Raw genomic sequence first — 60,948 nt, 5'->3', positions numbered from 1 at the left:
TCGTGCTGTACTGAAGATGACATGCAGTCTTGTCATGCACTTTATGAAAAATAATATAGGGAAATTTCACTAAGTTGGGGACAAAAGTCCAGAACGGTTGCTCTCACACCCAAACCTTTGTGGCCAATTGTGATTCCAACAGGAAGAGAAGAATCATGAAAGGCCATACTACTTGAGCTACTGCTTTACTAACCTAGCCGGAGGAAGAACGATTTTCCTCCATGCCCCAGCAGCAGCAGAAACAATGAGGGACAGGCACAGCCCATCGAATAAGGAAATGTCAAAGCTCAGCCAGTGAGAAAGAGTCACAGCCCAGCCAATGACAGAAATCAAAGGGTGACAGTCACATGCCCAGCCAATCAGCAATAGTCACAGCCCAGCCAATGAGGGACCGCACACCCAATCTAATGAGGAACACTCAAGCTCAGAAAGTGAGGGTCAGTCACAATTCAGCCAATGACAGACAAAACCCAGCCAATGATGGACATTCACAGTGTAGATAATGAGAGAGAGTCAAAGCGCAGGCAATGACAGACTGTCACAGCTAAGCCAGTGATGGATCATCACAACTCAGCCTATTATGGACAGTCCCAGCTTAGCCAATTAAGGACAGTCAAGTTTAGCCAATGAGGGACAGTCATAACTTAGCCAATGAGGGATAGTCACAGCCCAGCCAAGGAAAACAAGTCAACCTCAGCCAATGAGAGACAGTCGCAGTCAGGCAATGAGGGAGACTCACACGCAAGCCAAAGAGAGACAGGCACAGTCCATTCATTAAGGGATAGTCACAGCTCAAACAATGAGGGATAGTCATAGCCAGGCCAATCAGGGACAGTAAGCTTAGGCAACAAGAGACAGTCATGGTTCAGCCAATGAAAGACAGCCACAATTCAGCCAATGATGGACAGGCAGAGCCCAACCAGTGAGGGACATTCACAGCTTAGACACTGATAGAGAGTCGTATCACAGCCAATGAGAATTCTCACAGCTCAGCCAATGAGGGATAGTCACACCTAGGCCATGAGGGACAGCCACACCCAAGCTGAAGGACAGTCATGATCAGCAAATGAGTTACAGTCCCAGCTCAGCCAATGAAGAGCAGTCACAACCAAGCCAATGAGAAATAGGCACAGCCCATCATTTAAGGGATAGTCACACTCGTACAATTAGGGATGGTCACAGCCCAGTCAATGTGGAACAGTCAAGATCAGCCAAAGAGGGACAGTAACAGTTCAGACAATGAGGGACAGTCACAGCCCAGTCAATGAGGGACAGTCAAGCTCCACCAATGAGGGACAGCAAAGCTCAGATTATATGAACAGTCACAGCCCAGCCAATGAGGGGCATTCACAACATAGCCATTCAACGATACTCAACTATAGTCACAGCCAAGCCTATGAGAGACACCCACACCCAAGCCCGTGGGGGACAGTCAGCTCAGCCAATGAGGGACAGTCACAGCCCAGCGAATGAGGGACAGTCAACCTCAGGCAATGAGGGACAGTAACAGGGCAGTCAAAGAGCGATTGTCAAGGTCAGCAAATGAGAGACAGCCACACCCAATTTAATGAAGGACAGTCACAGCTCAGCCAATGAGGGACAATCACAGCTCAGAAAAGGATGGACAGTCAGAATTCAGCCAATGAGGGACATTTACAGCTTAGCTGATGAGAGAGCATTACAAGCCACCAATGAGAAACTGTCACAATTTAGCCAATAATGGATAGTCACAGCCCAGCCAATGAGGGACAGTCAGACACAGCCAATGAGGGACATTTACAGCTTAGCCATTGAGACATCCTTATAGCCCTGCCAATGAGAGATTGTCACAGCTCAGGCAATAATGGAAAGTCACAGCTCAGTCAATGAGGGACAGTCAAAACTGAGCCAATGCTAGACAGTCAGAGACCAGCCAATGAGGGAAATTCATTGCTTATACAAGGACGGAGGGTCATACCCAACCAATGAAAGACTGTTACAATTCAGCCAATGATGCACACCACAGCTCAGCCAATGAGGGACAGTTAGAGCTCAACCACTGAGGGACAGCCAGAGCCCAGCCATTGAGGGATATTTACAGCTTAGCCAATGAGACATCGTTATAGCCCAGCTAATGAGAGACTGTCACAGCTCAGGCAATAATGGACTGTCACAGCTCAGCCAATGAGGGACAGTCAAAACTAAGCCAATGATGGACAAAGACCAGCCAATGAGGGACATTCACAGCTTACACAATGAGAGTCATAGCCCAGCCAATGAGAGACTGTCACAATTCAGCCAATGAAGGACAGTCAGAATTCAGCCAATGAGGGAGCATCAGAGCCCACGCAATAAGGGACATTTATAGCTTATCCAGTGAGAGAGCGGCATGGCCCAGCCAATGAGAGACTGTCACAGCTTAGCCAATAACGGAACGTCACAGCCCAGTCAATGAGGGACAGTCACAACCCAGCCAATGAGGGACAGTCACAGCCCAGCCAATGAGTGATAGTCATGGCCCAGCCAATGAGGGACAGCCACACCCAAGTTACCAGGGACAGTCAAGCTCAGCCAATGAGGGACAGTCACAGCTTAGTCAATGAGAGAGTAATAGAGCAGCCAATGAGAGACTGTCACAGCTCAGCCAATGATGGACAGTCACAGCTCAGCCAAGGAGGGACAGTCATGACCCAGCAAGTGAGGGACAGTCAAATTCAGGCAAAGAGGGAGAGTAAGAGCTCAGCCAATGAGGGAAAGTCACAGCACAGCTAATGACACTGTCAGAGCCCACCATGTGAAGGATAGTCACAGCTTAGACGGTGAGAGAGAGTCATACCCCCTAGCCAATGAGAGACTTTCAGAGCTCAGCCAATGATGGACAGCCACAGTGCAGCCAATGACGGACAGTCACAGCTCAGTAAATGAGGGGCAGTCATGGCTTGACCATTGAGAGATAGTCACATCTCAGTGTATGAGGAACAGTCACAGCCCATCCAGGAACAGCAAAGCTCAGCCAAAGAGGGGCAGTTAGAGCTCAGCCAATGTGGAACAGTCATAGCCCTGCCAATGAAGGATAGCCACAGCCCAAACAATGAGGGACAGTCACACTTCAGCCAATGACTGACAGTCAGAGACCAGCAAATGAGGGACATTCACAGCCTAGACTATGAGAGACAGGCACAGCCCAGCGAATGAGAGACTGTCACAGCTCAGCCAGTGATGGACAATCACACCTCAGCCAATGAGGGACAGTCACAGCCCAGCCAATGAGGGACAGTCAAGCTCAGCCAATGAGCGATAGTCAAAGCCAGCCAATGAGTGAGAGTCACACCCAAGATAATGAGGGACAGTCAAACTCAGCCACTGATGGACAGTCACAGCCTATCCAATGAAGGACAGTCAAGGCCAGTCAATAAGGGACAGTCACATTCAGCCATTGAGGGACAGTCAGAACCCAGCCTATAAGGGACATTTACAGCCTGGCTAATGAGAAAGCATTATAGCCCAGCCAATGAGAACCTGTCACAGCTCAGCCAATAATGAAAACTGATAGCTCAGCCAATGAGGGACATCAAAACTGAGCCAATGATGGACAGAGACCAGCTAATGAGGGACAGTCACAGCTCATCCCATGAGGGACAGTCATAGATTAACCACCAAGTGACAGTCACAGCCCAGCATATGAGGGACATTCACAGCCCATCCTGGAACAGTCCAGCTCAGCCAAAGATGGACAGTTACAGCTCAGCCAATGAGGGACAGTCACAGTCCAGCCAGTGAGGGACAGTCAGAACATAGCTCATGTGGGACATTCACCACTTAGCCAATGAGAGAGCATCATACTGCAGCCAATGAGAGACTGTCACAGCTCAGCCACTGATGGACAGTCACAGCTCAGCAAATGAGGGACAGTAAAACCTCAGCCAATGAGGGACAGTATAACCAAGCACAGGAGGGATAGTCAAGTTCACGCAAAGAGGCACAGTCACAGCCGGCTCAATGAGGAACAGTCAAGATCAGCCAAAGAGGGACAGTCACAGCTCAGCCAATGAGGGACAGTCAGAATTTAGCCAATGAGGGAGAGTCAGAGCCCACGCAATAAGGGACATTTGCAGCTTAGCCAATGAGAGAGCAGTGTAGCCCATCCAATGAGAGACTGTCACAGCTCAGCCAACGAAGGCCAGTCAATACTGAGCCATTGAGGGACAGTCACAGCTCAGCCAGTGAGGAACAATCACAGCCCAGCCAATTACGACAGTCAATCCATCATTGGCTGGGCTGTGACTGTCCATCATTGGCTGCGCTATGACTCTCTCTCATTGTCTAAGCTGTGAATGTCCTTCACTGGCTGGGCTCTGACCTTCTGTCCTTGGCTGAATTATGACTGTCCCTCATTGGCTGGGCTATGACTCTCTCTCATTGTCTAAGCTGTGAATGTCCCTCATTGGCTGGTTTCTGACTGTCCTTCATTGGCTCACATTTGACTATCCCTCACTGGCTGAGCTGTGACTTTCCATTATTGGCTAAGCTGTGACAGTCTCTCATTGGCTAAGCTGTAAATGTCCCTATTGGGTGGGCTCTGACTCTCCCTCATTGGCTGAATTCTCACTGTCCCAAATTGGCTGAACTGTGGCTGTCCCTCATTGGCTGAGCTTGACTGTCTCTCATTGGATAGGCTACGAATCTCTCTCATTGTCCAAGCTGTGAATGTCCCCCATGGGCTGGCTTCTGACTGTCCATCACTGCCTCAGTTTGACTGTCCCTCATTGGCTGAGCTGTGACTTGCCATTATTGGCTAAGCTGTGACTTTCCATTACTGCATGAGCTGTGACAGTCTCATTGCATGGGCTAGAACACTCTCTCGATGGCTAAGCTCTAAACGTCCCTCATTGGCTGAGTTGCGATTGTCCCTCATTAGCTGAGCTGTGACTGTCCCTCATTAAATTTGGTGTGGCTGTCTCTCTTTGGCTGACCTTGACTGTCGCTCATTGGCTGGGCTATGACTGTCCCTCATTGGCTGAGCTTGACTGTCCCCCATAGGCTTGGGTGTGGCTGTCCCTCATAGGCTTGACTGTGGACTATCGCTGAATGGCTAAGCTGTGCATGCCCCTCATTGGCTGGGCTGGGACTGTCCCTAATTGTCTGAGCTTTGCTGTCCCTCTTTGGCTGAGCTTATGGAATTCAGTAGGTTTATTATCTACCTCAACATCCTAAAGTGACAATTTCAAAAAAGGCCTGGAATAATCTTTTAAAGTCAAAGTTCTGGTTCTAACTTGGCAGCCGTACCTTGAGCGGCTGGGGTAATATAATTTAGAGGATGTCAATCCTCTACCTCATTAGCAAGTATATTGAGCTCTCTCTCCCATAGCCAATGACTCACATCTTTATTAATGAAGGGATGGCAATGAGAGGGGCTCCTCTCACTATTATTCTTATGTATTCAGTAGCCAACTTTTGCTTCTTGTCCCCACAACGTTAGGCTTCTCTGCACTGGAGGTCTTTTTCCAAAGGAGAAAGGCTTTCCACAAGAGCCCTAACAATGACTCCATTGAAATGGAAACAGACACTGCCAAGAGTTCAGGCCGGAGTGCTCCTCTCCCTCAGTCATCAGGCAAACATGGGGTTCCTGCACAGTGTGGGGAGATGGGACCCGACTGGTAAGGACACAGGGCTGCAACGACACGAGACCCTGAGGAGGACTATGTCCACGATGTGTGGGTTTTTCTAAGCACGCTCATGGTTGTGATTAAAGTCAAAGGAAAATTAAAACAACTCGGTTGAGGCAGGACAGCTAATGGTCAGGTCCACTGGTAAGGAAGGTGTGAGTCATCCTCTCAGGCCAAGCCTTATGACCAGCGGAGGCGCTGTCTCAGGCAAAAGGAAAAGAAATGGAGAGTGTATGGGGTGCAGGCTGGCTCGGTCAGTGGATCACAACACTCTTGATCTCGGGGTTCTAAGTTCGAGCCCCATGTTGGGTGTAGAGATTACTTAAAATGTAAAATTAAAAGAAAGAAATTGCTAGTGTAGAAGATGCTATAAATACCAGCGACAGGCCTGTGACCTGCTGAGGAGCTAGGATATAGTGTCAACCCATGCCTTAACGACATTCCCCCTCTTCAGGGGAAAACAAACAAACGAACAACAAATTATCCTTTTAAATGCATTGCCAAATCAAACTTTACTAACAGGAATTTATAACATTAAAGTTTCAATGGTATTTCATAGCCTCCAGAAGACAATTTTTTAGCTAACTTGTGCTCGGAGGCATCAACAATTTCCGGTAGCATTCCAGGATGGCCAACTGGTTATGCTTTCTCAATGATCACTGCGGTAATAGGATTAGAAGACTTGGGAGTCTTCATCTTTGTTGAGAAACTCCTCATATTCTATTTTTTCTAGTAAATTCCCAAGGCGACTTACTAAGTCTTGCCTTTTAAATCTGAAAATAGAGAAACAAGTCATTAACCAAAGGATATCCAAAGGATCTATGATGCAGGAGGCTCTGTAGAAATGCAAAAAGAAGATCAATTTAAAAGAGAACAGAAAACACATCTGCAAGGCAAGGGACAATCCAGCAAATTCAGAGGGCCAGTTCAGGGTCAAGGTCCACCTCAAACTCGGGTGTGAACAGAAGGCTCTTCAAGCTTGGAAGAAGGAGAGACTCAAATACTATCAATCTAAATAACTGGAGACAACGTGAACTGTGAGTGAGGACCAGGGTTTGAGAAACGCCAGGCAGGCCCGACCCCACCCCTCACCCAGCAGCGCACTGGCCCCACCGGGAAACATACTGCACAGTTCCTCCCACACTCACCTTGCCGCTTCCTTCATGGCGTACACAACAAAATTTTTCTGCACTTCTGGAGGTCCTTCCACCCCTTCAAGCAATTTGGAGATTCTTTCATATTCTGGGGATATGTAGAGAAAAAAAACCTTCAACATCTCTAAAGTACAAAGAGGAGGTAGAAGTCAGTCTTGGAGTCTCAGCCATCATTCAAGGGCTAGAACGTTACAGAGAACCTGTGCTTTCCATGCTTACATTCAGACATCCGGACACAGCCACCAGTGGAATCTGGTACACAGTAACCACTTAAGAAATACAAGAGAACAGGACAAAAAGGTGTATGGGGACATTTCAGTCAAAATAAAGAGGAGCCATTCTAATTGTGAAAATCCAATTCTGGCAAAGGATGAGCCTCAAGAGGTTGGTTGAATCTAGTCTGAATCATAGAATGGGAGACTTCCTGTGGTTTCATGGACAGAAGTGCTTATTCTACTTACTTCCTCCAAGCTGTCGAATTTCCATCTTTAATTGCTCTTTGATTTCCGTATTGATTTTCACCGGAATGGGCAGTTGATCTGGCATATCTCCAGACACAGACGTTGCTGTGACCTTGAGGTCATCTGCAGAGAGACAGCTGGCGATGATTCTTCCCACCAGGGCATGACCACCAGCTTTGTGAATCAGCCCACCCTTGCTGACGCTGGTCAAGTCCTGAGACAAACAATCCAACTTACCGTGTGGAATACCGTCTCCTGCCATATTCATAAGCTCGGGAGGAACAGATGTTGACCAGAAGCCAGCAGGTGGGGATAGACCACCTTCCCTTCCCTCCCCGTGGGTAATGTGAACGACAGGTGCACCCGGAAACCTAACTGACCGAGGAGCTGCAATGACGTGCATTTCAGCGACCCCCCCCACACACATCCATGTGCTCCACAGTCTCTAAAATTTTCATTTCATAGCAGGTGAATATACCAGATAATTGTATCAGACCTGAAATTCTGACCTCAGGAATGATAATACAGCAAGGCAGCTCTTCTATTCCTGACACTACATATACCCTCAGAGATAGACGTGGACAGTGTAACCAATTAGCAAACATTCACAGAGCCCTGGCACTCGTGACTTCATGTTCCCTGGATGCACTCTACGAAGTGGCAAGCTGAAGGTGTCACTTGATGTCAGGATGCCTGATATTGGCACTCCATCACCAGAAATCCCAGTCAGCAAATGGATCTTTGTCATCTGGGTTTTGTCTCAAAATGAATATTGGCACTCCCAGTTGGACACGTCTACTTCATTCACTCATCCTCTGTGCCAAGCATCAAGCCAACAGTGGGGATCAGCCATGAACCAGACAGAAGAAACCCTCTCCTTTTGGAATGTATAACCTCTGTGGATGTCAGCAGGTAAATGTGCAATGAACTAAGGTGATAACAGGGTTTGAATTCATGTGAGGAAGGAAGGAAGCAGGGTTGTGAGTGAGAGCAGGAGGGAAGCCTCCATGACGGTGTGGTCAGGCAGGGCCCTCTGAGGAGGTGACCCCTGGGCAGAGCCGGGAGCAGGAGACAGAGGCGGCCTGTGCACACGCAGAGGAGGAGTTCTAGCTGCCGGGAGGACAGGGCAGGATCCCTAGGAGGGGACGAGCCGGGGCCATGGAGCACAGTTCAGAGGGAGAGAGAACAAGAAGGTCACAGAGAGGACACATGATGGCAGGAGAAGATGGCACGGCCAGGTCATTCAGGGCATGGAGACCAGTGTCGGGAGCTCAGACTCTGTTCTGAGCACTCAGGGGAGTTGATGACCATATGCATGTAATGGTCTGATTTCTGTGTGGCCACAGTCACTCTCAGTTCACGGGAACCCATGAGCTGTATGGGGTCAAGTGGAAAAGCAGGATGCGAGCTCAGAAGCCAGGCGAGCAGCTTGCTCAATCCCGAGGCGGTGTGCGATGAGGGACAGTGTAATGGTGGGACTCTGGAATGATGACGGTGTTAGGGGGAGAGAAGGAAGGACAGAGAGGAGAATGAGGGTGTATCTTTCTATGAAGAAACCAGTAGAGTCAAGTGGTGGGGAAGCCAGCAATGTTTCCATGAAGGACAGAGTGACCACCTGGTCCAGCGTGGCTGAGAAATTAAGGCAGCGTCACCAAAAGCCAGTGACCTTGATGGGAACTGCTCCCGTGGCGTGGAGGAGCCAGAGGCCAGGCTACCCTGGCTCAGGTCACGGAGGGGAGGGGAGGCCTGGCATTCTCACCGTCTTCCATGGACACGGCTGAGCCCCCGGTGTGGGATGGTCCCTCTCCTTCCTCCTCCACTGACAGCAGCCGCATGCTCAGCCTTTTCTTAATCGGAGATGGAGTGATGGATTTCCCAGGACTTTTCACTTGGCTTTTGGGCCCAACAGCAGACTCCTCTCCTTTCTCACTCATCGCTTCCTGAGGAGCAACAAGAAACATGTCCCATTAATGAGAAAACTGCAACCCTTCCGAAACAGTATGGCAGTTTCTCAGAAAGTGAAACTAGAACTACGTCATGAACCAGCATTTGCAGTACTAGGTATTTACCCAAAGGGATACATGACCTCAAGGGAGAAGGGCTTCCCGCCTGGCACCCTCCATGGTACCCGCCTGCAGAAGTGCAGAGAGAGCCCTTCTCCCTCTCACAGCTGCTCTGCAGTCTCTTAATTGTTAAAAGTGGAGTCTGGGCACCGTGGGGAAGAGCTGGCAAATGGACGTTCTTCACACTAAGATCCAAATCTCATAAGAATATTGCCTTTTTAAGAGAAGATGTCAGGCTATGGGCATAGTGATTGTGAAAAGTGGTCGTTGCCGGCTGGTACAATTTCTGCTATTTCCAAATGCATCTTGTCTTTGCTCTATTACTTGCCATGGTGAACACAATTTGCATAGGTTGCTTTCAATCACAGGAGCAGAAACCTCTCCTGTGTTTAGCTAAAATGATACAAGAAACCAACAGCTAAGTGGACATTAGCATCAAATGAGCTGAATCCTGTATGAATAATATGACCAAACGTTGGCTCCCTTCCCCAGGTTCTCTTCTGCTTCTTAGAAGCCACTTCATCCCAGTTCTGGCTCCTCCTCATGATTGCAAAGTGGCTGCCAGGCTCCTCAGTTACGTGCTACTCAAGTCCTGTGTAGCAGGAGAATGCAGTTACATCCTTCCCTAGCGCTCCCAGAAGACGTCCTAAGGTTTGCAGGGTGGAATCCTTTTGTGCACATGTCCACCTCCAGCAATCATTTTGCTCTCCGGGGCACCATTCAGAATGTGCCAGTTTGGTGGGCTCAGCCCCCAGATAGCAAATGCATAGATTGAAAGATACCACCCTCAATAGGCTTGATCATGGCCTCACACAGAGTCCTGCATTCAGTCATCAGAATATCATTTCTTCTCGAGCAGGCAAACACTGGCAACCCTGCCAATAAACCCCAATCCTTAATTTCATGCACACCATGTTCTCTAAAGAAAATGAAATCAAAGAAGTACTTCTTAGCAACACAACAAAAGGTCCTTCAAAACTGTACAACATACTCTAAATCAATACTTATTAGTGAACTCTAGGAGAACATCACATGACCGATTCTGTGCGACACACGTGGAATGACAAACAGAGAGGAAAACTTACAGCTTTACGTTTTGTTAGAGAAGAAACATTGCTGCAAATGAATGAGGTCTGTCCATGGAGGAAGGTGTGAAAAGACTACAATAGATCCCAGGAAAGTAGAGTGAGCGCTATGCTGTGTTCTGACACTTGTGTCTCCCACAACCATGCCTTGAAATCCAACCCCCCAGGGGAGCTGGTATTAGGAGATATTAGGGTCCCTTGGCAGGTGCCGAGGTCCAAACGGTGGCCCACTCCCGAATCGGATCAGTGCTACAGAAAGGGGGCTGCAGAGAGAGCCCGAGCCCTCGCACCACTGAGGGCAGAGCAACGGTGCCTGGCTTGAAAAAGGCCGCAGACCTTCCCTAGATCACCCTGGTGCCGGCAGCCTGGTCCTGGTATCCCGGCCTCCACAGCCCTGGGCCACACATTTCTGTCCCTGTCATCTTCCCAGTTTCTGGCATGTTGCTATGGCAGCCTGCACAGACTGAGACGGCTCCTTGGCACGATTATTGACGACAATACAGCCTCAGATAAAAAATACTAGCCACCAAGCAGGAGAGCGAGCCCTGCATCCAGAGAAGAGCTCTGTGACAGACAGCGGGAACACCCAGACTGACTTTATAGCAAATTTGGAAACAGATGAAATAGACTCTTTTCTAGAACAATGAAACATTCCAAAACTCACCAAGAAGAAACAGAAAATCTGAAGGCTCCTGTATGGGGTACGACGTTTAGCACCAAATGACGAGCCTTTCAATCCTGAAGGCTTTCCTGACGAGTCCTTCAAACATTCACGAGGCAAATAAGACCAGACTTACACAAACTCTTTTGGAACAGAGGAGAAAGGGTGTGAGTTCCCTGCTCATTTTATGAGGCCAAGATAAACATGTTACCAACATCTACCAAAAACACTGCAAGAAAGAAAACGAAAGAACAATATCTCTCTCCTGAATATAGACACACAACACAATTGGTTAGCAAGTGAAATTAAACAGGACATAAAAATCCAAAGGTCATGTGTCTTGCTGGAAGGAAGACTGGGTTCACCCTGGAAAATTCATCAGTGAAATGCGCTACATAAACAGCAAAAACCAGAAAAAAGACACAGGGCCGCTTTCATAAACGGGTTGACGTTGGATACCTATTCACGGTAAAAATCATCAGCAACTCAGGTGAAAGGCAACTTCTTGAACCTAAGAAAAGATACCTCTCCCGCCCCAAAAATGTACACAAGTGCCGTATTTAATGGTGACAGAAGACAAGGCTGTCCGTTGTGTTTTCAAGAACATACCGGAGGAGAAGTGAGGTTGTAATTGTTCATAGTTGACATGTTTTTGTACATAGAATATCCAAAAGGAATTAAAATCCTGAGAATTAATAAGTGTACAAGCGTCAAGCTACTGGATAAACAGCAAGAATCAAAAACACGTGTATTTCTGTGTAATAACAAACCAGTTAGAAAAAGATATTTCGAATACCATTAGAGCAGTGTCAAGAACATCAAGGGGCACCTGGCTGGTTCAGTCAGTGGACGGTGGGACTGTCGATCTTGGGGTTGTATGTTCGAGCCCCACATTGGGTATAGAGATTAATTAAAAATAAAAAATCTTAAAAAAAAAGAAACCCATAGGATAAACCTAGCAACAGGTGTGCTGAGCACGACACGTGAAATATAATCCTCATGGACAGAAATGAAAGGCCTCAGTAAATGGAGAGAAATACATACCATGTGGATTGGAACACTCATTACGTCATTATTGTCATTTCTTCCCAGAAAAAGTATCGCATCATATTTAACATATAAGTAAATATTTATTTAAAATTTAAATGAACCCATCCTGTTACTTTTCGGGGAAGTACAAGAGCGGACAGTAAACAGTATGTGGATATCAAAGGGCCTAGAACAGCTGAGACCACGTTTAAGCAAAAGCAGCAGGTTGGAAGGCATGCACTGCCAGACAGCAGACGTACCGCGACGGAGGGGCAGTGACAGCTCTGTGGTGTTGGAGCAACAGTGGGCGGATACTCCAGTGCCACAGGACAGAGTCGAGACATACATCTGGAATCAGCAGGTGCTATATGGCTGACACGGGGACCTGCAAGCCTTTGTGGTCCTTTCAGTAAGTCCACCTGCTCCCTACGGGGAACTGCACCTCTGCTCTGATCCCCTTCCCATCCATACAATTTGATCTCCGGTGAACAGGAGTTCTAGAAGGAAACTTGGGATATCACCTTCGTGGCTTTAGAGTAGGCAAAGCTTTTGAAAACAATGAAAGCCCTGACCATGAAGAATAGAATGATTAGACTTAATTAAACCGAGAACTTCTTTTCATCAGAAAGACACTTCTATTATGAAAGTGACATACAGGGCATCTGAGTGGCTAAACTGGTTAATGTTTGCTTTCGGCTCAGGTCATGGTCCCAGGATCCCGGCATGGAGCCCAGCATTTGGCTCTCTACTCACTGGGGAGGCTGCTTCTCCATCTGCCTCTCTCTCCTGCTCGTGCTCTCTGTCGCTCTCTCTCTCTCTCACGTGTGCCTGGATTCTACCTCTAATAAATAAATGAAAATTAAAAACAGAGAGAGAGACATGGGGCACCTGTATGGCCCAATTGGTTAAGCATCTGACTTTTGATTTCAGCTCAGGTTATGATCTCAGGGTGGTGAGATCAAGCCCCATATTGGGCTCACACTGGGCTGGAAGCCTAATGGAGATTCCCTCTGTCCCCCTACCACTCCTCCTCCCCCACTCGTGTGTCCACACTCTCTCTCTTTTAGAAAAAAAAGAGTGTGACCAAAAAAAAAAAAGATCAGCAAAAGACACACAAAATTATATATTTAAATATGTGTAAGAATGAATATATGTTGAACTACAAATCAATTTTAAAAATACAAATATCTCAATAACATGTGGGTAAAAGTCCTGGAAAGGCTCTTCATAAAAGACATATATGAATGGCCAATAAACCACATTATTCAGTACAAAATTCATATTTAGTCATAATGAAAGATCCCTGCACACCCACCAGGGTGACTGAGATTAAAGACTCCTTATATAGCAAGTGTTCGTGAATATAGAATGCAACCAACTCTCACACATTGTCAGCACCAGATTCCCACCTTGATGACCAAGGTCACACATAAAAGGTTAGAAATAGAACCCCTGCAAGACTGACATACAGAAATCAAGGAAAATGACTCCACCCCAGGCTGAGCATCCAAGTAAGAACAGGCCACCCCACAGTGCATTAGAGCAGCCAACTACGACCTCACCACAAAGGCTGAGACAGAACACACTAGGGACAATCCACCCCTTGAGGCAGAGCCAGAGCCCCCAAAATGCTCCCCAGCCACAGCTGAGTCAGCAGCCAGGAAAGAGTAGCCCCCCCTACATCAGGGAGGGGAAGTGCCCAAGGAACCCTCCTCACCCAGGGCTGAGAGAGCTCTCAAGGCACAATCCCCCTGCTGGCAGAGATGGACCCTGAGGAAGAGTCTCAGCTCCCCAGACCTCAGAGGGAGCTTCCAGAAAGAGCCCAAACGCCCAGTGCTGAGAAGGCGCCCACGGTGAAGTTCTCCCCCTGCCCCTCGGCTCACACAGAGCCCCCCCTGGGAGAGTTTCCCTCTCGTCTTGAAGCATCGGAGGAACAGCACCCCCATTGGAAGGGACGGAGCACCCATGAAAGTCTCCACGGGACTAAAAGTCCCCACCAGGGACCAGCAGAACAGCACGAAAGCCCAGCCCCAGCATGGCTGAGACAGAGGACCCAAGGCAAAGTGCGCCCTCGTGCCGAGCTAACCCCCAAGGAGAGTGTCTCACAGGCTGAGGCAGAAGCCCGCAGGGAGAGGAATCCCACGGCTGAGGCGATGCACCCGAGGAAACATCCCCCTCACAAAGCTTAAAATGAGAGCCAGGAAACACCCCCTGTGCCTCCACACCCCCCACTGAAACCGCGAATCCCTGCTACGCCCCAGACCTCCTCCGCCCCGCTTAGGACTAAGATAGCACCCAAAGATGCGTCCCTGAACCAGCCGGGAGAGAATTACACAAAGAACATCCCTCACGGAACTCAGAGACACCACCAAGGACAGATTCCTCTCCAACATGGCAGAGATAAGCCGCCCCGAAAATGCCTCGCCCTGTGCTGAGATCAGAACCCAACCACGTGTCTCCACAGACCGAGGAAGATTCCCCAGGAAGACACCGCAGCCAAGGGAGAGGCACCTGCAGGGCACAGAGAGAGTCCCCAGGGAGAAGAATCTGCACTCGCAGGGTTGAAATCCTGACCTTGTTCCCGGAGCCTGGAAGCAACTCACACAGTGGCAGTCAATTTGTGGCGCCTCTCAGGTAGAACGTTCTGGAAATGTTCCCCTGGGAGTTGCTGGATATACGCCCCCTAGGGGGTCTGGGGGGTGTGCACAGGGAAGTGTCTGACCAGAAGGCTCATCTATTATTACTGTCCCCGGTGAGGTAGGTGTAAGGGCCGCTGCAGGCCATGTTGTGATGCTGGCCACACTGTCCTGCAGCAGCCTGACCCCCCGAGAAGCTGTGCGAGGTAAGGAGGCTGGTGCTGGAGAAGCCTAATGCCCCCCCCCACCCCACTCCACTGTGCCAGCTGCCCAGAACCAGGAAGCTAGCTTTCCCCCCGGCACTTCTCCGGTGCCCCCTACAGGCAGAACTCGGTCACACACGCCACATGAAAATACTTTTTTTTTTTCGTTTCAAATTGTAAGTTTATTTCATTCAGGATTACACTTCTTTGTACAACTGAGCACTCAAGGCTCTCTACATAGGAGATGATTAATAAATATTAGAGTAATGAATTTATATATATAAAATACATGAACTTTAGGAAACAGGGAACTACTTAAAAAAAAAAAACACCTTATTTGTGGAGCACCTGAGTGGCCCAGTGGGTTAAGCATCCAACTCTTAATTTCAGCTCAGGTCATGATCTCAAGGTTGTGAGATCAAGCCACTCTTAAGATTTCTAGGAACCAGAATATTTTTTACATATCAGCGAAAGGTTTCGGTTTGAAGCTGAGAGTGGATCAATCAAATACTGGATTACTGTGTTAACAGAAGTAGAGGCGGATTATTTGATCATCATAATCCTGAGGAAAAATTAATCGCATTTGGTAAAAATTTCTCTACAGAAATCTGCTTTATAGGTTATTCTTGGGGGAGAAACATATGAAGTATTACTTGCACATAAAATGAAAGCAAGACAGGATTGCTCACCGTAATCTGATTTGCCTGTGTTCTCATTGCCTGTGTGCTAGAGTGGATTTTCACAGGCCCTTCCTCCACCAATGCAGAAGTTCCTCCTCTTGCAAGCTACATTTTAAATAAGTTTTATATCCACTGCATCTGACTGTAAATTATTTATATTGCTTTCCTTTTTGTTCTGGAAAGTATCTAGCATATGCAGTACCCGCATATTGTGAAAACTACCTGTAAACCAGGCCTCCTAGACTGCTTCTCTAGCCAACTGGTTCCTTGACATGCACATGAGGACGTGGGTGTAGATTCAGAGAATGTTATTGGTTCTTAATTTTGTGTAACAAATTATGCAAATTCAGTGGCTTCAAAAGTTCCCCCAGGCTGAGAGTTAAGATGGCAGGGGAGTAGGGGTCCCCTTTTTAGCTGGTCTTCTGAGTTGAGCTGGATAGGTACCAGACCATGCTTAACACCCACAGAATCAACGTGAGATGCAGGAAGATACATCTGGATCTCTATAAACAAACATCACCAGCGCTGAGTATTGAGGTACGAATCGGGGAGCTGTGAAGCCACGCACAGATATCGGAAGATAAACAGAAGGGGGAGGGAGCCCCTGCATTCAGGCGCCGGGAAGCGGTAGCCACCTGCACTGGGGAGCGGGCCGGACTCATGGACCGGCACCCGTGAGAGAGCAGACTGAGACCGTGAGCCGGGGAACGTGCGCAAGCAGTCTGAAAACTGGAGTTCCGGAGCGCATGGGCATGGCTGGCAGCTGGCGGTATTAGAAACACAAAGGACAGAGACGAGCCGGCCCTGGAAGTGAGGGACTGGACGCCAGCTGTGGGGCACACATCCCGGGATGCTGCAGGGTTGAGCAGCACCAACAAAATAAGAGTTAAAGTGGCCAGAACATCAGTGGAGAACGGTCCGTGATCCCTCTGTTCTGAGACAGAAGCTGGGATTCGGCTACTGCTGCTCTGACTCTTAGAAGAGGCACAGAAAACCGCCAGGGAAAGCCGCCAGAGAACAAAAGCCTGGAAATACCAGCTCACAGTGTGCCCATCCCCATCCCCCCTCGTAGGGGACGCGGAGACCCTACCCAAACAGGGTTGCCTGAGTACTGGCGTGGCAGGCCCCTCCCCCAGAAGGCAGGCTGAAAAATCAAGAAGCCCACATCCCTAAGGTCCCTATAAAAAAAGTGCGCACTGCCTGGGTCCTGGTCAATAATTTGGGCTCTGAGCAACCCGTAACCTCTCCTCATCAGAATGACGAGAAGGAGAAATCCCCACCCCCAGCAAAGAAAAGACAATGAGTCTGGGGCCTCTGCCACAGAACTAATGGATATGGATATAACCATATTGTCAGAAATGGAGTTCAGAGTAACAATGGTCAAGATGATGTGTAGGCTTGAAAAAACTATTAATGACAATATAGAATCTCTAAGGGCAGAAATGAGAGTGAATCTGGCAGAAATTAAAAATGCTATGAATCAAATGCAGTCAAAACTAGATGCTCTGACGGCCAGGGTGAATGAGGCAGAAGAACAAATCAGCAAATTGGAGGAGGGGTTAGTAGAAGAGAAAGCTAAGACAGAAACTTGGCTCAAAAAAATCCAATCTCAAGATTGTAGGTTACGGGAGATTACTGACTCAATGAAACGTTCCAATGTCGGAATCATCAGCATCCCCGAGGGGGTGGAGAAAAACAGAGGTCTTGAAGAGATATTTGAACAGATTATAGCTGAAAACTTCCCTAATCTAGCAAAGGAAACAAACATTCGTGTCCAAGAGGCAGAGAGGACCCCTCCCAAGCTCAACCACGACAAACCTATGCCATGTCACATCATAGTGCAAGTCGCAAATATTAGATCCAAGGATACAATATTGAAAGCGGCCAGGACAAAGAAATTCCTCACGTACCAAGGGAAAGGTATCAGAATTATGTCAGACCTGTCTACACAGACCTGGAATAAGAGAAAGGGTTGGGGGGGCATTTTTAAAGCTCTTTCAGAGAAAAACATGCAGCCAAGGATCCTTTATGCAGCAAGGCTGTCATTCAGAATTCATGCAGAGATAAAGACCTTCCAGGAACGCCAGTCACTGACCAACTTCGTAACCACAAAACCAGACCTCCAGGAGATATTAAGGGTGGTTCTATAAGAGTAAAAAGGCCCCAAGAGTGATACAGAACAGAAAGTCACAATCTATAGAAACAAAGACTTTACTGGCAACATGGCATCATTAAAATCATATCTTCAGAAGATATGAACAGTCACTTTTCCAATGAAGACATACAAATGGCTAACAGACACATGAAAAAATGTTCAAAATCATTAGCCATCAGGGAAATTCACATCAAAACCACACTAAGATACCACCTTACGCCAGTTAGAATGGCAAAAATTGACAAGGCAAGAAACAACAATTGTTGGAGAGGATGTGGAGAAAGGGGATCTCTCCTACATTGTTGGTGGGAATGCAAGTTGGTACAGCCACTCTGGAAAACAGTGTGGAGGTCCCTTAAAAAGTTAAAAATTGGGCTACCCTATGACCCAGCCATTGCACTACTGGGTATTTACCCCAAAGATACAGACGTAGTGAAGAGAAGGGTCATACACACCCCAATGTTCATAGCAGCATTGTCCACAATAGCCAAAGCGTGGAAGGAACCGAGATGCCTTTCAACAGATGACTAGATTAAGAAGTTGTGGTTCATATATATAATGGAATATTACTCAGCTATCAGAGAGAATGAATTCTCAACATTTATTGCAACATGGACGGCACTGGAGGAGATAATGCTAAGTGAAATAAGTCAAGCAGAGAAAGACAATTATCATATAATTTCTCTCATCTATGGAACATAAGAATTCGGAAGATCGGTAGGGGAAGAAAGGTATAAGGAAAGGGGGGTAATCAGAAGGGGGAATGAAGCATGAGAGACTATGGACTCTGAGAAACAAACTGAGGTTTGTTTCTCTCAGAGGGGAGGGGGGTGGAGGAATGGGATAGGCTGGTGATGGGTAGTAAGGAGGGCACGTATTGCATGGTGCACTAGGTGTTATACGCAACTAATGAATCATCGAACTTTACATCAGAAACCAGGGATGTACTCTATGATGACTAACATAATATAATAAAAAAAAATTAAAAAAATAAAAAATAAAATTATATCTCAAAAATCAGTCTCAATGTAAATGGCCTAAATGCTCCCATAATGCGCCACAGGGTTGCAGATTGGATAAAAAGACATGACCCATCCATTTGCTGTCTACAAGAGACTCATTTTGAACCTAAAGATACATCCAGACTGAAAGTAAAGGGATAGAATATCATCTTTCATGCCAATGGACCTCAAAAGAAAGCTGGGGTAGCAATTCTCATATTAGACAGATTGGATTTTAAACTGAAGACTATAGTTAGAGACACAGAAGGGCACTATATTATTCTTAAAGGATGTATCCAACAAGTGGATATGACAATTATAAATATATATGCCCCCAACAGGGGAGCAGCAAGATACACAAGCCAACCCTTAACCACAATAAAGAGACATATAGATAAAAATACATTAATAGTGGGGGACCTCCACTATCAGAAATAGACAGAGCACCCATGCAGAAAATCAACAAAGAAACAAGAGCTTTGAAGCCATACTAGACGAGATGGACCTCATAGACATATATAGAACACTACACCCCAGAACCAAAGAATACTCATTCTATTCTAATGCCCATGGAACATTCTCAAGAATAGACCATGTTCTGGGTCACAAAACAGGTCTCAACTGATACCAAAGGACTGAAATTATTCCCTGCATATTCTCAGACCACAATGCTTTGAAATTGGAACTTAACTACAAGGAAAAATTTGGAAGAAACTCAAACACTTGGACACTAAGAACCATCCTGCTCAAGAATGATTCGATAAACCAGGAAATCAAAAATCAATTTAAACAATTTATGGAGACCAACGAGAATGAAAACACAATGGTCCAAAACCTATGTGACACTGCAAAGGCAGTCCTAAGGGGAAAATACATAGCCATCCAAGCCTCACTCAAAAGAATAGAAAAATCTAAAATGCAGTTTTTATATTCTCACCTCAAGAAGCTGGAACAGCAACAGAGCAACAGGCCTAATCCAAGCACGAGAAAGCAGTTGATCAAGATCAGAGCAGAGATCAATGAATTAGAAACCAGGAGCACAGTAGAGCAGATCAACAAAACTAGAAGCTGGTTCTTTGAAAGAATAAATAAAAATGACAAACCACTGGCAAGACTTATCCAAAAGAATAGAGAAAGGACCCAAATTAATAAAATTATGAATGAAAAGGGAGAGGTCACAACCAACATTAATGAAATTGGAAGGATTATTAGAAACTTTTATCAATAGCTCTTATGCCAATAAATTAAGCAATCTGGAAGACATGGAGGCCTTCCGGGAAACCTATAAACTACCAAGACTGAAAAAGGAAGAAACTGATTTTTTAAAAAGACCAATTAATTATGAAGAGAATGAAACAGTGATTAAAAACCTTCCAAAAAACAAAACACCAGGGCCTGACGGATTTCCTGGGGAATTCTACCAAACATTCAAAGAAGAAATAATACCTATTCTCCTAAAGCTATTTCAAAAAATAGAATCAGAAGGAAGGCTACCAAACTCATTCTATGAGGCCAATATTACCTTGATCCCCAAACCAGGCAAAGACCCCATTAAAAAGGAGAATTACAGGCCGATTTCCCTGATGAATATGGAAGCAAAAATTCTCAACAAGATCCTTGCTAATAGAATCCAACAATACATTAAAAGGATTATCCATCATGACCAAGTGGGATTCGTCCCTGGGATGCAAGGGTGGTTCAACATTCACAAATTGATCAGTGTGATAGATCATATCAACAAGAAAAGAATCAAGAACCATAAGAGGTTCTTATTGATGAGGTTGAAGCTGGGGGCATCACATGGCCGGATACAGCATGCTTTCCTGATTAAAACCCTTCAGAGTGTAGGGATAAAGGGTACATTCCTCAATTTCATAAAAACCATCTATGAGAAGCCTTCAGCAAATATCATTCTCAATGGGGAAAAGCTGGAAGCCTTTCCCTTAAGATCAGGAACACGACAAGGATGCCCACTCCTGCCATTATTATTCAACATAGTACTAGAAGTCCTTGCAACAGCAATCAGACAACAACAAGGGATAAAAGGTATCCAAATCGGCAAAGAAGACGTCAAACTGTCTCTTTTCGCAGATGACATGATACTCTATATGGAAAACCCAAAAGAATCCACTCCCAAGCTATTAGAAGTTATAGAGCAATTCAGTAATGTGGTGGGATACAAAATCAATGCTAAGAAATCAGTTGCATTTCTATACACGAACAATGAGACTGAAGACAGAGAAATTAGGGAATCCATCCCATTTACAATAGCACCAAAAACCATACGTTACCGTGGAATTAACCAGAGACGTAAAGGTTCTCTATTCTAGAAACTACAAATCACTCTTGAAAGACATTGAAGGCACAAAAAGATGGAAAAATATTCCATGCTCATGGATCAGAAGAATTAACATAGTTAAAATGTCCATGCTACCCAGAGCAATCTACACTTTCAATGCCATCCCGATCAAAATACCAATGACATTTTTCAAAGAACTGGAACAAACAGCCCTTAAAGTTGTGTGGAACCAGAAAAGGCCCCGAATCACCAAGGAATTGTTGAAAAGGAAAACCAAAGCTGGGGGCATCACATGGCCGGATTTCAAGCTGTACTACAAAGCTGTGATCACAAAGACAGCATGGTACTGGCACAAAAACAGACACATAGACCAAGGGAACAGAATAGAGAACCAAGAAATGGACCCTTAGCTCTTTGGGCAACTAATCTTTGACAAAGCAGGAAAAAACATCCAGTGGAAAAAAGACAGTCCCTTCAATAAATGGTGCTGGGAAAATTGGACAGCTACCTGCAAAAGAATGAAACTTGACCACTCTCTCACACCATACACAAAGGTACACCTGCTTTTCGTTTTTACAATATCTTTTCAATGACTTTTGAAAATATATTTACTTACTTATTTTAATTCCAATATAATTAACATAGTGTTATAATAGTTCCAGGTGTACAATATAGTGATTCAATGAATTTACACATTACTTAATGCTCATCATGGTAAGTGGGCTCCTAATCCCCTTCACCTATTTCACCCACCTCTGCACCCCCTCCCCTCTGGTAACCACCACTTTGTTCTCTATCCTTAAGAGTCTGCTCTTTTGTCTGTCCCTTTTTTCTTTGTTCATTTGCTTTGTGTCTTAACTTGTACATACGAGTGAAATCATATGTTATTTGTCTTTCTCTGCCAAATGAACAAAGAAGAGGTGGTACATACTACTGAGGGTCTTACTTTAGATGGCTGACACAGCACCGCTCTGAGGAGGTGGCATTTAAGGAGAGAGGAGAAGGGTGACAAGACTTGGGAAGGGGAGTTGAGGCAGTGGGAAATCCAGCTGCAAGGGCCCCTGAATGGGCGCAGGATGCCACATGCAGGGAAGCAGGAGGCAGGGGTGGCTGCAGCGCAGGGATGGGGGAGAGGTGGGGGGTCCCAGGTGTGCTTGGCCAGCTGCACGGCTCTTTTCAACTGCACCTTCCGCGATTGCACTTGTCTGTCCTTCCCGGCTGAATGGTTCAATGTCATGGTTAAAGCAGTTTAAACAGGGGTCTGTGCATCCCACTGCTGCCCACACGAGGGACTTTTGCTAGAAGGGGATAACTCTATTTCTCTCTTTAAGTTCCCTGACCATCACGCTTAGTGATTACGTGAATTGGATAATGAACCCATGGAAAGTCAGCTTGAACCAGATGATCAGGTGGAGGCGGAGGCCTGCTGCACATCCAAGGGCACAATAATGCGGGACCCTGATTTTTGACCTTCAGAGATGATCTACTTGTTATGCGAAAGCTCTTTCCTGAACCATCAGGGTAAGTTGTCATAGAGGCAGGACCGGGAGATCAACATCCCAAGGTTAACTTCACCGCCCTCATCAAGGCTCCTAAAACCATTCTCTGGCTCCAGAGGCCCTGCTGCTTGTCTGTTCCCAATCATTAGAGTTGGCCTTACCACTTCCTGAGAGGGCCACCATGCCTGTCCCCTCACCTGCCTTGGCCAGAATCTCCTCACAACAGAAGGGCTAAATAATCGCTACTCCAAAAATCCTGTGCAGGAGTGGAAGAACTCAGACATTCCGAGTGTGTTCAGGGCCTGGACTCAGTGGCACCCAGAAATTTGTGGGTTCATGCTGAGGGTGATGAGGAGTGATCGCTGGGGTCCTTAACGTTGTGTGCCAACTACATGGAGATGAACTCTGGGGAACCCGGAGTATAAGGGAGACAGTCTCAATGAGCAGAGAGTTATGACACAGGCCGATGTGCTCTTGGGGGGTGGGAACACCATCCCTAAGGGGATGTGGGATTTAGCTTCCAGCAGACTTTCTTCCTTGATCCACTCCATGTTGCAGAAATTGTCTGCCTAGGAGCACTTAGCCCCTGGGAGCTCCTGTCAGGGAGGGAGAGTGAGCCGAGAATGTCCCAGATCCAGGGTCAGATGACAAACAAGGAACAATGGGAGACTGTGGGCCAGGGGCAGTCAGAAGCAGTGGAGTCAGAGGGCAGCCCTGGAGGAGTGGAAAGAACTTGGCTTCAAGCCAGACCGGTCTCTGTTTCGTTGGTCCAGGTCCGCCCTTATTTGCTCATGACCTGGGGCTATGTACCTAACCTCTGTGTGTTTCCACATCACCTCCTGCAAACTGAGCCTCCTGACAGCATCAAACGCCCAGGCTGGTCGTGAAGATTAGAATGAATTCATTTGATATTTTGTAGAAACCATCTAAGTGCCAGCTGCTTATCTAGGTGGGAAAGAACAGTGAACTGGACACTTTTCTCATCGATCTTCCATGAGACACTAGACAAGCAGAGCAACTGTCAGGTAGTACTAAGTAGTCTGCACAAACTTGAAATGGGATGGACAGATGCGAAAAGGTGGGCAGTAGTTTAAATAGGGTGGTCAGGGAAGGCCTCCCTGAGGAGGCATCTATTGTGCATCAGAGTAAAGGGCCTTGGGAGTTAGTCCTTTCTGGCCCTGACCCCTGCAGAACACCCTCTTCCCCAAGGTGGGGGGACAGGCATGGGCTTCAGTTGGTCTTTGTGGGGCGTGAGGCTCATGTCTGTGGCTTCCAGTCTGCTCCTGATCTCTTGTTCCTGAATTCCTGCCCTGCTCCAGCATCAGATGAGGATGCAGCTCGACAGAGACTACTGAATGAGCAAGGACCATTACATGAAATCCTTTCCCTATTAACAAAAATCCAGAAGACAGGACATTCACCAACATTCTGGTAACTATTTTCTAGGGGAAGCCCAGGCATCTGTAAAGAGCTCTGTGTGGCTCTTCTCTTCTCTGTTGGTCAGAAATTACTGTCGGCTTGCCCCTGAGGAAGGACCATGCTACACTGCCAAATATTTATGCTGTTAATTGTTGTCCCAACCTTCCCCCGATGGACCTGTGGCCAGGTATTGCATGACACTGCAACACGGAAAGGTAAGATAGAAATCAGAATTCTTGAAGATTACTCAATACTGGATCAGAATGACACTAATTCCAGGAGACACAAAGCATCACTGTGGTCCACCAGGCACAGTAATGGAGGTCAGGTCATTAATGGAATTTTACCTCAGTACAGACTCTTCATGGTTCTCGGATTTTCCGTTAATCTACCCAGTGGTAATTGGTGGCACCATTAAGAATTTGGAAGATGCATGGTGGTGATTCTGAACATTTCCCTTTCATCTTACCTATTTGGCCTGGGCAGAACTTATAGATCTTGGAGAAGGACAGCCAGTTATAAACTTAGGTGGTTGTTGACTTCAATTACAGCAGCTGTTTCATTTGTGGCTCCATTGCGTTAGCCATCGACACATTCCTGGGCATCTGGTATATCTATTTGGTTGAGCAAATGCTTTTTTTCTCCTTTAGAAAATATCCCCAGAAAGAGTTTGCCTTCAGCTGGAAAGGGCACCACCACTTCCTACTTCAGGCTTCTATCAGCTCTCTGAGCCAATGCCAGAAACTGTTCCTTAGGGACCTTGATCACCTTCCCCTTACAATGGACATGGAACTATTCCTTTCATTGATGTCATTATTCTGATTGAGAAGTAGAAGCTAATAGACACATTGGCAACACACTTGAAAGACAGACATAGAAATTAATGCCCACACAAAATCAGAGGCCTTGCCACTTAGTAAAATGTTCAGAGATTTAGTAGTCTGGGGCAGGACAAGATTGTGCTTCTCCAGTGAACAGCAAATTGACAAATCTCAACCTTCTTACCATTAAAAAAGGGAGACAGCAAAGAGGTGGCCTACGAAGTGCTGGTGGTAACACATATGTTTATGGTTTTGTGGTACTATGACCACCCGAAAAGTGACCTGAGAATCGGCCAGCTTGGAGTGAGGCCCAGAAGAATAAAGTTCTCTGAGGTTACACCTATGGCCTCATGGGGAGCTCCCTGTGACCGCTTGACTGGAAAAGAGAAAGCATCATGACTGATTCTCAGCTGGGACATTGCGATATGCAGGCACTTGTCCATATTAGTGTTCTAATAGTGCCTAGTAAGTCACCCCATATTTAGCAGTGTGAAATGACACAAAAGTATGATCAAGGAGTTCCACAGGTCAGAGGTCCAGGCAGGCTCGATTGGGTTCTCTGCTTCGGGTCTCATGCAATTGAACTCAAGGTGTTGGCCATGCTGGGTCATCAACTGACTGCTTCCAAGCCCTTTCAGTTTATGGGAAGCTCTAGTGTCTTAAGGCTGTAGGACTGAGGTTCCCATTCCCTTGCTGTCTCTCGGTTGAGGCCACTCTGAACTCCTAGGACGACCCCCATACCTCCCTAGATGCACCCTTCCATCTTCCAAGCAGTAATGCAGTGTCACGGTCATGGAAGGAGGGATGCAGTTCGTGCATGGACCATAAACAGGAACTTGCACTCACCAACACCGATGCTGTGGCAGGTATGGCTGACTGCTCCATCTGCCAGCAGTGCTCACCAACCCTGAGCACCTGAGCCGGCACCATACCCCCAAGTGGTCAGTCGGCTAACTACCAGTTGGCAGACTAATTATTTTGCTTTCCTTTCATCAGGGAAAGGTAGCTCTTTGTACTCAAATAGATGCTGATTGTGGAAATGGATCTTCCTTCACACCCATAGATATTTGAGAAAACCAACATTTATGGATTTAGAGAATGCCTTAGCCACTGTCATGGTATTCCACACAGCACCACTGATAAACAAGGAAATTGCTCTCAGGGCACATGCTTATGGAATTCAGTAGGTTTATTATCCACCTCAACATCCTGAAGTGACACTTTCAAAAAAAGTCCTGGAATGATCTTTTAAAGCCACAGTTCTGGTTCTAACTTGGCAGCAGTACCTTGAGGGGCTGGGGTAATATAATTTAGAGGATGTCAATCCTCTTCCTCATTGGCCAGTATATGGAGCTCTCTCTCCCATAGCCACGATTCTCATCTTTATTAATGAAGGGATGGCAATGTGAGGGGCTCCTCTCACTGTTACTCTTATGTATCCAGTAGCCAACTTTTGCTTCTTGTCCCCACAACTTTAGGCTTCTCTGCACTGGAGGTCTTTTTTTTTTTTAAAGATTTTATTTATTTATTTGACAGAGAGAGAGAGAGACAGCCAGAGAGAGGAAACACAAGCAGGGGGAGTAGGAGTGGAAGAAGCAGGCTCCCAGCGGAGGAGCCTGACGTGGGGCTCGATCCCATAAAGCCAGGACCACGCCCTGAGCCGAAGGCAGATGCTTAACAACTGAGCCACCCAGGAGCCCCTGGAGGTCTTTTTCCAAAGGAGAAAAGCTTTCCACAAGAGCCCTAACAATGACTCCATTGAAATGGAAGCAGACACTGCCAAGGGTTCAAGCCGGAATGCTCCTCTCCCTCAGTCATCAGGCAAACATGGGGTTCCTGCACAGCGTGGGGAGATGGGACCCGACTGGTAAGGACACAGGGCTGCAACGACACGGGACCCTGAGGAGGACTATGTCCACGATGTGTGGGTTTTTCTCAGCACGCTCATGGTTGTGATCAAAGTCAAAGGAAAATTAAAACAACTCAGTGGAGGCAGGACAGCTAATGGTCGGGTCCACTGGTAAGGAAGGTGTGAGTCATCCTCTCAGGCCAAGCCTTATGACCAGCGGAGGGGCTGTCTCAGGCAAAAGGAAAAGAAATGGAGAGTGTATGGGGTGCAGGCTGGCTCGGTCAGTGGAGCACGGACTCTTGATCTCGGGGTTGTGAGTTCGAGCCCCATGTTGGGTGTAGAGATTACTTAAAATGTAAAATTAAAAGAAAGACATTGCTAGTGTAGAAGATGCTATAAATACCAGCGACAGGCCTGTAACCTGCTGAGGAGCTAGGATATAGCGTCAACCCATGACTTAACGGCATTCCCCCTCTTCAGGGGAAAACAAACAAACGAACAACAAATTATCCTTTTAAATGCATTGCCAAATCAAACTTTACTAACAGAAATTTGTAACATTAAAGTTTCAATGGTGTTTCATAGCCTCCAGAAGACAATTTCTTAGCTAACTCATGCTCGGAGGCGTCAACAATATCCGGTTCCATCCTAGGATAGCAAACTGGTTCAGCAATCACACATTGATAACATCATAACGGAATTACAAGTTTGGGGTGTGATTATCTTTCTTAAGAAGGTGGTCATATTCTACTTTTGCTAGTGCCTTCTACAGGTGCCTTATTAAGCCTTGTCTTTTAAATCTGAAAATAAAGAGACAACTCATTAACCAAAAGACACCCAAAGAACGCATAATGTGGGAGGATCTGTGGGGGTAGAAAGGGGAACTTACAATCTATATGGGAATAGAAATGGACTGTGGTGGTAAGGCACAATCCAGCAAATAGAAAGTGTATCAGTTCAGTGTGTCAGCTCAATGCCTACCTCAAACTGGTGTGAACAGAAGTCTCCTTGAACTTGAAAGAGTGAGTGAGACTCAGATAATGTCAACCTAATCTCAACAGAGACAGACAACATGAACTCTGATTGAAGACCATGGTTGAGAAAGGGCAGGTAGGGCCTGACCCCACCCCTCACCCACCACCACACTGGGCCCCACTGTGCTACAGAGTTCTTCTCTTTACCCACCTTGCTGTTTCCTTGACGGACAATAAAACAAAAATTTTCCCGCAATTCCAAAGATCCTTCCATTCCTTCAAGCAATTTGAACACTCTTTCATATTCTGGAGGTATTTAGAAAAAAAAAACAACTTCGGCATCTCTAAAGTACAAAGAGGAGGTAGAAGTCAATCTTGGAGTCTCAGCGATCATTCAGGGGCTAGAATGTTACAGAGAACCTGTCCTTTCTGTGCTTACATTCAGACATCCAAACATAGCCACCAATGGAATCTGGTACAAAATAACCAATTAACAAATACAAAAGAAAAACAACAACAAAAAATGGTTTACTGGGACATTTCAGTCAAAATAAAGAGGAACCATCCTAAATTACGTGAAAACCCAATTCTGGCAAAAGATGAGCCTCAAGAGGTCCGTTGAACTAGTCTAAATCATAGAATGGGAAAGAATTCCTGTGGTTTCACTGGTAAAAATTTGTATCTTACTTACTTTGTCTAAATTGTCGAATTTCCTTCTTTAATTGATGTTTCATTTCAGCACAGATTGCCACTGATATTGGCAGTTGATGTGGCACATCTCTGGACACAGACGGGGCTGTGACCTTGGGGTCATCTGCAGAGAGACAGCTGGGAATGATTCCTCCCACCAGCGCATGACCACCAGCTTTGTGAGTCAGCCCACCCTTGCTGACGCTTGTCAAGTCATGACACAGAGAATCCAACTTACCGTGTGGAATACCATCTCCTGCCATATTCATAAGCTCGGGAGGAACAGATGTTGACCAGAAGCCAGCAGGTGGGGATAGACCACTTTCCCTCCCCTCCCTGTGGGTACTGTGAACAACAGGTGCACTTGGAAACCTAACTGACTGTGCATTTCAGCGACCCCACACACACATCCATGTGCTCCACAGTCTCTAAAATTTTCATTTCAAGCAGGAGAATATACCAGATAATTGTATCAGACCTGAAATTCTGACCTCAGGAAAGATAATACATCAAAGCAGCTCTTCTATTCTTGGCACTATGCATACCCACAGAGACAGACGTGGACAGCATAACCAATTAGCAAACATTCACAGAGCCCTGGCATTCATGACTTCGTGTCGCCTGGATGCCCTCTACAAGGTGAAAACCTGAAAATGTCGCCTCGTGTCAGGATGCCTGATATTGGCACTCCATCACTAGAAATCCCAGTCAATAAACGATCTTCCTCATCTGGCTTTTCTGTCTCAGGAGATCAATTTTTTTCTACATCAAGTACGACACCTCTACTTCATTATTTATCCTCCTTTGTGCCAGGCATGTGACAAAACCTGGGAGATCGGTAGGGAACCAGACAGAGAGAACGGACAAAGACAATCCCTAACCTTACGGAACTTACATCCTCATGGGGAAGTCGGACGGTATGTGTAAAAAAGGCAAAGGCATTAACACAGTTTGACTTTGTGTTAAGAAGGAAGGAAGGATTGTGAGTGAGAGCAAGAGGGAAGCCTCCATAACCGCGTGGTCGGGAAGGACCCTCTGAGGAGGTGACCCCTGGGCAGAGCCGGGAGCAGGAGACAGAGGCGGCCTGTGCACACGCAGAGGAGGAGTTCTAGCTGCCATGAGGACCATGCAGGGTCCCTAGGAGAGGTCTAGCCAGGGCCATGGAGCACGGTTCAGAGGTAGAGAGAGCAAGAAGCTCACAGAGAGGAACTGTGATGGCAGGAGAGGTTGGCAGGGCCAGGTCATGCAGGGCATGGAGACCAGTGTTGGGGGCTCAGACACTGTTCTGAGTGGTCAGGGGAGGTGATGATGGGTTTCAGGATAGGCACGTCACCATCTGATTTCTGTGTGGCCACGGTCACTCTGGGTTCACGGGAACCCATGGGCTGCACAGGGTCAAGTGGGAAAGCAGGATGCGAGCTCAGCAGCTGGGGAGCAGCTTGCTGCGTGATGAGGTGGTGTGCGATGAGGGACAGTGTAACGGTGGGACTCGGGAACGATGACAGTGTTATGAGGAGAGAGAGAAGAGAAGAAAGAAGAATGAAGGCACATCCAATAAGGAGAAGAAAACGGGTAGAGTACGGAGTTTGGGAAACCAGAAATGCTTCTATGAAGGACAGAGTGAACACCAGGTCCAGTGTGGCTGAGAACTTAATGGCAGCATCACCTGAAGTTGGTGACCTTGATGGGAACTGTTCCCATAGGGTGGAGGAGCCAGAGGCTGGGCTGCCCGGCTCAGGTCAGGGAGGGGAGGGGAGGACAGGCATCCTCACCATCTTCCAAGGACATAGCTAAACCCCTGGGGTGGGATGCTCCTTCTCCTTCCTGTTTCACTGACAGCAGTGCCATGCTCAGCATTCTCTTAGACGGAGGAGGACTCATGGGTTCTCCACGACGTTTCATTTGGTTTTCAGGCCCAACAGTGGACTCCTCTGCTTTATCACTCATCACTTCCTAAGGAGGAACAAGAAACAAATTCCATTAATGACAAAAACGTAACCATGCCCAAACTGCAGTCTACATTTGTATATGCAACATGCAACTGCATCAGTAATATGAGTTTTCCTAGAGGCCAAGGTTTACCCCGCCCCACAAACACTCTGTTCTCAGTCAACCCAGCCTAATTTCCATGATGTCTATGGGGGAAATGGAGGAAGCTAATATTCCAGTGTAGTCCAAAGGCGAATATTGTGCATGATGAATCGGATTGCTTGCAGAGGAGAGGTAGTCCACGATGGTGGAGGAGTAGGAGATCTTAGTTTCCTGTAGTCCATGGAATTCAGCTAGATAGCTGTCAGTCATTGTGAACACCTATGAACTTAACTGGAGATCTAAGAAAAGGATAGCTGAACTCTACAAATAGAAAAGTGACCACTTTCTGCAAGGTACGAGGTGCTAAGTGAATCTTAGGCGATGTATGGGAAGATAAACCGCAGGGGGAGGGAACCTCCATCAGCTGGTGTAGGAAAGTAATATAGCAGCAGAGAATAAAATCAGAACTTTTAGAACTCTGCTCCAGTGGGGGACATCCATGCTTGCAAGGTGCTCAGGTGGTGAAGTTGGGCAGAACCCTAGGTGGGAAAGTGTGGTCTCATGATCCTCAGGGTTACGGATGACTGGGTGTGACTGACTACTACAGAGTTCCCAGGACTGGTCAGGGAATCCAGCTGCTGTCAATGGGCCCAGGCATGGGCTCTCAGATCTGGTTCACCATATACAGGGAACTGGCACAGTCAGGCAACTGATCCCCGAGCAGGGACCCATCGAGTGGCAGAACTGGGACAGGACCCTCCTCCATTCCCCCTGGAGGAACGGCACAGGTGCACCCTGCAGGAGTCTGCACGGTTTGGAGACTCAAAACAGGGTTGTGTGCCTGACATAGAAACACTGAGTCCCAGGCTGGGTTTGCGCATAGTGCAGATGGAGACTAGGGAGACAGGAGTGATGGACTGCTTTTCCCTGAGGGCATACTGAGGAGTGCAGCCCCGAGCTCTTGGCTGCAGGGCTGGAGATTAGGAGGCCGCTATTTTCATTCTCATTCTCTAAAGCTGTGAGGAAACAGAAGGGGGAATGAACCATGAGAGACTATGGACTCTGGGAAACAAACTGAGGGCTTCAGAGGGGAGAGGGGTGGGGGTTTGGGATAGGCCGGTGATGGGTATTAAGGAGGGCACGTATTGCGTGGGGCACTGGGTGTTATACACAAATAATGAATCATGGAACATTGCATCAAAAACTGGGGATGTACTGTATGGTGACTAATATAACAAAATAAAAATTATTTAAAAAAGTTACATACAAAAAAAAAAAGAAAGCCTTCAGGGAACAAAAGCCACATAGAACAAACCCGGGTCGCTTACTTAACCTGGCCCCTAGGCAAGAGCAGTGCCTTTCCACCCGGGGCAAAGACACCTGAGAACCAGTGCAAATGGCCTCTACCCCAGAAGATCAGCAAGAGAAATGGCTAAGAAGATCAGTTTACCAATGATAGAGAAGTGCAAAACCCCAGCACTAGGGAAAAGTAGGATATAGAATTCATGTTTTTTATTCCCAAGATTCTTTAGTCTTCCAATTTTAATATTTTTTCTCTTTCCTTTTTCAACCAATTTCTTATTTTAACAACTCCTTTTTAAAAATCTTTCTTAATTTTCATTTTTACAACTACATTCTCTCTTTTCATTGTATTTAATTTTATTTTTGTATATATAAGCTTTCTTTCTTTACAATTTTAGGATATAGTTTTTTAACAAACAGACTGAAATACACACAGGATCCCATGTATAGCTCTGTTCTGTTCACCTTCTGTTTATATTCTCTCTTTTTTTGTTTTCAGTTTCAGGTCTCTTCTGATGTGTTTAGTGTATATTTCTTGGGTCGTTGTTCCCATTTTAGTATTTTGTTCTCTCCTTCCTCTACTCTTCTCTGGAAAGAATTCCAAGATGGAAACACTCACCTCAAGGAAGAGAACAAGAGAGAATACTGACTGCCAAGGACCTAATCAGTATGGACATATGTGAGATGTCAGAACTAGAGGTCACAATAATGATTATAAAGATACTAGCTGCTCTTGGAAAAAGCATAGAAGGCATTACAGAATCCCTTTCTGGAGAAATAAAAGAACTAAAATTAAACCACATCCAAATAAAAAAGACTATGTATGAGATGCAATAAAAAATGGAGGCTCTAACAGCTAGGATAAAAGAGGCAGAAGAGAGAACTAGTGATATAGAAGATAAAATAACAGAGAATAAAGAGGCTGGGAAAAAGAGAGAGAAACAACTACTGGATCAGGAGGGGAGAATTCAAGAGAAAAGTGATATAATAAAGTGAAACAATATTAGAATAATTGGGATCCCAGAAGAGGAAAGAGGGGGGGGGCAGAAGGTATATTGGAGTCAATTATAGTGGAGAACTTCCCTAATGTGGTGAAGGAAACAGACGGTCAAGCCCAGGAGGCACAGAGAACCCCCCTCAAAATCAATAAAAATAGGTCAACACCAGAGATATAATAGTGAAACTTCCAAATCATAGAGACAAAGAGAAAATCCTGAAAGCAGTTCGGGACGAGAGTTCCACAACCTACAAGGGTAGAAACGTTAGACTGCCAGCAGGCCTATCCAGAGACCTGTCGGGCCAGAAAGTACTGGCATCATATATTCAGGGTGCTAAAGGAGAAAAAAATATGCAGCCAAGAATACTTTATCCAGCTAGGATGGCATTCAAAAGAGAAGGAGAGATTAAAAAAAAAAACAACTTTCTGGACAAATAGAAACTAAAATAATTTGTGATCACTAAACCAGCCCTGCAAGAAATATTAAAAGGGATCCTTTAAGCAAAGAGAGAGCCCAAAACGAACATGGATAAGAAAGGAATAGAGACAATATACAGAAACAGTGACTTTACAAGTAATACAGTGGCACATATCTTTCAATACTTATTCTGAATGTAAATTGGCTAAATGCCCCAATCAAAAAACACAGGGTATTAGATTAGATAAAAAAGCAAGACCCATAGATATGCTGTCTGCAAGAGATTCATTTTAGACCCAAAGACACTTCCAGATTGAAAGTGGTGGGGGGTGGAAAACCACCGATCATGCTAATGGACATCAAAAGAAAGCTGGAATATTACTCAGCCATCAGAAAGAATGAGTTCTCAATGTTTGCTGCAACATGGACGGCACTGGAGGAGATAATGCTAAGTGAAATAAGTCAAGCAGAGAAAGACAATTATCATATGATTTCTCTCATCTATGGAACATAAGAACTAGGAAGATCGGTAGGGGAAGAAAGGGATAACGAAAGGGGGGGGTAATCAGAAGGGGGAATGAAGCATGAGAGACTATGGACTCTGAGAAACAAACTGCAGGCTTCAGAGGGGAAGGGGGTGAGGGAATGGGATAGACTGGTGATGGGTAGTAAGGAGGGCACATATTGCATGGTGCACTGGGTGTTATATGCAACTAATGAATCATCGAACTTTACATCAGAAACCAGGGATGTACTGTATGGTGACTAACATAATATAATTAAAAAAACATTAAAATTAAAAAAAATTCATGGAAAGAAATAAAAATGAAAACACAACTGTTCAAATCCTTTGGGATTCAGCAAAGGTGGTCTTAAGAGGGAAGTACATAGCAATACGAGCCTTTTTCAGGAAACAGGAAACGTCTCAAATATACAATGTAACCTTTCACTTAAAGGAGCTAGAAAAAGAACAGCAAAGAAAGCCTAAATCCAGCAGGAGAAGAGAATTAGTAAAGATTAGAGCAGAAATCAATGAGACAAAGGACCAGGGGAAGGGAGGGAAAACCGAAAGGGGAAGAAATCAGAGGGGGGACAAACCATGAGAGACTCTGGACTCAGGTAAACAAACTGAGAGTTACAGCAGGGAGGGGGATGGGGGTGGGGTAACCGGGTGATGGGTATTAAGGAGGGCCTGTGTTGTGATGAGCACTGGGTATTATACACAACTAATGAATCACTGAACAGTATATTAAAAACTAATGATTTACTATATGTTGGCTAACTGAACATAATAAATTTAAAAATGCATACAAAACCTCCAAAAGAACAGAACAATGAAACTAGAAGCTGGTTCTTTGAAAGAATTAATAAGATTGATGAAACCCTGGACAACTTATCCAACAGAAAAGAGAGAGGACCCAAATAAATGAAATCATGAATGAAAGCAGACAGAACACAACCAATACAGAAAATGCAAACAATTATAAGAACATATTATAAGCAAATATATGCCAACAAATTAGGCAATCTGGAAGAAATGGATACATTCTGAGAGACCTAATAAACTACCAAAACTGAAATAGGAAGAAATAGAAAACCTGAACAGACCCAGCAAGGAAATTGAAGCAGTAATCAAAAATTTACCAACAAACAAGAGTCCAGGGCCACTTGGCTTCCCAGGGACATTCTATCAAACATTTAAAGAAGAATTAACACCTATTCTTCCGAAGTTGTTTCAAAAAATAGAAATGGAAGGAAAACTTCCAAACTCTTTCTATGAGGCCAGCATTACCTTTATCCCCAAACCAGATAAAGACCCCACCAAAAAGGAGAATTACAGACCCATACCCCTGATGAACATGGATGCAAAAATGCTCCAAGATACTAGCCAATAGGATCCAACAGTACATCAAAAGGATTATTCACTACGATCAAGTGGGATTTATTCCTGGGCTGCAAGGGTGGTTCAATATCCACAAATCAATCAATGTGATACACCACATTAATAAAAGAAAGGACAAGAACCATAAGATTATCTCAATAGATGCAGAAAAAAACATTGGACAAAATACAGGATCCTTTCTTGATTAAAACTATCCACAGTGTATGGTTGAGGAAACATACCTCAATATCATAAAAGCCATATACAAAAAGCCCACAGCGGATATCATTCTCAAAACTGAGAGCTTTTCCCCTAAGGTCAGGGGCACAACAGGGATGTCCACTACCACCACTGTGGTACAACACAGTACTAGAAGTCCTAACCTCAGCAATCAGACAACAAAAAGAAATAAAAGGCATCTAAATCAGCAAAAAAGAAACTGAACTCACTCTTCACAGATGACACGATACTCTATGTGGAATACCGATAAGACTTTACCCCAAAATTGCTAGAACTCATACAGGAATTCAGGAAAGTGGCAGGATATGAAGTCAATGCACAGAAATCAGTTGCATTTCTATACACTATCAATGAGACAGAAGAAAGAGAAATTAAGGAGTCAATCCCATTTACAATTGCCCCCCAAACCATGGGGTACTTATGAATAAGCCTAACCAAAGATGCAATGGATTTGTACTCAGAAAACTATACAACACCCATGAAAGAAATTGAGGAAGACACAAAGACATGGAAAAACGTTCCACGCTCATGGACTGAAAGAACAAAAATTGTTAAAATGTTGATGCTACCTAGAGCAATCTATATATTCAATGCAATCTTTAGCAATATATCATCAACTTTTTTCATACACAGCTGGAACCAATAATCCTAAAATTTATATGGAACCAGAAAAGACCCCAAATAGCGAAAGGAATGTTAAAAAAAAGAAAACCAAAGGTGGCGACATCATATTTCCGGACTTCAAGCTCCATTAAAAAACTGTAATCATCAGGACAGTATGGCATTGGCACAAAAACAGACACAGAGATCAATGGAACAGAATAGAGAACCCAGAAATGGACCCTCAACTCTATGGTTAACTAATCTTTGACAAAGCAGGAAAGAAGATCCAATGGAAAAAAGACAGTATCTTCAACAAATGGTGTTGGGAAAACTGGACAGCCACATGCAAAAAAAAGAAACTGGACCATTTGTTTATACTATACACAAAAATAGACTCAAAATGGATGAAAGACCTAAATGTGAGACAGGAATCCATCAAAATGCTAGGGGAGGACACATAGCAACCTCTGTGACCTTGGCTGCAGCAACTTCTTGCTAGACATGTCTCCAAAAGGAAGGGAACAAAGTAAAAAATGAACTCTTGGGACTTCATCAAGATAAAACGCTTTTGCCTAGTAAAAGAAACAGTGGACAAAAACAAAAGACAACTAACACAATGAGAGAAGATATTTGTAAAAGTCTTATCAGATAAAAGGCTGATATCCAAAGTCTATAAAGAGCTTATCAAATTCAAAACCCAAAAAACAAATAATCCAATCAAGAAGTGGGCAGAAGACATGAACAGACACTTCTCCAAAGAAGACATCCACATAGCCAATAGACAAATGAAAAAACACTGAATATCACTGGGCATCAAGGAGATATAAATCAAAACCACAGTGAGATACCACCTCACACCAGTCAGAATAGCTAAAATTAGCAAGTCAAGAAATGGCAGATGTTGGCAAGGATGCAGAGAAATGGGAAGCTTCTTACAGTGTTGGTGGGAATGGAAGCTGGTGCAGCCACTCCGGAAAACAAATGGAGGTTCCTCAAAAAGTTGAAAATAGAGCTACCCAATGACCCACCAATGGCACTACTGGGTATTACCCCAAAGATACAAATGTAGTGATCCAAAGGGGCACCTGCACCCCAATGTTTATAGCATCAAAGTCCACAACAGCCAAACTATGGAAAGAGCCCAGATGTCCATCAACAAATGAATGGATCGAGTAAATGTGGTGAATATGTATACAATGGAATACTACTCGGCCATCAAAAAATGAAATCTTGCCATTTGCAATAATGTAGACGGAAGTAGAGCATATTTTGCTAAGCAAAATAAGTAAATCAGAGAAAGACAATTATCATGTGATCTCACTCATATGTGGAATTGAAGTTACAAAACAGAGGATCATAGGGGAAGAGAGGAAAAATAAAACAAGATAAAATCAGAAAGGGCGACAAATTATAAGAGACTCTTAATCATAGGAAACAAACTGAGGGTTGCTGGAGGGGAGGGGGTGGGGAGATGGGGTAACTGGGTGCTGGACTTTAAGGAGGGCACATGATGCAGTGAGCACTGGGTGTTATACAAGACTGATGAATCATTGACCTCTACCTCTGAAACTAATAATTCATTGTATGTTAATTAATTTAATTTAAATTAAGAAAAAAAGATTGCTTGCAGAAGGTGAACCTCTCTTCCAGAATTGAATAAACACATGATTACCTCTTTGAGGAAGAGTAAACCATTCTATGTCAACACTTTCAGGTCAGGGGACGTAAATCCCTTTTTTCTCCCCGATTTGATTTAATGCAACATTATAAGTACCTCCTGAGTCTTCACAGAAGGCCCCTTGTAGACGGTGAGGGGAGAGGATTTCAGAATCTTTCATCCCCTCGCTTCCAATGGCAGGGAATTCAAATATGTCAGTCTAGGAGTCATATGTTGGGCACTTTTCCATGTTGCTCATAGATCAAATGGGACATATCTGTATGACAGACTAGCTGTAAGGTCTTCTCCTCCAAGGATAACCCCCACATTTGCCCCACTATATTGGAATCAACTGGTGATACAAATACCTTTTCTGAACCATGGACAGTTCCCATTAAGGAGGACTGCAAAAGGGGGAAATGATTTTCATGGAGCATCTCAGACCAGCCAGGTCTTCTTCTAAATGCTTTCCTTGTACTGACTCACTTAGTATTTCACAGAGGTATAACTGTGACAAAAACTCAGGGACAAAGTAAGGAAGAGATGTGGGGACAGAAGGGACCTGCAAGCCCAAAGATTCCCAGGATTGGTGGGAGGGTTTGGCCAGACAGGTGCTTCTCCAGGTCACTCGCAGGCACCCTTCAGTATCTGTTCACGAAAATCCCTTTGCTTGGAACAGACCATCTTATGAAAGTGTCGAGATGAGGAGGGTGTTGTCGGCATCGAGAGTGGCCAGAACAAGATCTGAAGGTCACTGAAATCCCTGACATGAGGCCTCATGTGCTATGGTCAACCATGTTGCAAAGGAACCTAGGAAACAGGAGTGACTGGTGAAGAAGCCTTTCGGTCTGCTCAGTACTCCTTCCCTCACCCTGCAATTGATACGCTTGTTTATCAATGGATCTCTTGTGAAGGTGGTGAGTGTGAACCCACTTTTCTGAGAACTACCATTCCCCAAAAACTACTTTCGTCACGTTCTAACTACAAAATGTTCATTGTATTTCACTTTAAATACAAAATTTTAATTGCATTTGCACCGAAAATGTTGACATCAGGGCCTGGACTAAAGCGGCCATGCTGAGGGTTGAGCAGCCCGGGAGGCTGGTCTGTGCTCAACCTGACTCCAGCCCAACCCAGGGACCACCCCTCCTTGGCTCTCCCAGCACTCCTGCCTGGCACCTTCCACTGTATTAGCCGAGATAAAATAGAGACACTGATAGAAAAATAAAGCTTACCAAAAGTTTACTAGAGAAGAAAGAGAAAATCTGAGAAGTCCCGTATCTGGTAAAACTATGAACAGAAAATTAAAAACCTCCTCTCCAGAAGGCTTCCCTGAGGAGTTCTCCAAACATTTAGGGGGAAATAACATCTGTGTGACACAAACTCTAGGACTAGTTCCCAACTCATTTACGATGCCAATATAAACCTGACACCAACATCTGACATGAGAAGAAAGGAAAATTACAGGCCAAGATGTCTTTCCTAAAAATACAAACAAAAATTCTACACAGAAGATTAGCAAACCCATAACACAAATAGAAAAAAAGAGAGAGACTTCATGTCATGATGTCGTGTATTCCATGAAGGCAACATCGGCTTCAAATTTGAAAATGAGTCCGTGTGAAGCATATTTAGGAAAAAAAACAAGGAAAAATTCCATTACTAATTTTATAAATGGGTCCGAGTTCAAGAGCTACTCATGATTAAAAATCATCAGCAGGTTAGGGGCACCTGGGTGCCTCAGCTTGTGAAGCATCTGCCTTCAGCCCAGGTCAGGACACCAGGGTCCTGGGATGGAGTCCCAGTTTGGGCTCCCTGCTCAGCACGGAGTCTGCTTCGCCCTCTCCCATTGCCCCTCCCCCCACTGGTGTTCTCTCTCCCTCTCTCTCAAAACTAAATAAATAAAATGTTTAAAAAACTTATCAGCAGGTTAGACTAGACATCAGTTTCCTTAACCTAACAGAGAATACCCCCCAAAATCCCCCCAAAATCCTATAGCAAACATTATACTTAATGGTGATATACCAAACACTTTCTACCTACATTTGCAACCAAGAGAAGGATGTCTGCTATTGATTTGAGAATATATGGAAGTCATAAAAAGTGCAGCAGGGCCAGGAAAATAAACTAAGTATGAATTTTGAAAAGGAGGAAGTAAAAATGTCACTCACAGATGGAATATTTTTGTACACAGAATATCCAAAAGGATATAAAACAATTAGAGTTAATAAGGGAACAATAACCAACTTACTGGATGTAGGAGCAAGAACCAAATACCACCTCTGTTTCTATGGAATAAGAATAATAATTAGAAAAAGAAATTTAAAATACCATTGAAAAGAGTGTTAGGAACATCAAAACCCAGGGAGTAAACCTAACGAAAGGTGTGCTGGAGAACCACATGTAAAACAGAAAACCTCACCAAGAGATGCTGAAGGCCCTAGTAATGGGGAGATAGACATTTTGCATGGATTGCAAGACTCATTTTAAGGCATTATTGTCATTTCTGCCCAGAATACTTATTGCATCATACTTAAATGTAAGTAATTTTTTAATTTAAAATGTAAACATCTCCACCTGTTAATATTGGGGGAAATTCATGAGCTGATACTACAGAGTATGTGGATATCAAAGGGCCTAGAACAGCTGAGACCACGTTTAAGCAAAAGCAGCAGGTTGGAAGGCGCGCACTGCCAGACGGCAGACGTACCGCGACGGAGGGGCAGCGACAGCTCTGTGGTGTTGGAGCAACGGTGGGCGGATACTCCAGTGCCACAGGACAGAGTCGAGACATACATCTGGAATCAGCAGGTGCTAGATGGCTGACACGGGGACCTGCAAGCCTTTGTGGTCCTTTCAGTAAGTCCACCTGCTCCCTACGGGGAACTGCACCTCTGCTCTGATCCCCTTCCCATCCTTACAATATGATCCTCGATGAATAGGTGATCTAGAAGGAAACTTAGGAGATTATCTTCATGGTTTTTGAAAAGTAAGGTTTTGAAAAGAATAAAAGCACTGACCATGAAGAATAGATTGATGAATTAGACTTAAGTAAACTGAGAATTTCAGTGCATCAAAAATATACTATTAAGGGGTGACATGGGAGTGACTGGGTGGTTCAGTTGGTTAAGCCTCTGACTCTTGATTTTGGCTCAGGTCATAATCTTAGCATGGTGAGATCGAGCCCCACGTTGGGCTCTGAGCTGGGCATGGAACCTGCTCAAGATTCTCTCTCTCTCTCTCTCCCTCTGACCTTCGTCCCTGCTTGTGTGCCTGCCTTCTCTCTCTCTCTCGAAAAAAAAGAGAGTGACAAAACAAAACAGATCGCAGAAGACACACAAAAATATCTTTTAAACAGCAAATCAATTTTAAAATGACAAATATTTCAATAAAATGTGGGAGCAAGTCCTAGAATATTTCTTCAAAAGACATAAAAATGGCCAAGAAACCACATTAATCACTAGAAAATGCACATTCAGGAATAACGAGAGGTCTGTGCACACCCCCCAGAGTAGCTGAGATTAAAGACTCCCTATACAGCAAGTGTTTCCAAGTATAGAATGCAACCAACTCTCATACATTGTCAGCCCCAGATTCCCACTTGATGCCTAAGGTCAGAGTTAAAAAGATAGAATGGCTGCAAGACTGAGATACAGAAATCAAGGAAAATGACTCCACCCCAGGCTGAGCATCCAAGTAAGAACAGGCCACCCCAAAGTGCATAAGGGCAGCCAACTACGACCTCACCTCAAAGGCTGAGACAGAGCCCCCCACCCCAGGGAGAGTTTCCCTCTCCTCTTGAACCATCCAAGGAACAGCACGCCCATTGGAGGGGGCAGAGCACCCATGAAAGTCTCCCCAGGACTAAAAGTCCCCACCAGGGACCAGCAGAACAGCACGAAAGCCCAGCCCCAGCATGGCTGAGACAGAGCACCCAAGGCAAAGTGCGCCCTCGTGTCGAGCTAACCCCCAAGGAGAGTGTCTCACAGGCTGAGGCAGAAGCCCGCAGGGAGAGGAATCCCAGGGCTGAGGTGATGCACCCGAGGAAACATCCCCCCCCACAGAGCCTGACATGAGAGCCAGGAAACACTCCCCGCCCCTCCCCCACACTGGCCCCGATCCCCGGAACCCCTGCCGCCCCCCGAATCCCCACCCTCTGTGTCAGGATTCAGCACCCAAAGACGACCCCTCACCAGCGCTGAGAACATTACACAGGGAACATCCCTCACAGAACTCAAGGCACCACCAAGGACAGATTCCTCTCCAACATGGCGGAGAGAAGCCGCCCCGAAAATGCCTCACCCTGTGCTGAGATCAGAACCCAACCACGTGTCTCCACAGACCGAGGCAGATTCCCCAGGAAGACACCGCAGCCAAGGGAGAGGCACCAGTAGGGCATGGAGAGAGTCCCCAGGGAGAAGAATCCGCACTCGCAGGGTTGAAAGCCTGACCTTGTTCCCGGAGCCTGGAAGCAACTCACACAGTGGCAGTGAAGTTGTGGCGCCTCTCAGGTGGAACTTTCTAGAAATGTGCCCCCTGGGAGTTGTTGGACATACGCCCCCTGGGTGGTCTGGGAGGGGTATGCACAGGGAGGTGTCTGACCAGAAGGCTCATCTGTTATTACTGCCCCAGGGAGGTAGGTGTAAGGGCAGCTGCAGGCCATGGGGCGATGCTGGCCACACTGCCCTGCAGCAGCCCGGCCCCACGAGAAGCTGTGTGCGGTGCTGAGCCTGGTGATGGAGAAGCCCCATGCCCCCCCACCCCCGCCCCCAGCCCGCTAGGCTAGCTGCCCAGAATCAGGAAGCTAGTCTTCCCCGGACACGTCTCTGGCGCCCCCTACAGGCAGAACTCAGTCACACACGCCACAGGAAAAGACATTCCTGGATCCAGAATTTTTTTACAAATAGGTGGAAGGCTGTGCAGAAGCTTTTTATCTTGATGAAGCCCCACAAGTTCATTTTTTCTTTTGCTTCTCTTGCCTTTGGAGATGTGCCATGAAAAAAGTTGCTGTGGCCGATGTCGTAGAGGTTGGTGCCTATCCTCTCCTCTAGGATTTTGATGGATTCCTGTCTCACATCGAGGTCTTTCATCCATTTGGAGTTTATCTTTGTGTATGGTGTGAAAGAGTGGTCAAGTTTCATTCTTTTGCATGTAGCTGTCCAATTTTTCCAGCACCATTTATTGACGAGACTGTCTTTTTTCCACTGGATGTTTTTTCCTGCTTTGTCAAAGATTAGTTCCCAAAGAGCTGAGGGTCCATTTCTGGGTTTTCTATTCTGTTCCATTGGTCTATGTGTCCGTTTTTGTGCCAGTACCATGCTGTCTTTGTGATCACAGCTTTGTAGTATAGCTTGAAATCCGGCAATGTGATGCCCCAAGCTTTGGTTTTCCTTTTCAACAATTCCTTGGCGATTCGGGGCCTTTTCTGGTTCCACACAAATTTAAGGGCTGTTTGTTCCAGTTCTTTGAAAAATGTCATTGGTATTTTGATCGGGATGGCATTGAAAGTGTACATTGCTCTGGGTAGCATGGACATTTTAACTATGTTAATTCTTCCGATCCATGAGCATGGAATATTTTTCCATCTTTTTCTGTCTTCTTCAATGTCTTTCAAGAGTGACTTATAGTTTCTAGAATATAGGTCCTTTACGTCTCTGGTTAAGTTAATTCCAAGGTAACGTATGGTTTTTGGTGCTATTGTAAATGGGATGGATTCCCTAATTTCTCTTCCTTCAGTCTCATTATTCGTGTATAGAAATGCAACTGATTTCTGAGCATCGATTTTGTATCCCGCCACATCGCTGAATTGCTCTATAACTTCTAGTAGTTTGGGAGTGCATTCTTTTGCGTTTTCCATATAGAGTATCATGTCATCTGTGAAGAGAGAGAGTTTGACTACTTCTTTGCCGATTTGGATACCTTTTATCCCTTTTTGTTTTCTGATTGCTGTTGCAAGGACTTCTAGTACCATGTTGAATAATAACAGCAGGAGTGGGCATCCTTGTCGTGTTCCTGATCTTAAGGGAAAGGCTTCCAGCTTTTCCTCATTGAGAATGATATTTGCTGTAGGCTTTTCACAGATGATTTTTATGAAATTGAGGAATGTACCCTCTATCCCTACACTCTGAAGGGTTTTAATCAGGAAAGGATGCTGTATTTTGTCAAATGCTTTTCTGCATCAATTGAGAGGATCATATGGTTCTTGACTCTTTTCTTGTTGATATGGTGTATCACACTGATAGATTTGCAAATGTTGAACCACCCTTGAATCCCAGGGATAAATCCCACTTGGTCATGATGGATAATCCTTTTAATGTACTGTTGGATCCTATTAGCTAGGATCTTGTTTAGAATTTTGGTGTCCATATTCATCAGGGATATCTATTTGTAAGTCTCCTTTTTGATGGGGCCTTTGCATGGTTTGGGGATCAAGGTAATACTGGCCTCATAGAATGAGTTTGGTAGTTTTCCTTCTGTTTCTATTTTTTGAAACAGCTTCAGGAGAATAGGTATTATTTCTTCTTTGAATGTTTTGTAGAATTCCCCAGGGAATCCATCAGGCCCTGGATTCTTGTTTTTCGGGAGGTTGTTGTTTTTTTTTTTTTTTAAAGATTTTATTTATTTATTTGACAGAGATAGAGACAGCCAGCGAGAGAGGGAACACAAGCAGGGGGAGTGGGAGAGGAAGAAACAGGCTCATAGCGGAAGAGCCTGACGTGGGGCTCGATCCCATAACGCCAGGATCACGCCCTGAGCCGAAGGCAGACGCTTAACCGCTGTGCCACCCAGGCGCCTTTTCGGGAGGTTTTTGAAACGTGCTTCAGTCTTCTTCAAAAAAACTAAGAGGAAGCCCACAGAATGGGAGAAGATATTTGCAAATGACACTGCAGATAAAAGACTGGTATCTAAGATCTACAAAGAACTTCTCAAACTCAATACACAAGAAACAAATCATAAAATGGGCAGAAGATATGAATAGACACTTTTCCAATGAAGACATACAAATGGCTAATAGACACATGAAAAAATGTCAAAATCATTAGCCATCAGAGAAATTCAAATCAAAACCACACTGAGATACCACCTTACGCACTTAGAATGGCAAAAATTGACAAGGCAAGAAACAACAATTGTTGGAGAGGATGTGGAGAAAGGGGATCCCTCCTACATTGTTGTTGGGAATGCAAGTTGGTACAGCCACTCTGGAAAAACAGTGTGGAGGTCCCTTAAGAAGTTAAAAATTGAGCTACCCTATGACCCAGCCATTGCACTACTGGGTATTTACACCAAAGATACAGACGTAGTGAAGAGAAGGGCCATATGCACCCCAATGTTCATATGTTCACAATAGCTAAATCATGGAAGGAGCTGAGGTGCTCTTCAACAGATGACTGGATTAATAAGTTTTGGTCCATACATACAATGGAATATTACTCAGCCATCAAAAAGAACGATTTCTCAACATTTGCTGCAACATGGATAGGACTGGAGGAGATAATGGCAACCGAAATAAGTCAAGCAGAGAAAGACAATTATCATATGGTTTCACTCATTTATGGGCATAAGAAGTAGAAAGATTGGTAGGAGAAGAAAGGGGGGAGTAAACAGAAGGGGGAATGAACCATGAAAGACTATGGACTCTGAGAAACAAACTGAGGGCTTCAGAGGGGAGAAGGTGGGGGAATGGGATAGGCTGGTGATGGGTAGTAAGGAGGGCACGTATTGCATGGTGCACTGGATGTTATACACAAGTAATGAATCATGGAACTTTACATCAAAAACTAGGGATGTACTATATGGTGACTAACATAATATAATAAAAAATATTATTATTTTAAAAATAATCTCCCAACAAACAAGAGTGCAGGGCCACTTGGCTTCCCAGGGACATTTTACCAAACACTTAAAGACGAATTAACACCTATTCTTCCGAAGCTGTTTCAGAAACATAGAAATGGAAGGAAAACTCCCAAACTCTTTCTATGAGGGCAGCATTACCTTGATCCTCAAACCAGATAAAGACCCCCACAAAAAAGGAAATTTACAGAACCATGTCCCTGATGTACATGGATGCAAAAAGTCTCACCAAGATACTAGCCAATAGGAACCAACAATACATTAAAAGGATTATTCACCATGACCAAGTGGGATTTATTCTTGGGTTGCAAGGTGGTTCAACATCTTCAAATCTATCAATGTGGTATGCTATATTAATAAAAGAAAGGACAAGAACCATATGAGCCTCTCAATAGATGCAGAAAAAGCATTGGACAAAGTACAGCATCCTTTCTTGATTAAAAGTCTTCACAGTGTAGGGATAGAGGGAACATACCTCAATATCATAAAAGCCATATATGAAAAGCCCACAGCAAATATTATTCTCAACCACTGAAAACTGAGAGCTTTTCCCTTATGGTCAGGGAAGGGCAAGAATGTCCAGTCTCAACACTGTTATTCAGTATATTACTGGAAGTCCTAGCCTCAGCGATCAGACAACCAAAAGAAATAAAAGACATCTGAATAGGCAAAGAACAAGTCAAACTCTCAATTTTTGCAGATGACATGTTACACTATGTGGAAAATCGAGAAGACTTCACTCGAAAATTGCTAGAACTCGTACAGGAATTCAGGAAAGTGGCAGGATATAAAATCAATGCACAGAAATCAGTTGCATTTCTATACACTAACAATGAGACAGAGGAAAGAGAAATTAAGGAGTCGATCCCATTTACAATTACCCCTCAATACCAGAAGATAAACCTAACCAAAGAGGCAAGGGGTCTGTACTCAGAAAACTATAGAACACTCATGAAACAACTTGAGGAAGACACAAAGAAACAGAAAAATGTTCCATGCTCATGGACTGGAAGAAAACATATTGTTAAAATGTCTACACTACCTAGAGCAATCTCTACAATCAATGCAATCTCCATCAAAATATCAACTTCTATTGCATGGTGTACTGGGTGTTATACACAAATAATGAATCATGGAACATTACATCAAAAACTAAGGATACACTGTATGGTGACTAACATAACATAAAAAATTATTATAAAAAAATAACAACTTCTTTCACAGAACTGGAACCAATAATCTTAAAATTTGTATGGAACCAGAAAAGACCCCGAATAGCAAAAGGTGTGTTGAAAAAACAAAACCAAAGGTGGCGACATTACATTTCGGGACTTCAAGCTCTATTACAAAGCTGTAATCATCAGGACAGTATGGTACTAGCACAAAAACAGACACACAGTTCAATGGAACAGAAGAGAGAACCCAGAAATGGACCCTCAACTCTATGGCCAACTAATCTTTGACAAAGCAGGAAAGAAGATCCAATGGAAAAAAGACAGTCTCTTCAACAAATGGTGTTGGAAAAATTGGATGGCCACATGCAGAGAAGAATGAAATTGGACCATTTCCTTACACCATACACAAAAATAGACTCAAAATGGATGAAAGACCTAAATGTGAGACACGAATTGATCAAAATGCTAGAGCAGAACACATGTAGGAACTTCTGTGTCCTTGGTCGCAGCAACTTCTTGCTGGACCCGTCTCCAAAGGTTAGGGAAACAAAGTCACAAATGAACTATCTGGATGTCATCAAGATAAAAAGCTTTTGCACAGTAAAGAAAAAAGTGGACAAAACCAAAAGACAACAGACAGAATGGTAGAAGATGCTTGCAAATGTCTTATCATACAAAGGGCTAGTGTCCAAACTCCATAAAGAACTTATCAAACTCAACAACTAAAGAACAAATAATCCAATCATGATATGGGAGAATACATGAACAGACACTTCTCCAAAGAGGGCATACAAATGGGTAACAAGCATATGAAAAAAATGCTCCGCATCACCTGGCATCAGGGAAATACAAATCAAAACCACACTGAGATGCCACCTTACACCAATGAGAATGGCCAAAATTAGCAAGACAGGAAACAACAAGTGTTGGAGAGGATGTGGAGAAACGGGAAGCCTCTTACACTGTTGGTGGGAATGGAAGCTGGTGCACCCACTCTGGAAACCAGTATGGAGGTTCCTCAAGACATTAAAAATAGAGCTACCCTACAACCCAGCAATTGCACCACTAGGTATTTACCACAAAGATGCAGATGTAGTAAAAAGAAGGGGCACATGCACCTCAGTGTTCATAGCAGCAATGTCCACAATAGCCAAACTGTGGAAGGACCCGAGATGCCCTTCAACAGATGAATGGATAAAGATGCGGTCCATACATACAATGGAATATTACTCAGCCATCAGAAATACCCACCATTTGCATTGACATGGATGGAACTGGGGGGTATTACGTTAAGTGAAATAAGTCAAGCAGAGAAAGACAATTATCATATGGTTTCACTCATATGTGAAACATAAGGAAAAACATGTAGGACCACTGGGGAAGGGAGGGAAAACTGAATGGGAAGAAATCAGAGAGGGAAAACACCATAAGAGACTCTGGACTCTGGGAAACAAACTGAGGGTTACAGAAGGGAGGGGGCGGGGTTGGGGTAACCAGGTGATGGATATTAAGGAGGGCATGTGTTGTGATGAGCATTGTGTATTACATGCAACTAATGAACCATTGAACACTACATCAAATCTTATGATGTACTGTACGCTGGCTAACTGAACATCATCATCATCATCATCATCATCATCATCATCATAAAATATCCATCAAGTAAAGGAAATAAATAAATAAATAAATAAATAAATAAATAAGGGAAATTACAGATGTCTAATTTCACATTTGAAATGGAGGTATTTCAAATTACATGATGTGTCCTCAAGGCTTGGAATTTTTTTAATAATAATTTTTTATTATGTTATGTTAGTCACCATTCAGTACATCCCTAGTTTTTGATGTAATATTCCATGACTTTATTTTTTATTTTTTATAATAATATTTTTTATTATATTATGTTAGTCACCATACAGTACTAGATCTATATTCTAGAAACTACAAATCACTCTTGAAAGACATTGAAGAAGACACAAAAAGATGGAAAAAGAGTCCATGCTCGTGGATCGGAAGAATAAACATAGTTAAAATGTCTATGCTACCCAGAGCAATCTACACTTTCAATGCCATCCCGATCAAAATACCAATGACATTGTTCAAAGAACTGGAACAAACAGCCCTTAAATTTGTGTGGAACCAGAAAAGGCCCCGAATCGCCAAGGAATTGTTGAAAAGGCTTGAAATTTTTAACGAGAAAAATGCTATTTTGTATAACTACATCTGATTCACAAAAAGAAGCAAGTTATGTGATTCATAAATGTGCTGACAATATAAGTTCTGTAGAAATTTCATTGATAGCCATTAGTTTAAAGCAGAGACAATATCTAGACTTTGTAACACATCCGAATTGTGTTTGTATCTGATAAATCTGACTCACAAATTTTCCTTTGTCTACTCTTGTCCAATGTAGGAGTACCCTTGAGATTTTTATTGAACAACACCAACCACAGAAGCATCCTGAAAAAGAACTTTCAGTAAGCTGAATTTAAATAAAAATCGTTACAGACCATCAGTTGGCAAGAGAGGTTGGTGCACATGGCAGTTTGCTCATCAAAAAGGACATTGACAAAGAAGTATAGTTTGAAAATATGTTTGATGAGTTTGCTATCAGGAAAGCCAGAAAGTCAAATTATACTAAATTCTATTTGGGTACAAAAATGTTCAAATCCAAAATAATATTTTGAGTTAAAGTACACTTACTTTTCAATTTTACAAAATCTCTTTAATGACTTTTGAAAATATATTTTTACTTACTTATTTTGATTCCAATATACTTTATTTTTTTCAGGTGTCTTTGCATTTTATTTATTTTTTTTATGTTACGTTAGTCACCATATAGTACTTCATGAGTTTTTGATGTAGTTTTCCATGATTCATTATTGTGTATAACAACCAAGTGTTCATTGCAATACATGCTCTCCTTAATACCCATCACCCGCCAACCCATTCCCTCACCCTCCTCACCTCTGAAATCCTCAGTCTGTTTCCCGGTATCCATAGTCTCTCATGGTTTGTCTCCTCCTCTGATTTCCCCCCCTTTATTTTTCCCTTCCTTCTCCCAATGTCCTCCATGCTATTCCTTATGTTCCACGTATGAGTGAAACCATATGATAATTGTCTTTCTCTGCTGGACTTATTTCACTTAGAATAATCCCCTCCAGTTCCATCCATGTCAATGCAAATGGTGGGTATTCATCCTTTCTGATGGCTGAGTAATATTCCATTGTATATATGGACCACATCTTCTTAATCCAGTCATCTGTTGAAGGGCATCTCCGCTACTTCCACAGTTTGGCTATGTGGACACTGCTGCTATGAACATTGGGGTACATGTGCCCCTTCTTTTCACTACATCTATATCTTTGGGGTAAATACCCAGTAGTACAATTGCTAGGTCATAGGGTAGCTCTATTTTTAGTGTCTTGAGGAAGGTCCATACTGGTTTCTGAAGTGGCTGTACCAGCTTGCATTCCCACCAACGGTGTAAGACGGTTCCCGTTTCTCCATATCCTCTCCAACACTTGTTGTTTCCTGCCTTGTTAATTTTTGGCATTCTAACTGGTGTAAGGTAGTCTCTCAATGTGGTATTGATTTGGATTTCCCTGATGGCTATTGATGTTGAACATTTTTTCATCTGTCTGTTAGCCATTCGCATGTCTTCTTTGGAGAAGTATCTGTTCATGTGTTCTGCCCATTTTTTGACTTGATTATTTGTTTTTTGGGCGTTGAGTTTGATAAGTTCTTTATAGGTCTTGGATACCAGCCCTTTATCTGTAGTGTCATAAGTATCTTCTCCTGTTCCATGGGTTGCCTCTTTTTTTTGTTGACTGTTTCTTTAATTAACATAGTGTTATATTAGTTCCAGATGTACAATATAGTGATTCAGTGATTCTATACATTACTCATCATAAGTGGACTCTTAATCCCCTTCACCTATTTCACCCACCCCCACCTCTCACTTTTGGTAACCGGCAGGTTGTTCTCGATCCTTAAGAGTCTGTTCATGTTTTGTCTCTTTATTTCTTTGTTCATTTTTTTGTGTCTTAAATTGTACATATGAGTGAAATCATGTTACCCGTCTTTCTCTGACAAATGGATAGAAAAAATGTGGTATATACTACTGGGGGTCTTACTTTAAATATGGTCACACAGTGCCTCTCTGAGGAGGTGGCCTCTAAGGAGAGAGGGGAAGGGAGACAAGACTGACAAGACTTGGGAAGGGGAGTTGAGGCAGTGGGAAGTCCAGCTGCAAAGGTCCCCGAATGGGTGCAGGATGCCATGTGTAGGGAAGCAGGAGGCCGGGGTGGCTGCAGCACAGGGATGGGGAGAGAGGTGGGCGTCCCAAGTGTGTTTGGACAGATGCACAGCTCTTTTCCATTACACCTTCTGTGATTGCACTTGTCAGTCCTTCGTGGCTGAATGGTTCAATGTCATGGTTAAAACAGTTTAAACAGGGGTCTGTGCAGCCCACTGCTGCCCACGTAAGGGACCTTTGCTAGGAAGGGATAGATAACTCTATTCCTCTTTTAAATGTTCCCCGACCATCACGTTAAGTAGTTACATGAATGGATAATGAACTTGTGGAAAGTTGACTCAAAGCAAATGATCAGGTGTAATTGGAGGCCTGCTGCACATCCAAGGGCTCAATAATGTGGGACCCTGATTTTTGACCTTCAGAGATGATCTACTTGTTATGTGAAAGCTCTTTCCTGAACCATCAGGGTAAGTTGTCATAGAGGAAGGACCGGGAGATTAACATCCCAAGGTTAATTTCACACCCCTCATCAAGGCTCCTAAAATCATTCTCTGGCTCCAGAGTCCCTGCTGCTTGTCTGTCCCTAATCAGTAAGACTTGGCTTTCCCATTTACTGAGAGGGCCATCTTGCCTGTGCCTTCATCTGCCGTGGCCTGAATCTCCTCATGACAGAAGGGCTGAATAATCCCTATCCCATGGATCTTAAGGAGAAGTGGAAGATGTTGGACATTCCGAGTGTGTTCAGGGCCTGGACTCAGTGGCACCCAGAAATTTGTGGGTTCATGCTGAGGGTGATGAGGAGTGATCACTGGGCTCCTTAATATTGTGGGACCACTACATGGAGACCAATTCTGTGGAGCCCAGACTACAAGGGAGACACTCAATTCACAGAGCTATGCCAACATGCTCTTGGGGGAGGCAAGAACACTGTCCCCAAGAGGATGTGGGCTTTAGCTTTCAGCAGACTCTCTGATGTTAACATGAACAGGTTTTCTGTCCATCCCCTTGGAGGGAGACTTTGTTGTTCTAGGGGCAGGTGTTTAGAAGTAAGGTCATCCTTCCTTCCTTGATCCACGCCATGTTGCCGAAATTGTCTGCCTAGGAGCACTCAGGCTTCTGTGCTGTTCTCTTGAACCCAGGAGGCCTCGTGCTGTACTGATGATGATATGCAGTCTTGTCATGCACTTTATGAAAAATAATATAGGGAAATTTCACTAAGTTGGGGACAAAAGTCAGGAACGGTTGCTCTCACATCCAAACATTTGTGGCCAATTGTGATTTCAACAGGAAGAGAAGAATCATGAAAGGCCATACTACTTGAGCTACTGCTTTACTAACCTAGCCGGAGGAAGAAAGATTTTCCTCCATGCCCCAGCAGCAGCAGAAACAATGAGGGACAGGCACAGCCCATCGAATAAGGAAATGTCAAAACTCAGTCAATGAGAGAGAGTCACAGTCCGCCAATGAGGGAAATCAAAAGGTTACAGTCACATGCCCAGCCAATCAGCAATTGTCACAGCCCAGCCAATGAGGGACTGCACAGACAAGCTAGTGAGGAACACTCAAGCTCAGCCAGTGAGGGTCAGTCTCAATTCAGCCAATGGCAGACAAAACCTAGCCAATGATGGACATTCACAGCGTAGCCAATGAGAGAGAGTCAAGGCCCAGGCAATGAGAGACCATCACAGGGCAGCCAATGAAGGACAGTCACAATTCAGCCAATGATGGACAGTCAACTTCAGCCAATGATAGACAGTCACAGTTAGGCAATGAGGGAGAGTCACAGGTCAGCCAATGATGGACAGTGAGAGCCCAGCCAATGATGTACATTCACTGTGTAGCCAATGAGAGAGAGTCATAGCGCAGCCAATGAAGGACTGTCACAACTAAGCCAATACCAAACAGTCACAGCTCAGCCAATGATGATCGTCTCCACTCAGCCAATTATGGACAGTCACAGCTCAACCAATGATGGACAGCAAGTTCAGCCAATGAGGGACAGTCATCACTTAACCAATGAGGGACTGTCACAGCTCAGCCAACGAAGGCCAGTCAATACGGAGCCATTGAGGGACAGTCACAGCTCAGCCAGTGAGGAACAATCACAGCCCAGCCAATTACGACAGTCAATCCATCATTGGCTGGGCTGTGACTGTCCATCATTGGTTGTGCTATGACTCTCTCTCATTGTCTAAGCTGTGAATGTCCTTCACTGGCTGGGCTCTGACCTTCTGTCCTTGGCTGAATTATGACTGTCCCTCATTGGCTGGGCTATGACTCTCTCTCATTGTCTAAGCTGTGAATGTCCCTCATTGGCTGGTTTCTGACTGTCCTTCATTGGCTCACATTTGACTATCCCTCACTGGCTGAGCTGTGACTTTCCATTATTGGCTAAGCTGTGACAGTCTCTCATTGGCTGGGCTATATCGCTCTCTCATTGGCTAAGCTGTAAATGTCCCTATTGGGTGGGCTCTGACTCTCCCTCATTGGCTGAATTCTCACTGTCCCAAATTGGCTGAACTGTGGCTGTCCCTCATTGGCTGAGCTTGACTGTCTCTCATTGGATAGGCTATGACTCTCTCTCATTGTCCAAGCTGTGAATGTCCCCCATGGGCTGGCTTCTGACTGTCCATCACTGGCTCAGTTTGACTGTCCCTCATTGGCTGAGCTGTGACTTGCCATTATTGGCTAAGCTGTGATACTCTCTCATTGGCTGGACTATACCACTGTTTCATTGGCTAAGCTATAAATGTCCCTTATTACGTGGGCTCTGACTCTCCCTCATTGGAGGAATTCTGACTGTCCTTCATGGGCTGAGCTGTGACTGTCCCTCATTGGCTGAACTGTGACTTTCCATTACTGCATGAGCTGTGACAGTCTCATTGCATGGGCTAGAACACTCTCTCGATGGCTAAGCTCTAAACGTCCCTCATTGGCTGAGTTGTGATTGTCCCTCATTAGCTGAGCTGTGACTGTCCCTCATTAAATTTGGTGTGGTTGTCTCTCTTTGGCTGACCTTGACTGTCACTCATTGGCTGGGCTATGACTGTCCCTCATTGGCTGAGCTTGACTGTCCCCCATAGGCTTGGGTGTGGCTGTCCCTCATAGGCTTGACTGTGGACTATCGCTGAATGGCTAAGCTGTGCATGCCCCTCATTGCCTGGGCTGGGACTGTCCCTAATTGTCTGAGCTTTGCTGTCCCTCTTTGGCTGAGCTTATGGAATTCAGTAAGTTTATTATCTACCTCAACATCCTAAAGTGACAATTTCAAAAAAGGCCTGGAATAATCTTTTAAAGTGAAAGTTCTGGCTCTAACTTGGCAGCCGTACCTTGAGCGGCTGGGGTAATATAATTTAGAGGATGTCAATCCTCTACCTCATTAGCAAGTATATTGAGCTCTCTCTCCCATAGCCAATGACTCACATCTTTATTAATGAAGGGATGGCAATGAGAGGGGCTCCTCTCACTATTATTCTTATGTATTCAGTAGCCAACTTTTGCTTCTTGTCCCCACAACGTTAGGCTTCTCTGCACTGGAGGTCTTTTTCCAAAGGAGAAAGGCTTTCCACAAGAGCCCTAACAATGACTCCATTGAAATGGAAACAGACACTGCCAAGGGTTCAGGCCGGAGTGCTCCTCTCCCTCAGTCATCAGGCAAACATGGGGTTCCTGCACAGCGTGGGGAGATGGGACCCGACTGGTAAGGACACAGGGCTGCAACGACACGAGACCCTGAGGAAGACTATGTCCACGATGTGTGGGTTTTTCTCAGCACGCTCATGGTTGTGATCAAAGTCAAAGGAAAATTAAAACAACTCAGTGGAGGCAGGACAGCTAATGGTCGGGTCCACTGGTAAGGAAGGTGTGAGTCATCCGCTCAGGCCAAGCCTTATGACCAGCGGAGGGGCTGTCTCAGGCAAAAGGAAAAGAAATGGAGAGTGTATGGGGTGCAGGCTGGCTCGGTCAGTGGAGCACGGACTCTTGATCTAGGGGTTGTGAGTTCGAGCCCCATGTTGGGTGTAGAAATTACTTAAAATGTAAAATTTAAAAAAACAAACTGCTAGTGTAGAAGATGCTATAAACACCAGCGACAGGCCTGTGACCTGCTGAGGAGCTAGGATATAGTGTCGACCCATGACTTAACGGCATTCCCCCTCTTCAGGGGAAAACAAACAAACGAACAACAAATTATCCTTTTAAATGCATTGCCAAATCAAACTTTACTAACAGGAATTTATAACATTTAAGTTTCAATGGTGTTTCATATCCTGAAGAAGAAAATTTCGTAGCTAACTCGTGCTCGGAGGCATCAACAATATCCGGCAGCATTCCAGGATGGCCAACTGGTTATGCTTTCTCAATGATCGTTGCGGTAATAGGATTAGAAGACTTGGGAGTCTTCATCTTTGTTGAGAAATCCTCATATTCTATTTTTTCTACTAAATTCCCAAGGCGACTTACTAAGTCTTGTCTCTTAAATCTGAAAATAGAGAAACAAGTCATTAACCAAAGGATATCCAAAGGACCTATGATGCAGGAGGCTCTGTAGAAATGGAAAGAGAGCCTCAGTTTATAGGAGAACAGAAAACACATCTGCAAGGCAAGGGACAATCCAGCAAATTCAGAGGGCCAGTTCAGGGTCAAGGTCCACCTCAAACTCGGGTGTGAACAGAAGGCTCTTCAAGCTTGGAAGAAGGAGAGACTCAAACACTATCAATCTAAATAACTGGAGACAACGTGAACTGTGAGTGAGGACCAGGGTTTGAGAAACGCCAGGCAGGCCCGACCCCACCCCTCACCCAGCAGCGCACTGGCCCCACCGGGAAACATACTGCACAGTTCCTCCCACACTCACCTTGCCGCTTCCTTCATGGCGTACACAACAAATTTTTTCTGCACTTCTGGAGGTCCTTGCACCCCTTCAAGCAGTTTGGAGATTCTTTCATATTCTGGGGATATGTAGAGAAAAAAACCTTCAACATCTCTAAAGTACAAAGGGGAGGTAGAAGTCAATCTTGGAGTCTCAGCGATCATTCAAGGGCTAGAACGTTACAGAGAACCTGTGCTTTCCATGCTTACATTCAGACATCCGGACACAGCCACCAGTGGAATCTGGTACACAGTAACCACTTAAGAAATACAAGGGAACAAGACAAAAAGGTTTACGGGGACATTTCAGTCAAAATAAAGAGGAGCCATTCCACTTGTGAAAATCCAATTCTGGCAAAGGATGAGCCTCAAGAGGTTGGTTGAATCTAGTCTGAATAATAGTATGGGAAAGACTTCCTGTGGTTTCATGGACAGAAGTGCTTATTCTACTTACTTCCTCCAAGCTGTCGAATTTCCATCTTTAATTGCTCTTTGATTTCCGTATTGATTTTCACCGGAATGGGCAGTTGATCTGGCATATCTCCAGACACAGACGTTGCTGTGACCTTGAGGTCATCTGCAGAGAGACAGCTGGCGATGATTCCTCCCACCAGGGCATGACCACCAGCTTTGTGAATCAGCCCACCCTTGCTGACGCTGGTCAAGTCCTGAGACAAACAATCCAACTTACCGTGTGGAATACCGTCTCCTGCCATATTCATAAGCTCGGGAGGAACAGATGTTGACCAGAAGCCAGCAGGTGGGGATAGACCACCTTCCCTCCCCTCCCCGTGGGTACTGTGAACGACAGGTGCACCCGGAAACCTAACTGACCGTGGAGCTGCAATGACGTGCATTTCAGCGACCCCCCCCACACATCCATGGGCTCCACAGTCTCTAAAATTTTCATTTCATAGCAGGTGAATATACCAGATAATTGTATCAGACCTGAAATTCTGACCTCAGGGAAGATAATACAGCAAGGCAGCTCTTCTTGTCACTACGCATACCCAGAGACAGACGTGGACAGTGTAACCAATTAGCAAACATTCACAGAGCCCTGGCACTCGTGACTTCATGTCACCTGGATGCCCTCTACGAGGTGGCAAGCTGAATGTGTCACTTGATGTCAGGATGCCTGATATTGGCACTCCATCACTAGAAATCCCAGTCAGCAAATGGATCTTTGTCATCTGAGTTTTGTCTCAAAATGAATATTGGCACTCCCAGTTGGACACATCTACTTCATTCACTCATCCTCTGTGCCAAGCATCAAGCCAACAGTGGGGATCAGCCATGAACCAGACAGAAGAAACCCTCTCCTTTTGGAATGTATAACCTCTGTGGACGTCAGCAGGTAAATGCGCAATGAACAAAGGTGATAAGAGGGTTTGAATTCATGTGAGGAAGGAAGGAAGCAGGGTTGTGAGTGAGAGCAGGAGGGAAGCCTCCATGACGGTGTGGTCAGACAGGGCCCTCTGAGGGGGTGACCCCTGGGTAGAGCCGGGAGCAGGAGACAGAGGCGGCCTGTGCACACGCAGAAGAGGAGTTCTAGCTGCCGGGAGGACAGGGCAGGATCCCTAGGAGGGGACGAGCCGGGGCCATGGAGCACAGTTCAGAGGGAGAGAGAACAAGAAGGTCACAGAGAGGACACATGATGGCAGGAGAGGATGGCAGGGCCAGGTCATGCAGGGCATGGAGACCAGTGTCGGGAGCTCAGACTCTGTTCTGAGTGCTCAGGGGAGTTGATGACCATATGCATGTAATGGTCTGATTTCTGTGTGGCCACAGTCACTCTCGGTTCACGGGAACCCATGAGCTGTATGGGGTCAGGTGGAAAAGCAGGATGCGAGCTAAGAAGCCAGGGGAGCAGCTTGCTGAATCCTGAGGTGGTGTGCGATGAGGGACAGTGTAATGGTGGGACTCTGGAATGATGACGGTGTTAGGAGGAGAGAAGGAAGGACAGAGAGGAGAATGAGGGTGTATCTTTCTATGAAGAAACCAGTAGAGTCAAGTGGTGGGGAAGCCAGCAATGTTTCCATGAAGGACAGAGTGACCACCTGGTCCAGCGTGACTGAGAAATTAAGGCAGCATCACCCGAAGTCAGTGACCTTGATGGGAACTGCTCCCGTGGCGTGGAGGAGCCAGAGGCCAGGCTACCGTGGCTCAGGTCAGGGAGGGGAGGGGAGGCCTGTCATTCTCACCATCTTTCATGGACACGGCTGAGCCCCCGGCGTGGGATGCTCCCTCTCCTTCCTCCTCCACTGACAGCAGCTGCATGCTCAGCCTTTTCTTAATTGGAGATGGAGTGATGGATTTCCCAGGACTTTTCACTTGGCTTTTGGGCCCAACAGCGGACTCCTCTCCTTTCTCACTCATCACTTCCTGAGGAGCAACAAGAAACATGTCCCATTAATGAGAAAACTGCAACCCTTCCGAAACAGTACGGAGGTTTCTCAGAAAGTGAAACTAGCACTACGTCATGAACCAGCATTTGCAGTACTAGGTATTTACCCAAAGAAATCAAAATACGGATTTGAACGGATACATGACCTCAAGGGAGAAGGGCTTCCCGCCTGGCACCCTCCATGGTACCCGCCTGCAGAAGTGCAGAGAGAGCCCTTCTCCCTCTCACAGCTGCTCTGCAGTCTCTTAATTGTTAAAAGTGGAGTCTGGGCACCGTGGGGAAGAGCTGGCAAATGGACGTTCTTCACACTAAGATCCAAATCTCATAAGAATATTGCCCTTTTAAGAGAAGATGTCAGGCTATGGGCATAGTGATTGTGAAAAGTGGTCGTTGCCGGCTGGTACAATTTCTGCTATTTCCAAATGCATCTTGTCTTTGCTCTTTTACTTGCCATGGTGAACACAATTTGCATAGGTTGCTTTCAATCACAGGAGCAGAAACCTCTCCTGTGTTTAGCTAAAATGATACAAGAAACCAACAGCTAAGTGGACATTAGCATCAAATGAGCTGAATCCTGTATGAATAATATGACCAAACGTTGGCTCCCTTCCCCAGGTTCTCTTCTGCTTCTTAGAAGCCACTTCATCCCAGTTCTGGCTCCTCCTCATGATTGCAAAGTGGCTGCCAGGCTCCTCAGTTACGTGCTACTCAAGTCCTGTGTAGCAGGAGAATGCGGTTACATCCTTCCCTAGCGCTCCCAGAAGACGTCCTAAGGTTTGCAGGGTGGAATCCTTTTGTGCACATGTCCACCTCCAGCAATCATTTTGCTCTCTGGGGCACCATTCAGAATGTGCCAGTTTGGTGGGCTCAGCCCCCAGATAGCAAATGCATAGATTGAAAGATACCACCCTCAATAGGCTTGATCATGGCCTCACACAGAGTCCTGCATTCAGTCATCAGAATATCATTTCTTCTCGAGCAGGCAAACACTGGCAACCCTGCCAATAAACCCCAATCCTTAATGTCATGCACACCGTGTTCTCTAAAGAAAATGAAATCAAAGAAGTACTTCTTAGCAACACAACAAAAGGTCCTTCAAAACTGTACAACATACTCTAAATCAATACTTATTAGTGAACTCTAGGAGAACATCACATGACCGATTCTGTGCGACACACGTGGAATGACGAACAGAGAGGAAAACTTACAGCTTTACATTTTGTTAGAGAAGAACCATTGCTGCAAATGAATGAGGTCTGTCCATGGAAGAAGGTGTAAAAAGACTACAACAAACCCCAGGAAAGTAGAGTGAGGTCTATGCTGTGTTCTGACACTTGTGTCTCCCACAACCATGCATTGAAATCCAACCCCTCAGGGGAGCTGGTATTAGGAGATATTAGGGTCCCTTGGCAAGTGCCGAGGTCCAAATGGTGGCCCACTCCCGAATCGGATCAGTGCTACAGAAAGGGGGCTGCAGAGAGAGCCCGAGCCCTCCCACCACAGAGGGCAGAGCAAAGGTGCCTGGCTTGAAACAGGCCGCGGACCTTCTCTCGATCGCCCTGGTGCCGGCAGCCTGGTCCTGGTATCCTGGCCTCCACGGCCCTAGGCCACAGATTTCTGTCCTTGTCATCTTCCCAGTTTCTGGCATGTTGCTATGGCAGCCTGCACAGACTGAGACGGCTCCTTGGCATGATTATCAATGACAATTCATCCTCAGATAAAAAGTACTAGCCACCAAGCAGGAGAGCGAGCCCTGCATCCAGAGAAGAGCTCTGTGACAGACAGCGGGAACACCCAGACTGACTTTATAGCAAATTTGGAAACAGATGAAATAGACTCTTTTCTAGAACAATGAAACATTCCAAAACTCACCAAGAAGAAACAGAAAATCTGAAGGCTCCTGTATGGGGTACGACGTTTAGCACCAAATGACGAGCCTTTCTATCCTGAAGGCTTTCCTGACGAGTCCTTCAAACATTCACGAGGCAAATAAGACCAGACTTACACAAACTCTTTCGGAACAGAGGAGAAAGGGTGTGAGTTCTCTACTCATTTTATGAGGCCAAGATAAACATGTTACCAACATGTACCAAAAACACTGCAAGAAAGAAAACGAAAGAACCACATCTCTCTCCTGAATATAGACGCACAACACAATTGGTTAGCAAGTGAAATTAAACAGGACATAAAAATCCAAAGGTCATGTGTCTTGCTGGAAGGAAGATTCGTTTCACCCTGGAAAATTCATCAGTGAAATGCGCTACATAAACAGCAAAAACCAGAAAAAAGACACAGGGCCACTTTCATAAACGGGTTGACGTTGGATACCTATTCATGGTAAAAATCATCAGCAACTCAGGTGAAAGGCAACTTCTTGAACCTAAGAAAAGATACCTCTCCCGCCCCAAAAATGTACACAAGTGCCGTATTTAATGGTGACAGAAGACAAGGCTGTCCGTTGTGTTTTCAAGAACATACCGGAGGAGAAGTGAGGTTGTAATTGTTCATAGTTGACATGTTCTTGTACATAGAATATCCAAAAGGAATTAAAATCCTGAGAATTAATAAGTGTACAAGCGTCAAGCTACTGGATAAACAGCAAGAATCAAAAACACGTGTATTTCTGTGTAATAACAAACCAGTTAGAAAAAGATATTTCGGGGGTGCCTGGGTGGCACAGTGGTTAAGCGTCTGCCTTCGGCTCAGGGCGTGATCCCGGCGTTCTGGGATCGAGCCCCACATCAGGCTCTTCCGCTATGAGCCTGCTTCTTCCTCTCCCACTCCCCCTGCTTGTGTTCCCTCTCTTGCTGGCTGTCTCTATCTCTGTCGAATAAATAAATAAAATCTTTTTTAAAAAAAAGAAAAAGATATTTCGAATACCATTAGAGCAGTGTCAAGAACATCAAGGGGCACCTGGCTGGTTCAGTC

General features: G+C 45.0%; 2 protein-coding genes across 2 annotated transcripts; both read right to left on the bottom strand.

Moving 5' to 3' along the window:
* Nucleotides 1-6,144: 6,144 nt before the first annotated feature.
* LOC148106832 (cancer/testis antigen family 45 member A8-like) lies at nucleotides 6,145-15,825 on the bottom strand. The gene is made up of 6 exons (XM_087859716.1): nucleotides 15,820-15,825; nucleotides 14,394-14,609; nucleotides 9,020-9,200; nucleotides 7,261-7,383; nucleotides 6,794-6,887; nucleotides 6,145-6,418 (listed from the first exon to the last, which is right to left on the bottom strand). Exons 1-6 carry the CDS (start codon nucleotides 15,823-15,825, stop codon nucleotides 6,319-6,321), a joined length of 720 nt encoding a protein of 239 aa, XP_087715842.1. The 3' UTR covers nucleotides 6,145-6,318.
* A 39,266-nt stretch (nucleotides 15,826-55,091) lies between these two features.
* Nucleotides 55,092-60,528, bottom strand: LOC148106831 (integrator complex subunit 6-like). Its single transcript, XM_087859715.1, has 5 exons — nucleotides 60,499-60,528; nucleotides 57,818-57,998; nucleotides 56,068-56,190; nucleotides 55,600-55,693; nucleotides 55,092-55,224 (listed from the first exon to the last, which is right to left on the bottom strand). Exons 1-5 carry the CDS (start codon nucleotides 60,526-60,528, stop codon nucleotides 55,092-55,094), a joined length of 561 nt encoding a protein of 186 aa, XP_087715841.1.
* Nucleotides 60,529-60,948: the final 420 nt, after the last annotated feature.

Source organism: Ursus americanus, chromosome X (genome assembly GCF_024610735.1).
Source record: "Ursus americanus isolate L20-20 chromosome X, mUrsAme1.1.p, whole genome shotgun sequence".
NCBI classification, from domain to species: Eukaryota; Metazoa; Chordata; class Mammalia; order Carnivora; family Ursidae; genus Ursus; species Ursus americanus.
This window is presented reverse-complemented; position numbering and strand designations above follow the sequence as displayed.

What these genes read in the sequence shown, in the direction of transcription:
- LOC148106831 (XM_087859715.1), bottom strand. Translation starts at nt 60,528, where the DNA reads ATGAACAATTACAACCTCACTTCTCCTCCG. An exon ending in ACAACCTCACTTCTCCTCCG is followed by an intron (nt 57,999 to 60,498) that starts GTATGTTCTTGA and finishes GTTGCTCCTCAG; the next exon opens with GAAGTGATGAGTGAGAAAGG. An exon ending in GCCATGAAGGAAGCGGCAAG is followed by an intron (nt 55,225 to 55,599) that starts GTGAGTGTGGGA and finishes CTCTATTTTCAG; the next exon opens with ATTTAAGAGACAAGACTTAG.
- LOC148106832 (XM_087859716.1), bottom strand. An exon ending in AATTCGACAGCTTGGAGGAA is followed by an intron (nt 6,888 to 7,260) that starts GTAAGTAGAATA and finishes ACATATCCCCAG; the next exon opens with AATATGAAAGAATCTCCAAA. An exon ending in GCCATGAAGGAAGCGGCAAG is followed by an intron (nt 6,419 to 6,793) that starts GTGAGTGTGGGA and finishes CTCTATTTTCAG; the next exon opens with ATTTAAAAGGCAAGACTTAG.